Here is a 72,089-nt window from a genome sequence, read left to right as displayed (position 1 = left end):
GTATATGAAATGATGGTTTTAAATTGGCCCTAATAGCAGGATGTGTAGTCGGGGCATAAATGTGGAGTCCGAAGACTAACATTGGAAACTGTACTAGTCGGTATGGGTGTCTTATGATTGGGTGGTTTGAGTACCCCAAATGAACACATAAAAGAGAGGCTCGAGTCCCCCTTAATATATGTATTGGTGCTTAAGTCACCTTGATTATTTTAGTAGGTTTGAGTCCCCCATATAGGCATATATGGTTATGGATATTCTCTAGTTTGTGTGGATACATGCACTGGGGCCCTTCCAGTTAGGGGAGATTTGGGCCTATATAGCCCGTTGTTTCCTTGTTTTATGATGGCTATGCTACATAACCCAGGTTAGTGTTTTCCAAGTTCAAGCTAATCTTGTTGCCTACCTTGGCATTGTGTATATATATATATGTATTGCATTGGTTATATACATTAGTGGATTAAATTTAAACTATTGGCATTATTGTATCCTTATTCTTGAGTTACCTGTAAGCGCTCCAACCGCTAACCATCTTTGACACTATATACCCACATGATACAGGTGTTGGTCATACTACACCTTCTACTCAGTGATTGGACTCGGGAACAACTCGGGTTGACTTAAAGTGGCAAACATCTATACTTTAGAAGGCTTCATTTCTAGTTTTAGTTTCTTATGTTTCCATTATTTTAGTCTTGGACATTGGTTTTGGCTATGGTCACAGGCATTTCCTTACCAGTTATTGTTTTGACTTTACATAGAGGCTTTGTAAGACTACTATAGGTTGGTATGGGCGGTCTCAGCAGTGGTGTTAGCCTTGGCATTGGTATTGGTATTGGGGCTGATACCGTACAACTGTATCTGATTTATGATTGTTCCATTCTGTTATGGTATGGATATGGGCTTGGTTATTATTTTGGTTTTGTTATGGTTGTTGATTAGGCATTGGGTGGTTATACTTGCTTGGGTTGGTCAAGGTATTGGACCTATCCCAAAGTCTCTATGTTGTTAATCTCCTTATTTTGTTATATGTTTGAAATTTATCCGACTCAGGGTATATATTGGTTTGTTGGATTGGGTAAGGGGATGATCTTCGGTCCTTATATGGCTTGAGATTCCCATTACGACAAGGCCCTGGATCGGGTCATGTCACCATCCCCTCCACACACCACCTAGGATTTTCCTCCTCAAGAGGTGACTCCGAGTCATGTGTGGATGCGAAACTCTGCCCCTATTATATTGGTGTTCCCTTCTTTAGATTGGACATCTCATAGGAATCCTACTTTGTACCCTTCTTAGGCTGGGGTACATCTGATTAGTATGCATGAACGGTGGTACCCTCTTCAGAATTGGGTGCTTTTAATGACTCTTCCTTTTCTACAACCTCGGATGAATCCTGGGACCCCTTCCCAGATTGAGGGTCCTGAGCTACTCTCTGTGGCTATGACTCAGAATTGGCCTCATCTCATCATCATGATCGCTTGATGGGAGAGAATGTAGGGGTGATCTCTGTACTGACTTCATCCTTGGTCGGGCTACACGTGCCTGTGCAAGCTTGGCAATCTGAGTAACCATAGTCTGAGAGATAGGTTGGTCATCTACCCCACTGTGATTGCTCAGGTAGCAGTTGTCCTATAGTGCTCAATAAAATAGTCTCGGCTACCTAGCGTATCTGTCCTCTAGTAATTCTATGTGTCACCATATATGCAACATCTCTAAGTCGTGTAATTGGGTACTCCTCCATCAAAACACTAGGCTCGGGGGATTCATCCCGTCTCCTTGATGTCTCCTCCTTCTTTTTCTTAGCAGCTTTTGGTGCCATGTTTACCTAAAAAACTAGTCGTTAGTTTCCTACAAAAATGAGGGATTACAAAAGTTGAAGAAAAATTCAATATTCAAGAAGTTCAAATTTTTCCTAAATTTTCACACCCCTATAACTTTTTTGAAATCCCAACAAGTCCAATGGGCACACATATATCAAGAATCATGATTTTTAATGCAATCTATATTCCCAACCTTTGGTATTACTCTACTTATTCAAGTTCAACTTCTGTTTGGGGCATAACCTTAGAATTTAATTCAAAACAAGGCCCCACCTTGAGATTTTAGGCTACTTCAAGGCTCCTACATACAAGCATTATAGATTCTATATATTTTGCATGAGAATACACCTATCAACCTGTTTATTCGATGAATAAAATAATACATAGCCATTAGGAGTCAAGAAAATTACCTCTTTTATGATAATCCAAAAGTGAACAATGAAGAAATCAAGAAAAATCCAAGTTGGAACTTGTTTTTAGTGTGTTGGGACAAGTTGGTACCTCAAACAATTTTCAATTTAGTCTATCTTTAAGTGCGGGATTAGATTATAATTTAAGAGAGAAGTTTGGATTTAAAGAGAAAAGTAAGATTTTGAGAATTTAAATGAGTTAGAATAAGGCTAATGTGTTTAAATTTGGATGGGTGGCTAATTTAGGTCTTAAACATACATTGGTGGGCTCAAAATTTTAACTAAAATTTGGTCCCAGAAGATGTCTACCCACGACACCACAGGCGGTCCGCATGTGCAGGGCGCACACAGGCCAAAATTTTGGCCCACTTTTCTATATTTTGAACATGGCATTATGATGGTTTCCCTGCTAATTATGGTCCCGTAATGTGAATTTACAGTTCTGAAAGTATGATTATGTGCCAAAGTCCATAACTTTCCATTCTCATCCTCAGAAATTTATTTTCAATTATTGCTCAATTTACCTGGCTCATGTGGGACTTGTGACCCTGATGGGTTGGTCACACAATCCCCTTACCTGAAAATTTATGCATGTAGCAATCCTACCATGTTCCGGGTAAGTCCATAAGCTACCTACAAAATCAAAACAAACAAAACAAGAACACTAAAATAATGGGTTGCCTCCCACCCAACTCTTGATTTAACATCACAGCACGGCATGGCTGTGTTGGTAATGTAGAATTCACCAACAAGCCCATGGTTTGCTTCCCATATAACACTTGATTTAACGTCGTGGCACAATATGAGTACCTTTATTACTTAGAATTCATCAAGATACCCATAAGAGTACCCTCCTAGGTCATCAATACAATCTATCACCAATACCACCCTCATGTCGGCTGGTTACTTCATTGATTTTCAGAGGTTGAATGTGGCTTCCTCACCATTGACTTTTAACTTTAGTTCTCCCTTTTGCATGTTCACCGTTACTCTACCTGTGGCCATAAATGGTGTCCCCAATATTATGGATATCTCAATGTCAACCTTACAGTCCAGAATAATAAAGTCAGTCAGGAAGATGAAATTATCAACTCTTACAATCACATCAAATGAAATGCCCAAAGGTTTCTTCACCGTACGGTCAACCATCAATAGTCGCATTGTAGTCGGTTCAGGAGGGTTCAAGCCTAATTGCTTGAAGACAACCATCAACATAAAATTTATGCTAGCTCCTAAGTCACATAAGGCTCCGGAAAACTGAGATGACCCAATAGTACATGGTATAGTGAATGCTCTAGGATCACTTTTTTTCTGAGCCAGAGTCCTAGTAGTAACTGCACTATAGTGGAGCAAACAATCAACATCCTCAATCGTACCTCCTTTATTCTTTATGACCAATTACTTCATACACCTGGCGTATCCAGGTATCTGCTACAATGCCTAAAGAAGAGGAATATTCAAGCTTAACTCTTTCAGCATCTTAGTAGATCGCTTGAATTTTCCTTTCTCTTTTTTTTGCTTTAGTCGCTTAGGAAAAGGTTGGGATGGTCTTGGAATATGTCTTATTTCTTTCTCAACAATAGAACCCTTACCTCTTTCCTTACTGGTTACATCATCACCACCTGTTGCCTTTTTTGACTCCACAACAAGTGTCTCATTAATAGCAGCCTCATCAAGTTTTAGTGCTTCTATAGTAGGTAATGGGGGATCCATAGTAGTCATACCACTCCTTATGGTAATGACAAGAACATGACCGCTATTTTTTGAATTTTGAACAATGCTACTTGGAAGGGTACCTGGCTACCTCTGGTTTAAAGTTGCTGAGATTTGTCTTAATTGTTGCTCCAATTGCTTGATAGAAGTGGCATGATATTCAACTTTCTGGGTCAACCTTGAAATGTTATTTGTAATCTCCTTACGAATGATTTCCTGATTTTTTGACCCTTTACCAGCTTAGTCACCAACTCTTCCATTCTTGATTCTACATCTCTTCTACCAGGTGGAAGGTATCGATCTCCCTTCTCTCTGTAGTTATCCTTCTTCCTTTAGTCATTATCTCACTTCCTACTATGGGATATCTATCATAATAGTTTTGACCTTGGTTCTTTCCCTTAAGCTCGAAAACCCGCCAACTGACGATCAAGATAGTGTGCTTTCTCCTCAAATTCTGATTCATATTCTTTGGAAGCTGAACCCTATGCTCCTATAGTGTTTACCTTTTTTGAAATTACTACTACAAAATTCTTTGCCAGTAACCCAAGATCAGTTCTTAGTAGCACAATCTCTTGCGCTACTGAATGATCAGTTATCTTCTGGTCACAAAAGGCCCTAATAGCATATATGATAAGATTCCCTCTCAGCCTCCCGAGTGTGCCACCATCGGTTAGTGAGAGGGATCATATCAAAAATCCATGAAGCAGCCTCCCAACATAGTTTCATAAAAGCTCCTCCAAAGATAGTGTCCGCTATGGCATCGTCAGGGCTCTGTAGTATATCTCCAATAGGCTTGTCCTTGACATCTAATGGTTGGGCACCATAGTCATCTTCTTTTTGAACCTGAACTATGCCTCATACATAGATTCAAACTATAGCTGCCTGAAATTATAGATCTCATCCTTAAGATGCAATATCCAGGATGGAGGAAAGAACTGATTCAAGAATTTCCAATGCAACTCGTTCCATATAGTGATAGATCCTCTTGGCAGTTCCCCTAATCATAAAGATGCATCTCCTATAAGTGAGAATGGGAACAACCTTAGTTTAAGTGCTTTCTAATTTACCCTTGGATTTGTATACGAACTGCCAATCCTGATGAAATTTGCAAGGTTCACATTCGCTTCATCTGTAGGCAAACCCTTAAATAGACCTTTCAAATTTAGGAGCTTGATCTTTATGCTCGTTATGTCAAACTTAGTGTCTAAGGGGAAAAACAAGAGGAATAATGGTTCCAGTCTCTGCTGGATCAACATACCCCAAATCTTCTTCATTATCCACATATGGCTGCACATACTGATATGTTGGGATCACTTGAGGATGACCTCCTCTATATTCTAATTACCATTGAGTGTTGTTCATCAGTCTGCTTCCTGTTTCTGCTCAGCTAGCTCTTCCTCCCTAGCTATCTGGCGAGCTTCATCTACTGACCTCCCTATATTAGTGGATTGTGCTAAAAGCACCCTTATCTAACAATCAATAATATCTTGAACTCTTTCAGGAGAAGGGGGAGGTACATCATCACGAACCCCTTCAAGAATATTATCTCTTTTTGGTTCCATCATCCTACTAGGTGTTTGTAGGATCCTCTCAGGATTTAGATTCAATGGTAGTAAGGGATTGACTCTACTCCTTATGATTGGGATACACTAGCATATACCCAAATAAGAACAAAATAAAAAAAACCTAAAAATTACAATAACATCAATTCATGAATCAACAATGTACTTCCCGATAAGGACACAAAAATTTGATAATGCCTAAGATACATCTTCACTCTGAAGATTATGTGGTCACTATCAAATATAGTAAACCAATAAAGGTTGGGGTCTAATACCAAGGGAAAAAATGTAATCGTCTCTCTCAGCTATTGTAACCAACGGGAAGAACTGGAAAAGTAAATGGGGATTTTGAGTAACAATATTGAACAAGTGACGAATATCAACTTTGATTGTAATCAGTCGTAAGTGAACACTAGGATTATGTTTCCCCTGGATTTTCAATTTCGTAGGCTAGTAGTTCTTTATTAAACCAATCCAATACCTTACATACAAAATAGATAAGTTATTACCATCAACATTTTTTCAGATGAGCTGACAAATTTCACCATTTACCTTTTGAGCCTCAGGATGTTGCCTTACTAACTCTTATCTTTATCCCAGTTAAAGAATAACTTTTGAGTCTCTAGTTATTAGATTACAGCTAACCATCTTACTTAAATAATACCTAGTAGCATGGATCGACAGTTAAACTTCAAATTACTATTTTCATTATCTTTTCCTAGTCACTACTCTTCTTTTAGAGTAAGTAAAAATAATATAGCTGGGATCCTAACATTTGAAACCGCTAAGATAACTATTAAATTAAAGATAAAACAATGCATGCATGGGTATTGGTTCAGAACAACAATAGCACTACCCTTACTTTGTCAATCTTTCAGGGTTTCCACAACCTTAGCTAAGGGTTTTTAGCCTCTCATGCTTGTGAAGTAATCAACAACATTCATGATTGAAAGAATAAGATGAAATCACAATAATCACAAGTAAAAACCCAAAATTGTAATTGAATTAATCAACCAAAATTAATACAAGAGAATTCAAAGACAAAAAACAAATTTTGGAATCAAAATATATGTATAAGTATAAAGAGCATATGATTTCTACTAAAAAAATATAAGGGGTATTTATAGTACATGAGGATACACTAAAATCAAAGCCCAGACAAAAAGGGAAAAAAAGGGTCGGTGTCCACATGCGGCATGGCCTTGGGCACATGTGTCATATGCGGCCTGAGGCTGGGCACATGTAAACACCTACATGTGCAGGAAAAATTACTGGAACTTTAGCTCTTAATATTTTGGAGTCCTGACACATACCTTACCCATATGTGCTATATTTGTTGAAAGTTATTTTTATCTCTTTAACTCTCTGGATCTTCACTTTTGGTACTTACCTTAGACTTATACAAACTATATCTGCTACATATGGTCCAGATGTAGACATAGGTAAGTGCCGAGCCTTCCAATACTTGAAATAAAGCTTCAAATCTTCAACTTTCATCACATGCTTTGGTCACAAACATCTAAAAAGTGTCATCAATACCAAAAATTGATCCAATAAATTGCCAAAAACACCATTTTTCATATTTTTAACAAAATTATCACCCAAAACCAAGTTTCCTACAAAAGATACCCAAAATGCATCATATCTAATAAAACAACCTTAGAAACCAATATATTTTCCTCGTTTAAAGCACCAAAAGTGCTATATTTGTATAACACATCAAGCCTCTCACCAATAAGTGTGGTGTGCTTCACGCCCATGAACAAGACTCTACTAAACGTGGATTTTACATAACCTAGGACATTTTAAAATCTTAGGCTCTGATACCAAGTTTGTTACGACCCGAGACTAAACCCAAGCTGTAACACGGTGTTTAAGGCCACAAATGATCCTAAGCTAACCCATGAACTGGCATAACTATAAGTTACTATAAGTAAATAACAAAATACTATGCGTAATTATTTAAATAAATAACAAAATATTAAATCAATAACAAAAATTCTAAAACTTTGTACTAAAAATATAGCTAACTGCCAAATTGTGTGAAAACCTCTAAACATGATGAGTTGTTAGTATAGGTCCCCAACTAACTCTATCTAATATAATAAACATAAACTTAAATAATGGAAATCAGGATAAATACTACAAATAGTCCATGACTAATAAGGATCCAAAAGCAGCAAAGGATTGGCGCACGGCCTACCTACGAGAAATTGGGCCTTCGAACCTATGTTATATGACAACATAATGCAAAAGAGAGTATGCGATCAATAGTTTAAATGTGATGGTACGTAAGATAGGGATAATTAAAATACATATAAGTACTGGGCATTAATATATGTTCATGTAAAATAAATATAAGACCAAGCATAAATAAAACACCTAGGATTTGAACTTTGAGAAGAACTTCTTAATTTGTGTGTCTTTGAATTTGGTAAGACTAGGGGCATGAGTCGTACCCCATTGATACGAGTCATATCCTACTTCCCCTACCTTCTCGTATCCTATGCAATATGGTGAGGGTTACTCACTGTACTAGGTATGAGTGATCCTCTTCTCAATTATACCAAAGGGTTCAAGTTGTACCAAGTGAGTCGTATATAGAGTTTGGACTTGAAATTTGAATGGACTGTGTTTGATATGACTAAAGTATATGAGTTATGGGCTGAGTTGTACCCTTTGGATATGACTCAAGAGTGTGTGATCGTACCCTTAATAATGTAGGTGACTTACAATAAGCCTAGGGTATGAGTCAAGGTATCACTCATACCCTAGGGTATGGTTCCCCTAGTGACTCGTACATTGGATGGGTCTATTTTCCTGCATTTAATTAAGGTCATTGTGGTTATTTCCTACACCCTAAACCCTAAGTCCCTTATGGCCTTTTTAAACACATTTTGAGAATGTCCAAAACACTCTCTCAAACTCATCTTTGAAGAATTAGAGACTATGGTTTCAAGGGTGATCTTCAATAGGAAAAGTAAAGTCAAGACTCTTGGTGAATCAAGTTGTCTAAGGCATGTAACTCTTCCCTTTGATAAATAACTCTAAATCCATGTGTTTTGCACTTGGATTAGTACGTGTACATGGTGATTTTGAAATCAAATGAATGGGTTTTGTTGCCTAATCTTTATGATTTATTCCTTAAAAATGGCTTTGGTAAAGGAATTCACACTACGTGTTTATGAAAAATCTAAGTGAATTATCTAGCCTTATGTTGATGATATTTTGAACTAGGACAGTGGCCTCATGTATGGTAAAATTGTTGACCTTTTTGGGTGATTGTTAATGGGGGTTTAAAGTCACTAAACATGAAAATGAACTTGATCGAGTATTTCACTGAAGTGTGGTATAAATTTAATGTAAGATTGATAATGAAATGCAAATTGTTTGTGAGGATCTTGATGATCATAAATTGAATTTTACGATAAATTAAATTGAAGCATTACCCTATTGAAATGGATGAGAAATAAAGGCTCCTATGAGGACTAAGTGGTCATGTATAGTGTTGAGTTATTTAAATCTGTTAAAAATCCTTGAGTATGAATTGAATAGATAATGATATATGGACAAAGGATTGGAGTCCAAATGTCGACTAATGATAGTCATGATTGTTTGAGGTTAAAGTACCTTGCCTAATGAAAGGGGTTGAGGTTAAAGTCCCTTGCCGAATGAAATTGCTTATGGTTAAATTTTCTTACATAATGAGATCTCTTGACGTTAATGTACCTCGCCGAATGAAATGGCTTATGGTTAGAGTCCCTTGGAACGAGGTTAGAGTCTCTTGTCTAATAAATGGGCATGAGGTTGGAGTACCTTGCCTAGATAAATGTATATATGGTTAGTGTCCCTTATTTGAATGATTATGTTTAAAGTCCTTAGCTAATGAATGTATGAGCATGGTTAAAGCATTTCATTTAAGTAATATGTGAATATGGTTGTAGTCTCATACCTAAAAAGAATTATTGAATCTAAGTGTGGAAGGTCAAAGTTCTCCACTTTATGTCTCATGATTGAGTACTTTGAGAATGTTGTTATGATTTGTTTACTTGTTAGTGTGTGATATACCTATATGTATGGATAATACTATGAATATGGATGAATATTATTAGTTGACTTGTTGTTTATCGAAGATGCTATTTTATCCTTATCGTTGATTTACATGCTAGCTCTCCAACTGCTAACCATCTCTAGACTTTATGTTCCCATGCAACATAGGGAATGAAGTATTATCTTCTCTTTCTGCATAGTGATTAGGTGATCAAAGTGGTTTATGCATTGACTTGGGAGTGGTAAGCTTTCTTACTTTTGAAGACATTCCTTTCAAACCTCCTATCTTTAGACATAGTCTTATTTTAACTTGGTTTGGCTATTGTCGGGGGCATGTACTGGCATATACATTTCTAATCATTAGTTTGCATAGAGGTATTGTGAATGAGTATGGACTTGGGTTTATTGGCTAGTGTGTTGATATCTAATGAAGTGTTTAGACATACTTAAGTTGTAGTATATTTCCTCTATCATCATATGATTTCTATTTTCTATCTTTTAAATTATGCCTCCAAGGAGATCTGACACTCAGGCAAACCTTTCTAAGGGCCCTATAGATGCAGCTCATCCAACTTCTAGAGTTTAGACTTGGGCTAGGGCTATGGAATCTGACCATCTTCCTGGGATTTCACCTGTCCCCACCAACCCTGATTATGAGAGTAATCTTTCTATTCTATCACCTCAAAGGGATGCTACTAATGTTGAGTTTCATCACTATATCAAATTTTTGAATCAATTAGTAGCTTCTCAATCAAAGTGTGGTGCTTCGGCTACCCTTTTTCTGAGGCAACAAGAATCGGCCAATTTATGAGGTCGTACCCTTCTATGTTCTCCAAAATAAAGGTTAAGGAGGATCCTATAGGCTTCATTGATGAAATGAAGAAGATCTTTCAAATTATGCATGCTTCAGAGATTGAGGCTATTTAGTTTGCTTCCTACCACTTGAAAGATATAGCGTACCAATGGTATGAAGGGTGGGAGTTGTCTAGAGGTGTTGATGCTAGTCTCTCTTTGTAGGAGGATTTCTCTGAGGCTTTCTTAGACCGCTTCTTTTCTCAAGAGTTGAGGAAGGCAAAAACGAAAGAGTTTCTAAACTTAAAGTAAGGAAGGGTGTTCGTTCATAAGTATGCCTTAATTCCATCAATTATCAAGGTTTGCTTTCGAGATTGTTTCTAGCATAAGGGCTAGAATGCATAAATTTTTTATGCAATTGTCCCTGGAGTTAGTCCTTGAGATCAAGGCGGTCTTGCTGACTGAAAATATAGATATCTCTAGGTTGATTGTGTATATGCAACAAGTGGAAGAAGATAAAAAGAAGCAAGTTTAGTTTAATAAAAGACAAGGGAAGAAGTATAGGTCTTTTGAGTTTAGTTGTGGAAGTGGAGGTAAATAGTTTAGAAAGAAGGGGAGGGGGGAGTTTGAGTTCTTTCTCCTCAGCTAGTGTTAGGTCTTCTTACCCAAAGTTATCGGGTGATCATCGATTTCAGATTACTAGTGGGTTTCGAGAATAGGGTGGCTAATTCCAGGCTAGTGTTGCCCAGTTGGATCTACCCTGCCCTCCTTGTAGATTTTGTGGTCAGTGTGAGAAAGAGAGAAATATATGTTTTGGTTATGCTCAGATTAGGCACATGTATCGTGAGTGCCTCTCTCTATTAGCTTCTTGGGACAACTGGGCCCCTATTTCTACTCTACTTGCTCCTACATCAGAGGGTGCTATGTCTGCTTCTTCTATTTTTGGCACCGACATTGGCCGAAACCGCTTGTATGTACTTGCTACTTACCGAGATTCTGTGGCATCTCCCGATGTTGTCATGGGTATGTTGAGAATTTTCTCCTATGATGTATATTGTTTGCTTGATCCAGGGTCTATACTTTCTTATATGACCCGGTATGTTGATGTGCATCTTGATTGTGGTCCTGAGAGTTTATCGGTTCCTTTTCTATTTCTACCTCGGTAGGAGACCCTGTGATTACTAGAAGGGTCTATAGGGTGTGTGTGGTATCTGTTGGTGGTAGAGATACTCTTGTGGACTTGATAGAGTTGGACATAGTAAATTTTGATGTCATTCCAGGGATTGATTGGTTGCATTTATGTTATGCTTTCTTAGATTATCGAACTCGTAGGGTCATGTTCAAATTCCCTAATAAGCTGGTCATTGTATGGGAAGATGGTTCCTTCTTTCCCAAAGAAAGGTTTATTTCTTATCTAAAAGCCCAAAAGTTGATTTCAAATAGTTGTTTGTATTATTTGGTCTGAGTTAATGAGTTACTCAAGGTGTTTGCCGATGATCTTTCCCGTGTTCCTCTCAATAGGAAAATTGATTTTGGGATTGATCTTGTTTTGAACACTCTTCCACTTTCTATCCCTCCTTATAGAATAGCTCCAACAGAGTTGAAAGAGCTCAAGGAGCAACTGAAAGACCTCTTAGATAAAGGTTTTATCTGCCCTAGTGTGTCTCTATGGGGTGCTCTCATATTGTAAGTGCCCAAGAAGGATGGCTCCCTTCGTATGTGTATTGGTTATTATCAGTTGAACAAAGTTATCGTAAAGAATAAATATCCTCTTCCTAGGATCGATGATTTGTTTGATCAACTTTAAGTTTTAAAGTGTTTCTCTAATATTGATCTTAGATTGGATTATCATCAGCTTAAAATTAGGGATACAAATATCTCTAAGACTGCCTTTAGAACCCGGTATGGTTACTATAAGTTTCTTGTTATGTCTTTTGTGTTGACCAATACCCCGACGACATTTATAGACTTGATGAATAGGGTCTTCCGTATGTTCTTGGACATGCTTGTCATTATCTTAATTAATGACATCTTAGTCTATACTAAGAGTGAAGCAGATTATGTAGATCACCTCCGTGCTGTGTTGTAAACTTTGAAAGATCAACGTTTGTATGCCAAGTTCTCCGAGTGTGAATTTTGGTTGAAAGCCATAGCTTTTCTTGGTCATGTCTTCTCTAGTGAAGCAATCATGGTAGATCCCCAAAAAGTTATGATGATTAAGAAGTGACCTAGACCTATGACTCCAATTGATATTTAGAGCTTCTTGGGTCTAGCCAGTTACTATAGAAGGTTTGTGGAGATTTTCTCGAATATATCTTCCGAATTTACCAAGTTGAAAGATAAATTGACTTTGGCTATGGTTTTGACCTTGCTTGAAGGTAATGATGGCTTTATGGTATATTGTAATACTTCTCATATTAGTCTTGATTGTGTTTTGATTCAACATGGTAGGGTGGTGGCCTATGCTTCTAGGCAATTGATAATTCATAAAAAGAACTACCCTACTCATTACTTAGAGTATGGTTTTTGTGTTAAGATTTAGCAATATTATCTTTATGGGGTTCATCTTGATATCATTTTCGATGATAAGAGTCTTCAATATGTGTTTACTCAAAAGGAGTTAAACGTCAGGAAAATGAGGTGGCTTGAAATATTTAAAGACTATGATATGAGTCTTTATTACCACCCTGGTAAAGCTAATATAGTCACCGATGCTCTTTGTAGACTGTCTATAGGAAGTTTGGCCCATGTGGATGAGGATAACTAGGAATTAGTGAGGAACCTTCACCGCTTGGCTAATCTTGGAGTTTGACTTGCACACTCTGAGCATGGTGGTGTATTTGTGCATCTGATATTCCAGTCGTCCCTTGTTGTTGAGATAAAGAAGAAGTAAGTATTGAACCCCGATTTGATGAAGATCAAGGGTAATGTGGTTCAACACAAAGTTGCATACTTTGTGATTGGTGGTGATGGTATCTTGAGATTTCAACAAGGTAGAATGTGTTCCCAACTTTAATGGATTGAGAGAAAGGGTCATGGCCGAGGCTCATGAATACTATTATGCTATTCACTTTCCACCAAGATGTATCATGATCTTAGATAGCTCTATTAGTGGGGTAACATAAAGCGTGATATGGCTAGCTATATAGCCAACTTTATGGTGTGTTAACAAGTGAAGGTTGAGCGTATGAGGCCCAGTGGGTTGTACCAAGAATTTGTACTACCCGAATGGAAGTGGGAAGCAATTATATGGATTTCCTTACCGATCTTCCTAGATCTCAAAATCAATGTGATTCTATGTGGGTCATTGTTGATAGAATGACCAAGTCCTCTCACTTCCTGCCCATGAGGACTAATTACTCAGCGAAAGATTATGCTAAGTTGTATCTTATAAAGATCGTGAAGTTGCACGATGCTCCAATTTTGATCATCTCAGATTGTGGTCCTCCATTTTCATCCTATTTCTGGAAGTCATTCGAAAAGGGTTTGGGTACTAGAGTGTGTCTTAGTACCACTTACCACCTGTACATGGATGGATATGTTGTGGGCTTATGTGATTGATTATGGTGGTAGTTGGTATGACCACTTGCCTTTGAATAACGTCACCTATGATAATAGTTACCACTCTAGTATTGTTTTAGCCCTTTTTAAGGCATTATATGGTAGGATATGTTGATCTCCTATTGAGTGGTACAAAGTTGGCGATGGTAAGTTGCTTGGCCTCGGTTTAGTTCGCCAAGCTTTAGAGAAGGTAGAGTTAATTCGTGATAGATTGAAAACCGCTCAAAGTCACTAAAAGTCCTATGCAGATGTGAGGCATAGAGACTTAGAGTTTAGTGTTGGAGATTGGGTATTCTTAAAAGTGTCTCCCATGAAGAAGTGATGCAGTTTGGTAAAAAAGGGAAGCTTAGTCCACGATATGTTAGTCCCTACTTGATTGTGATGAGCATCGTCAATGTTACCTATGAATTGGAGTTTCCTTCTAGTTTAAACTCTCTTCACCCAATTTTTCATGTCTCTATGTTGCGAAAATATTTGGGTGATCCTTCATTGTTTGTTCCCTTGAGAGATGTTGGTATTTCATACTTTTTTTCATATGAGTAGATCCCGGTGAGGATATTTGACTAGCAAGTTTGCCAGTTGATAACAAAAGAGGTGGATTCGGTGAAGGTTCTATGGAAGAACCAAAAGTCTGAGAAAGCTACTTGGGAGGCGGAAGAGGACATAAAGTCCAAGTATCTGCATTTGTTTCCCATCCCGGGAACTTGTGATGAAGGTATGTGCTAATCTTCTTACCTTGATTATATCTTGATAGATAATTGGTTAAAGTCCCTAAGATTTGAATTGATTTGTGTCGTATTAGACCATTGGTTCAAGTCCCTAATGCTTTGAATATGTGTCCTTGTTGTGATGGGTTTAAGTCCCTTGTATCTTGATTTGATTCTTGTCCTTGATAAAATGATGGGTTTGAGTCCCTAATCCTTGAATTGAGTAAGCATCTTGATAAGTTGATGGGTTGAAGTCCCTAGGTTGTGTAGTGGGTTGATAATTAAGGGATTTAAGTCCCTATGCTTTGAAATAAACAAGTGTCTTTGATAAATGATGGGTTTGAGTCCCAAGATCAATGAAATGAAATGGTTGTTTGATGATGATCATGGTTTGCGTTGTGTTTTATCCTTGTTGTGTGCTTTGTCCTAACTTGTTTGAATGTTGTTTTAGTGTGTGATAATATGTTAACTTGTGCTTATACTTGCCTTACCTGTTAGTTGAGGATGAATGATCCATGTGGGGGAGAATTGAAACACCTAGACTTTGAACCTTGAGAAGAACCTCTTCATTTGGGTGTCTCTGAGTTAGATACGATTAAGGGCCCTTAGATACAAGTCATCTCCTCCTTCCCCTCCCCTATTATATCCTAGGTAGTATGGTGAGGGTTACTCACTGTCCTAGGTACGAGTGACCCCCTCCTCAATCACACCAAAGGATATGAGTTATATCAAGTGAGTCGTATAGAGTTTGGACTTGAACTTTAAGTGGATTGTTTTTGATACGGTTAAAGCATACGAGTTGGGGGTTGAATCATACCCTTTGGATATGACTCAAGGGTATGTGGTCGTACCCTTAACAATATAGGTGATCTAGGAGAAGCCTAGGGTATAAGTCAGTGTACCACTCATACATTAAGGTACGGTTCCCGTAGTGAGTTTACCCCGAATGAGTACATTTTCTAGCTTTTAATTGAGGGCCTTGTTGTTATTTCCTACACCCTAAGTCCATTCACTATATAAGTGTATATTGCCTCCTTAAACAAATTTTAGATTGGATCAAACATCTAAAATCGCCTCTCAAACTCATCTTTGAAGAATTGAAGGCTAGTGTTTCAAAGGTGATCTTAATAGGCAAAGTGAAGTCAAGACTCTTGGTGAATTAAGTTTTCTTAGGCATATAACTCTTTCCCTTTATACATGGTGATTTTGAAATCAAATGAATGGGTTTTGTTGCCTAATGATGAATAATGTGGACTTTTGCTTAGACTTCTGTTTATATATGTTATTGAATAAGATTTCCACATCTGGGTGCTTGTTGTATGTGGTATAACATGTGAGTCTTGAGTAACCCTAATCTTGGTGATTTCTACCATGAAAATGGCCTTGGTAAAGGCATGCCCACAAAGTGTTTGTGAAAATATCTAAGTGAATTGTCTAGCCTTACGTTGATGATGTTTTGAACTAGGGCAATGGCCCAATAAGTATGATTAGTTGTAAAATGATATTGTAAAGGTATTATGAGCCATGTATGGTAAAATTGATGACCTTGTCTAGTGATGGTTAGGGGGGAGGGGTTAAAGTCCCTAAACATGAAAATGAACTTGAATTATGTGTTGAACTAAAGTATGGTATAAATATGGTATAAGATTGAGAATGCAATTCAAATTGTTTGTGAGGGTCTTGATGACCATAAATTGAATTGTATGATAAATTGAATTAAAGCATTGTACTATTGAAATGGTTGAGCAACAAAGGACCCCATAAGTACCATGTGGTAATGTATAGTGTTGAGTTGTCTAAATAGGTTAAAGTCTTTAAGTACGATTTGAATAGATGATGATTTATGGGAAAAGGGTTGGAGTCCCAATGTCGACTAATGATAGTATTGATGTCTTGAGGTTAAAGTCCCTTACCGAATGAAATCATTTGTGGTTAAAGTCCCTTGCACAATAATATCTCTTGATGTTAATGTACCTCGCCGAATGAAACGGCTTGTGTTTAGAGTCCCTTGGCATGAGGTTAGAGGCCCTTGTCTAACAAATAGGCATGAAGTTGGAGTCCCTTGCCTAGATAAATGTGTGTGTGGTTAGAGTCCCTTGTTTGAATGATTCTGCATGTGAAAGTCCTTGGCTGACGAATGTGTGAGCAGATACCTCAATCTAGGCATCCCTATTTCTAGGATGATACCCATGGTATAGTCAACCTCTCATTCACCCTTATGTCTAAGATGGTGAAAATTTAGCAAACTACATAATAATTGTCTATCGTTTCTTTGGTTTCCATATCCCTCTTTTGAGGATGATATGGATTCCTAAACTTCACCCAAAACCGTTCTTTCGAAGATGGCCTTGAACTTTCTAGAGCTTGGAGCTTTCACTCATCAAACCCATGTGGGTATTTGGGGCTTTCAACCATCAAATCCTAACAAAATTAGCATAGTAATGATAAAACCCATAAACATGAATTACCAAATAGATGAATCACCAAATGAATGTTGTGGAGTCAAGAGTTAAAACCTAAAAATTATTGGGGAAGATGGAGTTATGATCCATGAGGCAAGGGTTTGATTCTTTTGCTAAAATTCGGAGCAACCACGTGTATTTCTAGTTTTAACCCTAGGCTTCTTTATTCTACTAGGCCGCGGTCACGCTAGTCTTGCCGCGACCACGACTATGCACCCGCGGTTAACTTCTGCAATCACAGTTGATTGACTTCTACTTGACTACTGCAATCGCGGTACCTAAGGCCAGTTACTGCTCCAAGTCTTCAGCTGCATTTTTCTGCTCCTTTTTTACTCATTTTAAGCTCCAATCTATATCTTTCTTGCTTTTCACCACTATACCTCCAAAGAGTTGATATTAGTGCATTTACTCATAAATGTGTCTCACTATTTCATTCAAACCAAGGTAATTATTGAGTAAGAATGAGTGGTAAGATCACCTCTCATCATGGATTTGGGTGTATTGGCTAGTGTGTTGATATCTAATGAAGTGTTTAGACATACTTAAGTTATGACTTGTAGTATTTTTCTACTATCTTCTTATGGTCGGGATTCCCAGTCGTTACGACTTACCCTATGAATCACTGGGACTGACTAAGAGCCATATTCTAAGTCGTAAGCTAGAACCTGGGGTCTTTGGTCCTTTTTTGGTCTGACTACGACTTCCCTAATATGAATCGTAACGTCTCATTATGAGTCGCATATTGGTCTTGTAATCACTAAAAGGGATCTTAGGTATCATACTGTTGTTACTACTAGTCATTCTATATGACTTGTAGCCACTGATTAGGAATCTTAGGGAGGAGTTGTAGGCACTGGAAATAAATGTGGGGTCCTCACTGGAATGACTATGATTCACCTGTAACAACTCTTTATGAGTAGTAACGACTCATTTCTTGAGTCATAGTCATGGTAGTGTATCAAATCCTTAAGGAAACATTTCACAACTTTTTGCCACGACATCGGATTAAGAAGCTTGATGAATTGGAAAGCTAAGCTCGCGGAATATCCCTTGGGAGGTTTAATACATGAAAACTCGAGGTATTACAATATCTCTCCCTTAGGTTCATTCATCCTCAAATAAAACTAGCTAAACTGGAGTACTAGGAAGACTGTTATCATGCAATGAATACTTATGAGTTGAATCATTATTAAATATCTGAAATCTAAAATGACATGCATGAACTGAACTGAACACATGAATGCATGCTATGGCATGAGGATGGTTGAATAGCTAAGATAGAGTGCGAGAGGATTAAATTAGGAAAATCATTACCTCAAGCTGAATCTGAATTCGTAGAGAAGATATAAGGATACTTGGTTCACATATCGGCTTCCACCTCCCGCGTCACTCCCTTAATAGACTGATTTCTCCATAGAACCTTTACCAAGGAAACCTCCTTATTCCTCAACCTAGGATCCAACTATCAAGGATTTCAACTGGGACTTCATCATAGGAGAGCTATCTTCTACACCCACATTCTCTAAGGGCACAACAGAGGCTGGTTCACCAATGCATTTCTTAAGCAGGAACGCATGAAACATGGGATGCACTGATGCTAAATCTACAGGAAACTCTAGATCATAAGCTACCTTCCCAAAATGACTAAAAATCATATACAGGCCAACATAGTAGGGATTGAGTTTCCCTTTCTTAACAGACCTCTTCACCCTTTTCATGGGTAAAATTTTTAGATACATAAAATCACCAACATCAAATTCAAATTTCCTTCTCCTCACATCTGCATAGGATTTCTAACAACTTTGGGCTGTTTTCATCCTTTCTCAAATCAACTGAACCTTTTCCATTATCTTATGCATTAAATTTATCTCTCTCAAAGTAGCCTCACCTACTTAAAATTAACCCATAGAAGATCTACACCTCCTACTATAGAGAGCCTCAACTAGAACTATCAAAATGCTAGAGTGATAGATATTGTTGTAGTAAAATTTGATCAAAGGTAAGTGATCATCCCAACTGCCCTAGAAATAAATAACACAAGACATTAACAAATACTCTAAGGTCTGAATAGTCCTTTCTTCCTGACCATCTGTCTGGGGATGAAAAACCGTATGGATACCAAGACCCTTCTAGAAAGCCTTCCAAAAATAAGAGGCAAACTAAGCATCTCCATCTGAAATGTTAGTTGACAAAACTCCCTGCAACTTCACTAACTCCCTGAGATAGAATCTAGCATAGTCTTCGGCTGAATAAGAAGTATGGACAGGGCAAGAAATTACTTGACTTGGTCATTTTATCCACAATTACTGAAATAGAATCTTGCTAACGTTGCGTATAGGGTAACTATGTGAGAAAGTTAATATTTACCATCTCCTACTTCTAAGTGGGGATGCTTAACTCTTGAAGTGTACCGCTAGGTCTTTGGTGCTTAACCTTAACCTACTGATAATTGGAGCACCTTGACACGAATTCCGCCATATACTTATTCATACCATTCCATGTATAGACTTCCTGAAAATCACAGTACATCTTAGTGGCTCCTGGGTGAATGGAGTATCGCGAACCATATGCTTATGCTAATATTTGTTGCCTCAATCCATCCATATTTGGTATACATAATCTACCTTGACAACGAAATACACCATCTCTCCCTTGGGAGAAAACCTCTACTTTTTGTCCCCAAACTTTCTCCTTCAATATAACTAAAACAGGATCCCTGTCTTTCTTTTTCCTTACCTCAGTGACCAAAGAAGACTTTGAACTAATTTTAACCAATATACTCCCTTCCGCCTAATCAACCAACTGAACACCTAAGCTTGCAAGCTGATGAACCTCACAGACTAACTCTTTCTTATCCTTCTTAATATGAGCAACACTTTCTATAGACAATCTACTAAGGGAATCGATCCCCATATTGGCCTTACTCAGGTGATACAACACACTTATATCATAGTCTTTGAACAATTTAAGTCACTTTTCTATTGAAGATTCAACTCTTTCTACATGAACACGTATTTTAAAATCTTATGCTTTGTAAACACATCAACTGAACCCCATAAAGATAATGTCTCCAAATCTTTAAGGTAAACACAACTGCAGCCAACTCAAGATCGTGAGTCGGATAGTTCTTCTAATGAGGTTTAAGCTATCTAGAGGCATAGGCTGTGACTTTACCTTGCTGCATCAACATATAACCAAGACCAACTCTAGAAGAATAAATAAACTACTAATCTATCTAAAACCTCTGGTAGCATCAATACTGGAGCGAAACTAAGTCGAGTTTTCAACTCCTAAAAACTCTTCTCGTATAAATCTGACTAATGAAGCTTGGCCTTTTTCTTAGTCATTCTGGATATGGGAGAAGTAATAGAAGAAAATCCCTAAACAAACTGTCTTTAGTAATCGGATAAACCTAAGAAACTCCTGATATCTAATGGAGAGATGGGCCTAGGCTAGTTTCTCACTACTTTGTTCTTTCAAATATCAACCCTAACGCTGTCACCGAAAATAATATGACAAAGGAAAGCTACCGATGTCAACTAGAAATGCACTTGCTGAACTTAACGAATGATTAGTGATCCTTAAGGGCCTGCAAAATAATTCTCAGGTGGGCAGCAGGGTCATTTGCACTACGGGAATAGACAAGGATATCATCTATGAAGATAATGATAAATGTGTCCAATTACTACTAGAACACCCTTTTCATCAAATCAATAAAAGCTGCAGGAGCATTCGTTAGTCCAAAAGACATAACTACAAACAGTGACCATACCTAGTTCTGAAGGCGGTCTTCAAAATGTCACTTTCTCTAATTCTGAGCTGATGGTAGTTGGATCGGAGGTGTATCTTAGAGAAGTAACAGGCAACCTTAAGTTGATCAAACACATCATTAATCTTAGGGAGAGGATACTTATTATTGATTGTGACTTTGTTAAACTGAAGGTAGTCGATGCACATTCTGAGAGAGCCATCTTTCTTGCGCATGAAAAAGACTAGAGCACCCTACTAGGAAATAATAGGCCCGATGAAACCCCTATGTAGGAGGTCCTTCACTATTCTTTTAGTTCCTTAAGATCAGTTGGAGCAATTCTTTAAGTTTGAATTGAAATTGGATGGGTATCTGGAATGAAATCTATTCCGAAGTCTGTTACCCTTCAAAAGGAACTCTGAGTAAATCTTCAGGAAATAATTTTGGAAACGCATTTACTAATGAAATTGACTCAATACTTGGAATTTCGGAACTTGAGTTTTTGAATCGAACAAGATGATAGATACAACCCTTGGAAATCATCTTTCTTGCCTAAAGGTATGAAACAAATTGACCTTTAGGCACCGAGGTACTACCCCTCCATTCTATGACTGGCTCATTAGGAACTTGAGACTGGAAAATTCTGTTTCTATATTCAACTGAAGCATAGCAAGAGTGGAGTTAATACATGTCGAGAATGACATCAAAATCAGTCATCTTTAATTCTACAAGCTCTACAGAGAAAGCTTTTTGGGACATTATGATGAGGAAATTTTGTATACCTTACTGTTTCTGATGGAACTACCTACTGGAGTGATAATGAGAAGTCTTCTGCTAATATGTCAGGACTGACGTCGAAGTCTATGTCTATGTAGGAAGTCAGAAAATAAAGCGAAACTATGGGGTGTAACAATGCATAAGCATGAAGATGAAAGACTCATAACGTACTGGTAAGCACATCAAAAGAACTTTTCTAATCCTAGCAGGTCTAGAAGGCATAAAGTCAATTCTGACATTGTCCACTGGTGGCACTGGAGGTGGCACCCTACTGAGTAAGGCGACCGACTGGTGTTGCTGAAGAATTAGCCAGACCCTGCTGACGATCATTCTGCCCTTCCTCATACCCAATGGGCAATCCCTTATCCTATTGGCTTAATTTGTTACACCCAAAGTATGCATCACTGTCGTCCATGCACTCACCCTTTTAATTCTTACCACACTTCTTGCAAACCAGTTTGTGACCACTATTAGTGCTACCCTAAGACTTAGAGTCTGGAGCTCTATCTCGATTATTTACCTTAAACATAGGCACTGAAGCACTAGCCAAAGATGGGGCCGGGGCTAAAGATTTCTAAAAGAACTAACAACGAGAGCCAGAACCGATAGCTTCAACTTCTCACAACAAAGGTCATATTCTCCCTTTCTTTTTCCTTGAGATTCTCCTCCTCAATCTACTAAGCATGGACCATCAACATAGAAAGGTCCATTTCATTAATCAACATCATTGTTCTACACTCCTTAACAATATCATTTGACACACCCAACACAAACTAACTCATCCGGCCCTAGAATCAACCACCACAGTCTGAGCATACCTGGCCAGTTGGGTAAACTTGAGTGAATACTCCTTCACAGTTATGCTACCCTACTTTAAATTGATGAATCCCTAAAATTTAGCCTCCTATAACTCAAGTGGGAAGAACCTGTCCAAGAAGGCAATAGCAAATTTATCACATTCTACAGGCCCTACATCAACATCCGTATCCTTCTTCAACTGTTTGACCCAAGTATGAGCTATTCCTTCCAACTGGTAAGCAGGTAAGTCAACACTCTCGCTCAAAGTAAGACCCATGATGTTTGTTACCTTCTGTACACAATAGAAAAACTCTTATGGATCCTCTTAAAACTTGGTACTAGAGAACAATGGATGATTCATCTGAGTAAAGTCTCAGACCCTAGAAGTTATTGTGAACTACTGGATAAGCTGGAGCAACAGCTTGCTGATCATTCTGAGCAGCTATATAGTCTGGGTGTCACGATCCTATTTCCGAGTCATGATGGCACCTACTAAACCCACTAGTAGGAAATTCGACATCGAAACTTTGAGCTAAGGCAATAGGTTACTTTGGTAGAAATGTCCAACACTGACCAAATATACAAATAAAAATATAAGCAAAAGTGATCCACATAAGACAAGATAACCAATATACAAATACCAATCCCATGACCTGGTAATATCAGTACAAGAGCATTCAAGTTCGAAAGTAGGAAATTTAACTTGAAGTCTAAAAAATCTCATACATTCATCTTAAATACAAAAGACTAAATAAAAATAGAAGGGAAATGGGTGACTCGAACTCCAAAAGCTCACCCTATCTCTTGAAGATCAACAAAACACAATCTAAACTCAGCAACAACAACTAGTACTTGGGTCTGCACCAAAAAGGTACAGAAGTATAGTATGAGTACCAAAACAACGGGTACTCAGTAGGCATCATCAGCCGACTGAGCTAACTTATGATATAAAGATGATATAAATTAAGACAATATCTATAAGTCATGGTACAGAAATGAAACTGAAACATCTCCATCATCACTGTACAAAATAACTAACCACTAGAACAATAATATATCATTTCATATCAATGTGTACCATAACCGTTATACAAAGTGGATAGCCAATTCAAAAGTGTAAAGAAACATGTATATACAATTACGATCTCATAAATACCAAGTTCAAAATGCATACAAATTAAAGCATAAAGTAAAAGAACTTACCACAGCGTCCCATACCACCGGGAAGTACACCCAAAAGAACACAAAGTAAAGAAGTCATCACGATGTCCCATACCACCAGAGAGTGCACCAATAGATCAATTCATCAATGTATCAAGGTATATAAATATATGTATACACAACGAACTCATATTTACCACGGTTTCCACATTTACCGTTATGGTCACTTGCCAAGATCTATATTCATTATCAAATACTGCAAGTAGAACCAACATATAACCAAGTAATCATTGTTTTATGGAAATTACATCACTCAGTTCATGGGAGATACCTTTAAGAGTACCCAATCACCAACATTAAACTCCAAATCCGTATGCCCCATATCCTCATACGAATTTTGGTGACTTTGAGCGGTTTTCAAACTATCAAGAATCACCTTTACCTTCTCCAAGGCTTGGTGAACTAAATTAGGGCCAAGCAACTTACCCTCACAAATTTCATACCACCCAACAGGAAAAAGACATCTTCTACCATACAACGCCTCAAAAGGAGCCATACCAATGCTAGAGTGGAAACTATTGTTATAGTCTAATTCAATCAAAGTAAAATGGTCATATAAACTTCCACCATAATCAATCACACAAGCACAAAACATATCTTCTAATATTTTGATAGTCTTCTCTACATATCCTTTCATCTATGGGTGAAAAGTAGTACTAATTCAAACCTTAGTTTACAAACCTTTCTAAAATGACTTCTATATATGCAATGAAAATGGAGTACCACGATCCAAAATGATAAAAATTGTAGCACCATGTAACTTCACAATCTCTGCAATATACAACTTAGCATAATCCTCCACTGAATAACTAGTCCTCACTGACAAGATATGAGTGGACTTGGTCATTTTATCCATAATGACCCAAATAGAATCCCATTGATTCCGAGACCAAGGAAGTGTGTAATACCCCATACTTCTACCTAGTTTAAAATTATCCCAAAAATGTTAAAGACTTGATTTAAAAGATAAAACCACTTTTATACATGTGGACTTTTAAATATTTTTACTTTTTTGTGTGGGAAATTAAATAAGCTTTCAATTGATATCAAATTCTCCCAAATTCGACACCCGGGCAAAGAGTTAGAGCCTTTTTAGTGAGACAATGTATCACCTGAGCCATCAACGCATCACAGATTATGCCAAAAAGGCAATCGTCAAAATCCAGTGGGCCTCCAAAATTATGGTGCATCGCGCCAAGGCTCGAATCCAAAGTTGTCAATTTTAAGTGTCTCAGTGCGATACTATCGCATCGCGATAAGATTCCAGGTCCTATCCAGTAGTGCAACGTGATTTAACCGTGTTGCGCCATCATCCTAGTTCCCAGTTGGCAATTTTCAGTGGCATGACGTGATAGCACCGCGTCGTACCAGGTGCCCAAATCAGGTTTTCAGTGATGAAAAATAAAAACTTTTTAAGGGCAATTGGGTCTTTTTCCATGAACCAGATCAATCTTTAACCACGAAATTATGTCCTAAAAACCCTACTACTTCACTTTTCCTCACTTTCTCTCAAGAACAAAATCCTTCACTCTTAAGAACAAGAACCTTAGCTCTCAAATTCAAGTTCCAAATCACAACAACTCTCCATCAATCCTTCCAAATTCATTAACTCATGTATGTATAGTGTTCATTCATGGATTCCTTTCGTCCATGAAGCCCAAGAATCATGTTTTAAATCATGTATTATGAATATTATGTTGTGGGTTAATTATGTAAATGTGATTATTGTTGTATGATATGAAAAAAAAATAGGAGAAGACAAAACAACTCCAAAACAGTCCACTAATCTTAAGGATTTGAGGACCAAGATGGAAACCACTCTCGGATTCGCTATCAACAACACAATAACAAGATAAAGAGGTGTTTTTTCAACACCAAAACAGCCACAATATAAGATGAACAAGATGAACACAATGGTTACAAAATTTGGATTCAACAAGTCACAAAAATAGTCCACTATGAATCTACAAAGTGCAATAAGATAAAGATAGGTAGATAGACCAAATGAGGGAATAATATTAACAACCCAAGACTTGTTAAACTCTTGGACCTTTAATACTACACACAACACAAACCTATCTCTTACGTTGGTACAAGAGTGACCTTGATCTCCCAAGCATCCAACATTTCAAAGCTTGAATCCAACCCAAGTGATTCCCCACTCAAGTTGATTTCCCTAGTTATAAGTTTCAGATTGTGGTCTTCTCTTCTTAGAGAGGAAATGTTTCTAAGTGTTATATAACATCCATATTCAGCAAAGTCTCCCTAACAAATGACCTAAAAGGTTCCTTATATAGTAGTTTACAAACAAGGTGTGAAATGTCCAAAATGACCCCTTAGTCTCAAGTCTTCAAGTGGGTGCCCTTGGGGAGCATTATATGGATGGTTTTGGACCTTTTTTAAGTCCTCATTTGCACTTCACTTTTACACTCCAAGTCTTGGGTTCAATACATCTCACAAACATGCATCCTTGTGGTCATACCCGTATTATCCTCCCCTTCTTGAAAAGGATTCGACCTCGAATCCATGCCTTGCAAAATCAAGAGAAGACAAACAAGAACACATCCTCATGACATGAGGTTTAGGGTTAGTAAAATAGACATCTCAATATGCCATGTCGAGGTGGAACAAACTTGAAGTACATCCATGGATCCTTTGTGTTGAACATAAAAAACTTAGTACAAATGGCATAAAGGAAGTGGTCACCACCAACAAAAAGATATAAGGAAGGATCTTGTCTTCCTTCCTTAGCACCCACAATCAAACATTGCTTGTGATATTGACCAAGCATTAAGTGGAGAGTGTCGAGATTTCTACATTTCAATAGGGTACCGGGATCAAATGAAAAAACTAGCCAAGGACCTGAGCCGAGGCTAGCCCGTCCTTCTCCTACAATGTCACTCCCATATTCACACGCAAAAATATTTTTATACACATGATCTCTATGAACGAAACTAATTACAATGCTTTTACCACACAAGATGTTCAAAGAGTCATGTGCATTATCAAGATCAATTTTATAGACACCATCACTAACTTGAGAATTTTTAAGCATACTATTCACATGCTCAAGTAGTGAACTACTTTTAAGAGTAAATTGATCATCACGAACACCAAGAGTACTACCAAGGGTACTCATTTCCAAGCCTACACATTCCTTGCCCATACGAGTACTCTCATCTTCCAAGAAGAGATTTCCATCTTTAGGAGAAATGTTGTCACACCATAGTGGGTTAGCATATCGGCTATAGCCTTCAAGGAAAGCTATACTATCATTTTCACCACTAGATTCATTAGGAATGTTTATATCATCTTCAAACAAAACATTAAACCTAAAGAGAACATGGTCTATCTCACGGACAGATTTACAACTAACAAGTGTTTCACTCTCTATAAGCTCACTATCAAGTACCAAAGACGTTTCAATCTCCTCTTTACCTTGGTGTGGGTGGGGGCAGGCCACCTCTTCCTTCGGGAAGCTTTCATCGCAAGGTGCTTGGACAATTAGATTTTGTAGGTAGAGTTTGGGTAGCAATTGGCGTATAATTTCAATGTGTCATTTCATGTCTTCAATATTGTCACTGATGCGATCACATGTGTTATTGAAATTATGGGCAGCCATTGTACCTAACAAAAAGATACAACAAACAAAGAAATCAAACAAACTTGTTAGATCAAAAATGTCTCACCATACTCTCACTCTCTATTTTACCTTGCACTTGGTTTCACAAGTGTTGAAAGCCGACTTGTACTTCGTGAGTGATTGAGGGTCAAAGTCTACTCTTGTCCCGGAATGGATTTTTTTGTTTAAAACTCAAACGAAATCTTATAGGACTTGAGTCAAGAACTAACAACGAATTCAAAATGATAAAAGTACACAACAAATGTAAACACGAACAAACGGACACGAAACTAATTTACAAGCTAGTAGGAGATTACTAGGTTGTCAATTAGTGTTCGAACCAACAAACGAACTAAGAGACAATAAAATGAAACTAAGAAATCTAAAATTTGACCTTGAAAATATTGCATAAACAGTAGCAGTGATGATGTGGCAGCCACGTATTGGTTCAGTTTTATCAAGTGGTTATTTTCAAAGGTTCAAGTCTTGGTCAAAAATTAATTTAGATTGGTGGAATTTGTTTTAGGAGGGAAAATAAGTCTTGGGTCCTTTTTCAATTTTCAAGACTTGAATTTTTTTTTCTTGTACTTCTCCTTAAAACATGGGTCCTTAAATCATGGAAAAGTGGTTGAGAAGTAATATAAAATCTTTTGGTGGTTGGGGGTCTTTCAAGACTAACAAGTACATACACCTTTTTCCTTCACCTTTTAGGATCTAACATTCACTTTATGTTCTAACAATATATGAAGGAAGGTGAAGAACTTCAAGAATAACAAAAGCCACACCAAGAACAATAACAACAATCTTTAAGAACAACAATAATTCCAACGGCCAACTCCAATCCATAATAACAATATCTCCAACACTTGGCCAAGACAACTACAACTTCAACAAAATGGTTCTCAAGCCACCAAGTAACAAAAATATCACGTGGTCAAGTTTAGAACATCAAGGAGAAACCACACGGCCAAAATAGTCCACCACAACAATGGGCCAAGCTTATGTTCACAACAACAACTTTCAACAGGTTCGAGCTCAAGTTTAGATCTAGACTCAAAACAAGAACACTACTAGATCTAGTCACACAACAAACAAATCTCGGCCAAGACACAACAAGAACACAATTTTGGCCAAGAACACAAACACGGACAGATTGCTATTTTTCTAGAATTTTCAGTTTTTAACACTTCTTTTTTTAAATTTTCTAATAGGCAAGACCAATATTGATCTTGTAGGAACAAGATCAAGCCATGATTTGATAACAAATGATATGGGAAAAAATAAGAGAAGACAAAATAACTCCAAAACAGTCCACTAATCTTAAGGATTTGAGAACCAACGTAAGTGATGGATTGTGACTAGAAGACTAGAAATCATGTAATATAGTTCAATTGTGACTTAAGTGATGGATTCATATTTTACCCTTATGTTCAAATGACTCCCATGCTATTGATGTGTAATATGGATGTTGTTGAAATGCTCATGATGCTAGAATATGGAATTATGAAATTTAGTATATGCATTTCTTCCATGAACAAAATGATGATAACCATGTACTTTGTGAAATCCCCAACTCATTATATTAAGAATTGTTGATATTGGTCATGTATTCAAGAAGTATCAAGTCGTGTTAGTTTTTTGCTATCGATTCCGGGGGTACTTGTACCCAATAATTTAATTATGTGCCTAGAGCCTGTGTCATATTTTCATGATATCCTCAGTCAAGCCATGTTTAGTAGAATTCAATCAGTCATGTGATTCAGGAAAACTAAGTAAACTCAGTAATCCTAGTAATATCAAAAACCTCAGTACTTTAGTAATCTCAGTACTTCAGTAATCTCAGTAGTATTCCATTAGTCAACGGAACTCAATGAACTAGTCCAGTTCAGTTCAGTTAATCATGTTTAGTGTCTATTCAGATGGGAGTAAGATTTAGCACTGAGTGAACACAAGGATGAGGATACACACACTGACAGTTAAGGGTGTGATCCTTAGAAGTAGTCCTTGCATTCCAGAACAATGTAGCCAGTATAGGTTGAAACATCAACACTGTTAGATGAGGGTTGATAAGGTGGATAAACACTGCCAGATGAGGGTCCCACCATTTTATTTTGGGGACACTGGTAGATGAGGTTTACTCACAGCTTGTCCTTACCAGTGGTGCGGTATTGACACCCTTCCAATTGGGGTTACAGATTGAACCTCAACTCAGCTTTATTAGCTTACTAGGGGAAAGTCAGTTAGATGATTATCTCCCACAGTTTTAGTTTCAGATTCAGTCTTTAGAATAGAACTCAGTCTAGTTCTATAAAAATCAGGACTGTCAGGTACAGTCGCTCAGCTCAGTACAAAACTAAGCTAGTTCCATCAAATTTCAGGTCTATCAGACATCACCCATTTAATAGTATATTAATTATAAGAAATTCATGTTACCAGTATTCAGATCTTAGGACTGTCAGATACAGTCAATCAGACTAGTTCTTCATAATCAGAACTGTCAGAAATAGTCATTCCTTTATTAGTAATGCGACATCAGTTCCTCAGTACTCAATAAACTTAGTTAGTATCCCAGTATTAGTACTCAAATATCAGAAAATCCACGTTATTAGAATTTATGAGTTAGTGTTATCACGATCTCAGTTACAGTTACATATTTATGCATGTATTCTCACGTTCATGTTATTCAGTCAGTTAGTATTGTTCATGCATATGAACCATTGAATTTAGCCTACCTCACTTACATACCAGTATATTTAACCTACAAACATATTTGTGCTATGGTGTTTTATACCATAGGTTTAGAAGCACAAGCTCCCGAGAATCCTTAGTCGATCAGACGTTCAGCATCCAGACAAGCAGTGAGTCCTCATTATTCGAAGATAGTATGTTATTTATTACTTTATATTTCAGTAGTTCGAAGTTAGTTAGGGACATATCCCATCAACTCTACAGATTTTATAGAGTTTAGAGGCTTTCAGACTATAACATGTTTCAGATAATTTATTTTAGTTTTGGATATTGTTATGTATTATGTATTAGTTCATTTTTGAACCTTATGGCCTTACAACTTATATTCTGCATAATTATAGTATATTATTCAGTGCTCAATTATAGTTATCAGTCATAGGTTAGCTTGTGGTCCTTCGGGGTCATGAGCATCGTGTAACATTTTGGGTACTATATTCGTGGCATTACAAACTTGGTATTAGAGTCTAAGGTTCAACAGTATACTAGGAAGTCTGAAAAGTCACATCTAGTAGAGTCTTATTCATGGGTGTGTTGTGCACCACACTTATGTGTAGGACGCTATGAGATGCTTTAGGAACAGTTTTCCTTCTTTCAGTATTTATGTCGTGCCAGCGAGCATAATCTTCAATTAATTTCTCAGTTTAATCTGCTTTTTCCTCTCACTTATAGAATATGCCTTCCAAGGGGGATAGCAAAAGGGGAATCGATAATCAGTCAGCACCTCAGCCCATTCAAGCAGATCCCCTAGACAAACATATTTCCCATGTAGAATTCAAGATTGGATTTACTTTAGCCAGTTCAGTCACAACTCAGAATGAACTGCCAGCTGATGTTCCAGCCAAACCAGTGGCCAATTCATCTATAGCCAGGATTCGGGACTTCACCCAAATAAATCCTCTCTTGTTCTCAGGTTCTAAGTCCAAAGAGGATCCATATGAATCCTTGAACAGGTTCATATATCATCGACATCATGGGAGTGACTTACAGTGAGAGTGCAGAGTTAGCCGCTTATCAGCTACAAGATGTAGCCCATATGTGGTTTAAGTAGTGAAAGGTAGACAGGGGCACAGATGCAGAGCCCATAGAATGGGAAGAGTTTTCTACAACCTTCTTAGATAGATTCTTTCCCCTAGAGCAGAAAAAAACCAAAGTGTTAGAGTTCATCAATCTCAGACAAGGTAGCATGAGTGTAAAACAATACTCCCTCAAGTTCACCCAGTTAGCCAGATATGCTCCCCATGTAGTAGCAGACCGTAGATCCAAAATCAGTAAGTTTGTGTCTGGGGTTTCAGGTAGAGTAGTTAAGTAGTGTAGGAGTTCGATGTTGATCAAGGAAATGGACATATCTTGACTCATGGTCCATGCTCAACAGATTGAAAAGCAAAAACTTAAGAAGAAAGAGAGAGAGAATAAGAGAGCCAGAATAGGTAGTTATAGTTTTTCTCAGCTACGATCGCAGGGTGGTAACCGTTCTCTACATAGCAAGAAGTTTCCAGTTCCATCTCTTTCCTCAACCAGTGTGCTTCAGTTCCTAAGTTTAGAAACGATAGTAAAAATAGGGCGCCAGGCTCCAACTCTCAGAATTGATAGCCTAAAGGACTATCAAACACAAAATGGACACTAAAGGAACAAAAATCAGCAAGTTCACAAAGAGAAAACAACACACTAGAAGGAGATGAAAAAGAAGAATTGCATGAAATTAAAGATAGATACAGAGACCCTCACTTTTACCAATGAATAGCACTAGAAGGTGTATCAAACCTTCAATACACATCACCAATGTAAGATCAAACCACTCTCTTAGGTGACCCAAAGGAAACACTCTTCCTCAAGCACATATTTCTTGCTAAATTTCCCAATACAAGTGAAACCCTAACTTCAAATGTATCCAAGGAACCAATTTCGGGTTTGAGAGCTAAAACTACAAGACAAAACCTACAATCTAAGAATAATATCCAATTTCATCAAAGTCTAATGAAAATACAAGCTAAAGGGTCTCTTTATACTTATTACAACCAATGACAAAAATACCCTTAATGAAGGGTGCTCCTTTGGAGTGTAAAAATAAGTCATTAAAAGACAAGAATTCCCTTAATGAATAGGAGCCTATGTGTTATAGGAATCCCTCCTTCTCTTCTCATTTGAACAAGGCTTTGTAATGTCTCCAAAATGGTCTTCTAGTACTCGTAAATTCCAAAGCTTGTTCCTTTGAGAAGTCCTTGGAATCCTTATACACTTTAGGCTTGTATCATCCTCTCCATATTGAAAGGAATTTATCCTTAAATTCGCACCTTGCAAAATCAAAGAGAGGGAAAACAAGAACATAATACTCAAGGTAGGAGGGTTAGCATTAGTACCACAATTATATCATCACTCCAAGGTGGTTCACACTTAACATACATCCACTTATCCTTGGTATTTGACATGAAAAGCATAGCATATAGGATACTAAAGACATGAATAGCATCAATATCGAAAGTAAGTGAGCACGACCAGCAACTATAACCTTCATATTTCAAGAGTATTTTGGGGTCAAATGGGAGCAAAAGATAAAGGTTTGAGTCGAGGTGGCCCATTCCTTTCACCAAGTTACTAAGTTCATAATCATTCAAAGCATTACCCACCACTTGGACAAACACAAGGCCACTATGAACAAAATTAATATAAGGGATTTCATCACATAAGTTCAAAGGACCATGTTCTACAAGACCATCATTATTAGTATCAACACTAACTTGAAAGTTTTCAATTACTCTATCCTCATATTCAAGTAGTGAGTTAATCTTAGGTGTACATGGTTTATTACACATATCAAGAGAGCTAACAAGAGAAGAAACATGTACACCCACACCAAGAACTTCTGAAACCTCAACATAAGGAATCACATGACAATAATTTACGCTCAAGGAAATATAAGGAATAGCATCATTACCTTGGTTTGGACTAGGACAGTCCACTCCTTTGAAGCTTTCAGCCAAGGGTCTTTTGAGGCCACTTTCATGCGATATTTCTTGTTGATCCTTCTTTGATATTTCATGAGTTTGAACCTGCAAATAAGAAGAATCAAGGCTAGGTAAAATTCTAGCCTTTGGGTTAGTGAGTATCAAGACCTTTGTGGGAAAGTCCCACAAACAAAGTAGTCTTTCCCTTCTCAAAGGTGTACCTATTAGTCCTTCCATCATGCATAGTGTGTCTATCAAATTGCCATGGTCTTCCTAACAAGATGTGACATGTATGCATAGGGGTTACATCACACTTTACTTCTTCATGATAATTCTCTATTTTGAATCTAATCACACATTGTCGTTTGACCTTCAATTCACAACACTTGTTTAACCATTGAAGCTTGTATGGGTTCGGGTGAGGGATAGTGGGTAATTTCAAGTGATCAACCAAAGTGACACTAACAATATTCACACCACTCCCACTATCTATAGTCATGGAACTCACACTTCTTTTAATAAGGCACTTGGTATGAAATAGGTTTTCTCTTTGATCATCCAAGACCTTACTAAACAAAGTCCTCCGAACCACATAACTAGGCACATCACATTCTCCTTCACAAGGCAACACATATTCTTCACTACCCTCACCTTTAACTTCGGGTTCTATGCACTCTCCATCTTAAGAGTTGTCATCATTCTCCTCGGTTTCCAACTCCACTTCTTCACCTTTAGAATCACATTATGTCGGTTAGGAAACTCACTTGCCCTATGACCCCAACCTTGACACTTGAAACCTTTAAAATGAGAAGTAGAAGTTGGTTTACCTTCAAGCTTTGGAGGAAGATGTTGGGCAGCCTTGGTAATGGCTTGAGGAGGAGCCATAGATATCGAGACCATACCCTTTTCTTTGGACCAATCTGATGAGGTGTAGGGGGCCTTTGGCTTGTATCTTTCCTTGTTCTCTTTCTCAATTTCCATAGCCTCTTGGAAGATTTCAACCATGGTTTCAAATTTGTGAAGAGTCAAACGGCATGGTATGTCTCTATACAACCCAACCTTGAAGCATATGACATCATCTTGCACTTGCTCACCTCTATGGTCAAGCTTCAAGATGAGTTGCTGAAATTTATCATAATACACCATGACACTCTTGCTTCCTTGCCTTAGATTGCAAAGCTTGGCAAGAAGATCATGCGTATATTATTCCGGGACATACAACTCTCTCATTACTCTTTTCAAGACTTCCCAAGGGGGTGGTTGGCCACCAATCAAGACATTCCCAAACCTTTTAGTGTAATCCCACCAAGTATTGGCATAACCCTCAAAATGTGCAATGGCATAACAACTTTTCTTCTCTCGGTTTAGTCATTCACTTGGAACAACTTTTCACAAGAAGATTCCCAAGCTAAGTACACCTCGGGATCACTTTCTCCCTTGAAGATTGGAATGCCAACCTTGATTGAATTAATGCCAATGTCTCGAATTCTTGGTTGATCACTATGCCCATGCCTTGTGTCATGCCCTCGAAATCTACCATAAGCTCCCCTTTGCTCAAATCTTCCTCTCTCTTCTTCATCAAACCAAAAATCACCATGAGGAACTTCATAACCTTCATACTTCCTTCTACCATAATCCTCAATGTGAAGGTGTGGGTTTTGGATTTGGGGTCTTTGGGGGGGTTGGATTTGGTATTTGGTTATTTGGAGCTTGGACTTATGGTATTGGAGGTGGTGGATGGTAAGGTCTTTGGTCCATGGGATTTGGCATTTGGTAGGTGGTGTTTTGGGGAGGTATTTGGTTCGTATTTGGTGGTGGATTTTGGATTCCAAGTCCCTCTTGTTGGACTTGGTTCATTTGGGAATGTAGTGGTTTTTGTAGGGTTCGGTTAGGAGAGGTTTGGGGTGGGTTTAGTGGCTGGTTTTGTGAAGCTCTTGGAGGATTAAGCATTTGGTGGAGAGTTTCGGAGGTAATAGTCATGGAAGAGTTATTGGCTTGGACACAAGAGGATGCATGGTAGGGATTAGGAGTAGAAGGTCATGAGTTCCTCCTACTTTCAACATAATCAAGCCTTCCACTAAAAGTGGAAATCTCACCCCTCATTGCACCCAATTCACTCCTTGTAGCATCATTTCCGCTCTTCATTTCTCGACTCAAGGCCTCAATTTAGGCAATCAAATCTTCCATAACATTATTTCCCAAAGGTTCAGACATAGTACCCTCGGTTTCCATGGAAAATGTACCTACGACGTGCAAAAAATAGTAAGCAAAATAACCCACAAAACGAGCAAACGAGTTAGTTCAAAAGCCTCACTTCACTCACACTCAACCTCACACCACACACTTGGCTTCATAAGTATTGGAGAACCGGAATACTTGGCAAGTTACTTGAGAGGTGAGAAGCTTTGAATCGGAATGGATCTTCGTTTGAAATGACTCAAAATAAGTGATGCACGAACTTGAACCAACAAAAATACTATGACTTGAAAACGAGAAAACCACACAAAAATTGAAGACGCAAAACAACGGACTCTAATCTAATTACCTAACTAGTAGGTAATTACTACCTTACTAATTAGTAATAGAATCAACACAAAAGCAACTAGAAACAACAAATAGAAACTAGGAAATCTAATTTTAGAACTCAATTTGGTTGTTTGTATAAGTGATGATGTGGCAGCTTATGATTGGACGTCACTTTTCAAAATTTTCAAATCTCAATACACTTGTTTCGGCCAAACACACTTAAGAGAAGAAGAAATTTCGTGTGGGAGGGAAAAATTGAAGGTTTTGGAGCCCTTTTGGAGCTTCAAATAAATTCAAAATGGATTGGTCCCCCCTTTGTACTTTCAATTGTACTTGATTATTCCTTTTGTCTCTTCTTTCTTTTGGATGACTATGAATATACCAAGGAATATTCCTTCACAAACACCAAGTACTCTCTCTTTCTTTTCCTTTTTTTTTGGATCAAACACACTCTTTGAAAATTCTTCCTTAGCAAGACTTGATGAACATGGAAGAACAAGATGAATAATTAAGAGTTGACCAAAGTTTGACCACCCAGTAAATGAACACTAAATCTGATTTTTTTTGAAGATCTAGGTTCCTTATGCCAAAACAACCTCAACCAACTAAAAATCAGCCACAAATCAAGTCACCAACACAAGCCAAAAAATGTCACCCTCTCCAAAAGCTTCAAACAAGCCACAACAATGGTGGATCTAGCTCAAAAACAACCAAACTTCACTCTAAATGTAGATATAGACTCTCTATGTTCTAGAGAGAAAGGATATAGAACTAGAAACCTTCAAAAAAAAACATGTAGATCTAACTTGGAAAATTCGAATCTACAACAAACACACAAGACAACACACAATTATTTTTTGGTATTGTTTGATTTTTGGCTCCTTTTTGATGAGATTTTCTAAAGTTTAAAGTGACCAAGTGTGTATAAGTTGAAGGTTAGATTAAAGGGATAGGAGCTGAAAATGGAGCAAAATATTGAGGTGCTTGCTTGACTTATTTAAGCTAGTAAGTGAGTCACCTACTTAAGTTGTTTGGACCAAATTAATGGACCCATGGCTATGGATCAGATTTGGGTCTATGCTAATATACTCATTTCGGCCAAATTGAACAAAAGAGAAAGAAAATGAATAAGTGGCTCAACACACCAATCTGCCAAAGGCCCAAGTTATTTAAGCCCAAAATAAGAATTTAAGTAAGTAGGTGCATCATCTACTTTGAAAATTTATGTAGCTTGAACCCTTAAGTAGGTGCATCACCTACTTGGACCAATTTGACCAATTTTATGGTCCAAAATGCAGCTAAGGAGGTGGACAATATAGGGTCTTTAAAAGGCCAAGTTGCTGGTCATTTTACTTCACTTTTAAGTCACAAAAAGGAGTATATTTCAGCAAATCTCTCTACTCTCTCTAAAACAACAAGAACAACAACCCTATTTTTCCTTCTAGGGTTCTTGAAAAAACCCTCACCTTTGCAGCCCAAGGTAAGTGAAAAAAACTTAAGGTTTTGTTTAATTATCTCATGGAAGATTAGGAAAACAAGTTACTAGTGTTTGAATATAAGTATATGGCTGATTATAGAACAAGCTGTTTGTTCATGTTTCCTTGTTATTAAGGAACTTTTTTTCTTCTTCTTTGGTTTAAGTATGAAGGAAAGTTCAAGCTCTTGAAGAGTTCAATTAAAAGAATAAGTTGCTGAATTGAGGTAAGGTGATTGCTCCATTTTGTTTTTCTTATATATGAATTTGAGAGGGGATTATGGATGTATTGTAATTGAGAACTCAAGAGATGATGAGTACAATAATTGATTGCTACAATAAAAGGAATTTGGGACTATTTTGTGGACTGTTTTGTATGTATACTATGGGCTGCCAGGTTGAAGTTGGATAAAGGTGTGATAAGTTGTAATGAATTATAGAAGAAAGATATGGTGATACACCACCGAACTAATATTTTCTGCCCAATCTATTTTGCGTATTGTTTGGAATGTGTAATGAAGTCGAGGTGGTTTTGATGAACCTTATAAGAACCTATATGGTATGTGGGTGTAATTAGAGGAAAAAAAGGGTTAAAATAGCACCCTTGTTTGATAGATTAATAGTTGCTGTCCGATTACTGTTTTGGGTGAAATTAAGTATCTCAAATGTGTTGATTGGTTACTAACACTAGTGTACCATATATTCTATTGTAGATAAGTAATCTAAAAGGTGGGAAGTACAAGTTTTTTAATTGGTTCTCTCGGGCCTTTACGGCTACGAGTGCCTGTCTGCCCCAATAGGATTTGAGGCATGACAAAAGTGGTATCAGATCATTTCATCCTAGTAAATCTACAAAGCCGTGTCTACGTAGAGTCTTTCTTACGGGTGTGTTATGCACCACATCTATAAGCAAGAGGCTATGGGCATTTAGGGGTTGTCTCTTTTTCTTCATATCTTAGATCGTGCAATAGAGCCCATGTTGTAGGTGAAGTCATATTTAACCATTGAACCTATTTTTTCTTCTTATTATAGTAAAGATGCCAGTTACAAGAAGGAGTAAGAATACAGGTAAGCGAAAGGATGTGGCTGCCGGAGAAGGGACCACTAAGTTTACCACCTATCAAGCTAATCAAAGCGAGGCTCAAGCTGAGTTTGTATCCCAGACTACTTCTACTCCTCCCTCTCCAGAAGAGCTAAGAAGGAGAAGAACCACATCCTCAAAACCACCTATTAATGCTACTGACCAAGATCTCAGGAATGCAGTGCAATTATTGTCTAGTATAGTTGCTGGACAAGATCAAGGACTAGCCATTCCATCCACGGGTTCTAGTGGTACAGATAGGGCAGCTAGCCTACGAACGCAAGATTTTTTTAAATTGGATCCTTCCATATTCACCGAATTAGATCTTACTGAAGACCCACAGGACTTTATTGATCAAATCCAAAGGGTTTTAGATGTTATGCATATGTCGAGTAAAGAGACAGTTGAGCTAGCATATAGATTCAAAGAGGAGGCTATATTGTGGTATGAAGACTGGAAATGATCTAGGGGTATCGATGAACCTCCAGCTAATTAGAAAGAGTTCAAAGAGGCATTTCTTGATCATTACCTTCCATATGAGATTCGAGAAGCCAGTGCAGATCAGTTCCTGAATCTTTTCCAAGGGATATGAGCATGAGGGAGTACAACCTTCGGTTTAACTCTTTGGCTAGGTATTCTCCCAATGTTGTAGCTACAATGGATGATAAAGTTCATCGATATGTAGATAGATTGGATCCATATCTGGTTAGAGATTGTACTATTGCTGCTTTAAATAAAGATATGGACATAGCAAGGATACAAGCTTTTGCACAAAAAATAAAGGATCAAAGGCAAAGAAGAATAGCACAAGAATTGGAAAGAGGGTATTCCAAAAGAGCTAGATCTACAGGGCAGTTTATGGCATCCCAAGAAGAGTTTATGTAATACCCCGAGAAATTTTTCGTTGAAATTTTGTGCGTAAACATGTTGGGTTCTATCTTCTAAAATGAATTATATATTTTCCATGTGGAATATCTTATATTATGACCCACCATTTCATAGAGTATCGAATAATTTTTCCAATGATATGTGGATCATCCAAAACGAACACCCGAACGACGAGTTATGAACATTCCGATCGAACCATCAATAGTAATGAACAGTAAAACGTGCAGGAAAAAGTACTGAGGCCTGACGTATTTTTGCTCCAAATTTAAATAATCATAACTCCTTGTACATAATGATCTGGGTGATCTACCATATATCAATGGAAAACTCTGTGAGTCCTCTTTCTGATGAAATTGGTTTCATCCATTTTTTCTATCGGAGAAAAAAGTTATGGCTGATCTACTTCAGCCTATCAAAAGTGAATGTTTGGGTCAACTTCAAATGATTAGAACTCTTTGTACATAATGATTTGGGTAATTTACTATATATCAATGGAAAGCTCTGCGAGTCCTCTTTCTGATGAAATTGGTTTCATCCAATTTTTCTGTCGGAGAAAAAAGTTATGGTCGATCTACTTCAGCCTACCAAAAGTGAATTTTTGGGTCAACTTTAAATGATCATAACTTCTCATACACAATGACCTGGGTGAGATACTATATATCAACGGAAAGATATATGAGTCCTCTTTCTAATGAAATTAGTTTTATCCAATTTAGATATCAGAGTAAAACGTTATGGTTGATCTACTTCAGACTATCAAAACAGTCCATCAAAGGATAAATTCGAGGATTAGTTGACTTTTAAGGGCATTTTGGTCATTATGCCTTCACTTCATGGATGAAAAATTTCCATTTATACCTATATTGAACCATAAAATTCATGTTCTTCCATAAAAAATATTGAGAGAACTAAACCCTAGGTCCATCTTGAGCTCTAAATATCTCCTAATTTCATCGTAGAAATTCAAATTTGATCCGATAATCAAACTCATCGTCTCGAGACCTTCGAGGAGCACCCCTTATTTATGTGAATAGGATTACATAATCAAGAGGTCAATTTCAAGGTATGTGGGGTTTTTTTTTCAACAAGAGCACTCTTTTGTTTTTGTGCCCAAAAGTAATTTTCTTTATGAAGACATGATTTTTACTTGATTATTAATGATGATTATTATGAAATTTTGATGTCTATGATTTTGAAAGATGGATTTACATGTGTGGTGATATAAAGCATGAATCTTGAATGATATTTATCATGATTTTGATATTTGGGTCTTGAACCCCATTTGAAATTATGTCTTTGAGAAAATGTGTGCTATAAGCACGTTGATGTTGAATATTTAAGATGTGTTGAATGATTTGACCTTTTGATTTTAATGGAGTTGCTTTGAACTCGAATATGAAAGGAAACCACAACGTGTTTGATTATGATAAATGGGTAGCATAATGGCTCCCGATGTATACTTATGTATTGATAAAAGTTGTTTTGTTGTGGATTGTCTTTGAAATAATCTGAGCTAAGTGCGGGAGTACTCTTTAGCACTGAGTGCGAGGTATAAAGTGACCTTATTCCCTTAAACTATGTGCCCCCGTAGGACGTGAGCCTGAGGCTGATTTATATAGTGATCACTGGTGTTTTGGGATTGATATTGGAAGTCCTACTCCGATGGCAAGGATAGGATGACTCTCCCCAACATGGGTTGGACGTCCACTCCATATGGCTCACATAGTTTATGTTAGTTATAGGATCTCCCAGTGTGTGTGTTTTTCCTTATGTCTATGGTGAACGATGAAGTGATTTGAAAGTGGAATTGTGAAAGTTATTCTTTCAAAAGATTTAAATGATATTTACATTATGAGAATTGATATTCTTGATGAACTGAAAGTGATTGAAAAATTATATGAACCACTCATATGTGTTATTATACTTATTTCATCCTCTCATGATTATGATGATTTTCTTCGGGCTATGTGAGTCTTTCATACATCCTGCATATTTCTTATAAATATTTATGATGATGATGTTTATAAAACTTCATATACCCCCATATACTCGGTTTCTTTCCATGGTACTGACCCACATCTTCGGATGTGGGCTGTATTTTCTCAGAATGTAGGTTTCTTAGAGGCTTGTAGACTAGTATAGATATTGGGAGTTGACTAATAAGTCATGTTTTGTTATCTTTCTGAAATTCTTTTATTCTTGGATGATAATTACTCTGTTGATATTTGAGGGTTATTTATGGAAACCCCATTGATTCGTGTTGAATTGAATGAAAATGGCTCAAAGGGTTAGCTTGGGACTACTCATAGCCTCAAGCACCGTGTGATGCTCTAGGACCCATTTTCGGGGCGTTACAAACTTGGTATCAAAGCCTAAGGTTTTAAGATGTCCTAGGGAGTCTAATAAGCCGCGTTAAGTAGAGTCTTGATCATTGGTGTGTAGCACGCCACATCTATGAGCAAGAGGGTACAAGACATTTTAGGAAAAAGTGTGATTCATTCTTTCAGAAGTCTATCGTGCTTAAAGTGTCTCTTTTTACTATTGATTCGTGCTCTCCTATTTTAGAAATATGCCTTCACGTCGAGCGAGAAGAAATAATGATGGTCAATAACCTCAACCTGCTGACTCGTTGAATGAAAACATGTCTCATGCTGAATTTCGGGTAGCCCTTCAGGCGCTAGCCCAAGTTGTTACTGCAATTGTTCAGGCCAACCCAGCCCCGGCTCTACAACAATAGGGAGGTGATTCAGCTGCTGCTAGGAACCGTGACTTCATGCGGATGTATCCGCCGAAATTCTATGGGTCCAAGTCTGATGAGGATCCACGATTATTTTTAGAGGAGGTGCGGAAGATTACTCAGGTGATACATGTATCTGAGGAACATAGTATGGAGTTGGCTGCGTATAGGTTGAAAGACCTTACTTATAACTGGGTTGTTGCTTGGAGGAAAGGTAGAGGTAAGGGAGCTGTCCCTACGACTTGGCAAGAGTTTCAGGATGCATTCCTGGATAAGTTTTTCCCTTTTGAGATAAGGAGGCGAAGGTGGAAGAGTTTATGAACCTGTGATAGGGCTCTATGATTGTTAGGGAGTACTGTCTAAAGTTTAATTAGTTGGCCAAGTATGCTCCTGACTTAGTGGCTGATAATCGAGCTAGTATGAGTAAGTTTGTGACTGAGTGTCTAGTTATGTGGTTAAGGAGTGTAGGTCTACTATGCTGAATAGTGAGATGAATCTTTCTAGGCTGATGGCTCATGCCCAACAGATTAAGGTAGACAAGATTAAGGAAAGAGATAGAATGAGAGGGAATAAGAGAGCTAGGTCCGAGCAGCACGGATAGGGTCAAACTAGATCGTAGGGAGGGAGTCGCCCTCAGTATCAGGATCGTTCTTCTATGCCAGCACCATCATCTGCTAGTGCTCCCGTACCTAGAGGTAGGCAGGAGCAAGGTAGCAGGTCATATGTATCCAGGTCCCAATACAGTGCTGGCAGTAAGCCAAATCGTCCCCTGTGTCCTAAGTATGTAGGGCTCATTCGGGTGAGTGTTGGGGTGAGAAGAGGGGTTGTTTTCGGTGTGGTGACATGGGTCATAGAGTTAGAGATTATCCACAGGATGGACAAGGGTGTCGTGACTATCGCCCTCAGACCCAGACTCAAACTATTAGTGCTCCAGTTCCAGCGACTCGCCCAGCCCCAGCTCAGGGCACCTCTTCAGCAATGCTGGTGGCCAGCGCCAGAATAGATTCTATGCTTTACCGTCCCACCAGGAACAGGAGAAATCTCTCGATGTTGTTACTCGTTTGCTTCGTATATTTTAGTTTGATGTGTATGTTTTGTTGGATCCTGGATCTAGTTTCTCATATGTTACCCCTTTGATTGCTGTGAATTTTGAAATGAGTGAGATTATTCCTGATCCTATCCTAGTTTCTACCTTAGTGGGTGATTCGATTGTTGCCCAAAAAGTGTATAAAAAGTGTCCTGTTACCGTTCTTCATAGAGTCTTGTTGGCTGATCTGACTGAGTTAGGACATTAGATTTTGATGTGATTCTGGGTATAGACTGGCTGTATTCTTCTTATGCCTCTATTGATTGTCGGACCCGAATGGTCAATTTTAGTTTTCAGGTGCATCCGTGTTTGAGTGGTCTGGGAATTTTATGTTACCCAAAAGTCATTTTATCTCTTACCTCAAAGATAGAAAGCTTATTTCCAAGGGGTGTATTTACTATTTGGTTAGATTCAAAGACACTAAGTCTGAGACTCTAACTCTCCAGTTTGTTAACGTTGTTAATGAGTTTTCTGATGTTTTTTCGGATGATCTCCAAAGGATACCTCCTGATAGAGAGATAGAGTTCAGGATTGATCTTCTTCCTGATACTCAGCCTATTTCTATTTTTCCTTACCGTATGGCCCCTGCAGAATTTAAGGAGTTGAAAGAGCAACTCACAGATCTACTAGATAAGGGTTTCATAAGGCCCAGTGTTTCTCCATGGGGTGCTCCTGTGTTGTTTGTGAGAAAGAAAGATGGCTCTTTGCATATGTGCATTGATTATCGCCAACTGAATGAAGTCACCATAAGAAATAAGTATCCCCTTTCGAGAATAGATGATTTATTTGACCAATTGCAAGGTACAAGTTATTTCTCAAAGATAGACCTTCATTCCGACTATCATCAACTCAAAGTTAGGGAGTGTGACATCCCAAAAACCGCTTTCCAAACTCGTTATGGCCATTTTGAGTTTTTTTTTATGTCTTACGGGTTAACTAATGCCCTAGCAGCTTTTCATGGACCTCATGAATTGAGTGTTCAGACCATATCTGGATATGTTTGTCATAGTGTTCATCGATGATATACTGGTGTACTCCCGTAGTGAGGATGAACATTCTGATTATCTCCGAAATATCTTGCAAACCCTTAAAGATCACAAGTTGTTTGCCAAGTTCAGTAAGTGTGAGTTTTGGCTAAGGTCAGTTGCTTTTCTGGGTCATATCATTTCTTCCAAGGGTATTAGAGTTGATCCCCAAAAGACCAAAGTTGTTAGAAATTGGCCTAGACCTATTTCTCCTACTGATATATGAAGTTTCTTGGGTTTAGCTGGCTATTACCGCTATTTTGTTGAGGGTTTCTCCTTTATAGCGTCTCCTATGACTCGGTTGACCCAAAAGAAATTGAAGTTCTTGTGGTCCGAATCTTGTGAGAAGAGTTTTTAGGAGTTGAAGACTCGACTCACTTTAGCCCCTATTTTGACTTTGCCTGGTGATATTGATGGTTTTGTAGTGTACTGTGATGCTTCGAGAGTTGGGTTGGGTTGCATATTGATGCAGAAGGGTAAGGTGATAGCTTCTGCTTTTAGACAGTTGAAACCCCATGAGAATAATTACCCCACCCATGACCTTGAGTTGGCTGCTGTTGTGTTTGCTTTGAAAATCTGGAGACACTATTTGTATGGTGTCCATGTTGATGTTTTCACTGATCATAAGAGTTTGCAGTATGTGTTTACCCAAAGAGAATTGAATCGTAGGCAGAGACGATGGTTAGAATTATTAAAGAACTATGATATGAGTGTGCTGTACCATCCGGGCAAGGCCAATATTGTGGCGGATGCCCTAAGTAGAGTGCCCATGGGTAGTGTTTCGCATGTGGTAGAAGGTAAGAAAGTGTTGGCTCGTGATGTACATCATTTGGCTAGATTGAGGGTTAAGTTATTTGACTCTGCTGAAGGTAGTATAGGGGTTCAGAGTAGTTCCGAATCCTCCTTGGTTTCAGAAGTAAAGGAAAGCAATACTTAGATGCTAGTTTGGTCAGACTGAAGGAGTTAGTCAAGGACCAAAAAGTAGAGGTTTTCTCCCAAGGGGGAGATGGTGTATTGAGATTGCAGGGTAGATTGTGTGTCCCGAATGTTGATGATCTGAGATAGAGGATTATGGCTGAAGCGCACGGGGTGTGATATTCTATTCATCCTAGTTCCACCAAGATGTACCGAGACTTGCGGGAAATCTATTGGTGGAGTGGCATGAAGAAAGATATAGCAGCATTTGTAGCTAAGTATGCAATATGCCAACAGGTTAAGGTTGAACACCAAAGACCTGGTGGTATGATGCAAGAGTTTAGTATTCCCACCTGGAAGTGGGAAGAGATAAATATGGACTTCGTGATTGGTTTACCTCCTTTTCGACGCCATCATGATTCCATTTGGGTTGTGGTTGATAGATTGACTAAGTCTGCTCATTTCTTGCCTGTTCATACTTCATATACTGCTGAGGATTACACTAGATTGTATATTCAAGAGCTAGTCGGACTACATGGAGTTCCCTTGTCTATTGTTTCGGATAGGGGTACTCAGTTCACTTCGCAATTTTAGAAAGCTTTTCAGAAGGGTCTTGCTACCCAAGTACTTTTGAGTTCTGCTTTTTATCTGCAGACCGATGGTCAGGCTGAGCGGACCATCCAGACCTTAGAGGATATGTTGAGAGTTTATGCACTTGACTTTAAGGGAAGTTGGGATGATCACTTACCATTGATGGAATTTGCTTATAATAATAGCTTTCACTCTAGTATTGGCATGGCCCCGTTTGAAGCCTTGTATGGGAGGAAGTATAGATCACCCATAGGTTGGTTTGAGATGGGTGAAGCGGCTATGAGTGGTCCTGATTTGGTATTCGAGGCTATGGAAAAAGTTAAGTTGGTAGGGAAAGGTTGAAAATTGTGCAGAGTCGTCAGAAGTCATATGCAGATGTTAGAAGGAGAGACCTTGAGTTTGAAGTTGGTGACCTAGTGTATCTAAAAATTTCACCCATGAGGGAGGGGGGGGTGAAGAGATTCGGAAAGAAGGGGAAGCTTAGTCCCCGTTATGTTGGTCCTTACAAAATTCTTAGCTGTGTTGGTAAGGTAGCTTATGAGGTTGAGTTGCCTTCCGAGTTGTCCTCTGTTCATCCAATATTCCATGTCTCCATGCTTAGAAAGCATATTAGCGATGTTGTGGTAGTGGATTCTTCTGTGAGTGCTGACATTCAAGAAAATCTTTCTTTTGATGAGATTCCCGTTGAGATTCTTGATTTCAGTGTCCGAAGACTAAGGAACAAAGAAGTTCCCTTGGTCAAGGTGTTGTGGCGAAACTAATCTGTTCAGGGTGCAACTTGGGAAGCTGAGGCGGATATGCGATCCAAGTACCCGCACCTATTTTCTGTGAACTCTGATCAAGCCGAAGGTACAGTTCTTTCCTAAATCATGCACTTTTGATAAAAGTTGCAGCAGTTCAGTTGTCATTTATTATGTGTTCAGCTGTAGTTTCTTAAATTTTTATGCATTCTATGTTGCATTCGGAGTGAGAAATGATGTGGTGATGAGTCTAACGAATGGTTTTAGCTATATAATCTATTCCCTATCTAATCTTGGCATGTCTAGCATCATTTGAGGATGAATGTTTCCAAGGGGGGATGATGTAATACCCCGATAAATTTTTCGTTGAAATTTTGTCCGTAAACGTATTGGGTTCTATCTTCTAAAATGAATTATACATTTTTCATGCAGAATGTCTTAGATTATGACCCACCATTGCGTAGATTAGCGAATAAACTTTCCAACAATATATGGATCATCCAAAACGGACACCTGAGCGACGAGTTATGAACATTCCGATCGAACCGTGAATAGTAGTGAAAAGTAAAACATGCAGGAAAAAGTACTGAGGCCTGGCGTATTTTTGCTCCAACTTTAAATGATCATAACTCCTTATACATAATTATCTGGGTGATCTACTATATATCAATGGAAAACTCTGCGAGTCCTCTTTCCGATGAAATTAGTTTCATCCAATTTGTGTGTCGGAGAAAAAAGTTATGGTCGATCTACTTCAGCCTATCAAAAGTAAATTTTTGGGTCAACTTCAAACGATCATAACTCCTCGTACACAATGAACTGGGTGAGATACTATATATCAACGGAAATATACGAGAGTCCTCTTTCTAATGAAATTAGTTTCATCCAATTTGGATATCAGAGTAAAACATTATGGTTGATCTACTTCAGAATATCAAAACAGTCCACCAAAGGACAGATTTGAGAGTTAGTTGATTTTCAAGGGCATTTTGGTCATTATGCCTTCACTTCATGGACGAAAATTGTTCATTTATACCTATATTGAGCCATAAAATTCATGTTCTTCCATCAAAAATATTGAGAGAACTAAACCCTAGGTCTATTTTGAGCTCCAAATATCTTCAAATTTCATCGTAGAAATTCAAATTTGATCCGATAATCGAGCTCATCATATCGAGACCTTCGAGGAGCACCCCTTATTTGTGTGAACAGGTTCCATAATCAAGAGGTCAATTTCAAGGTATGTGGGGTTTTTTTTCAACAAGAGCACTCTTTCGTTCTTGTGCCCAAAAGTAATTTTCTTTATGAAGACATGATTTTTACTTGATTATTAATGATGATTATTATGAAATTTTGATGTCTATGATTTTGAAAGATGGATTTACATGTGTGGTGATATATAGCATGAATCTTAAACGATATTTATCATGATTTTGATATTTGGGTCTTGAACCCCATTTGAAATTGTGTCTTTGAGAAAAGTGTGCTATAAGCACGTTGATGTTGAATATTTGAGATGTGTTAAATGATTTGACATTTTGGTCTTAATGGAGTCACTTTGAACTCGAATGTGAAAGGAAACCACAACGTGTTTGATTATGATAAATGGGTAGCATGATGGCTCCCGATGTATACTTATGTATTGATGAAAGTTGTTTTGTTGCATATCGTCTTTGAAATGATTTGAGCTAAGTCCGGGAGTACTCTTTAGCACCGAGTGGGAGGTATAAAGTGACCTTACTTCCCTAAAACTACGTGCCCCCATAGGACATGAGCCTGAGGCTGATTTATATAGTGATCACTAGTGTTTTTGGATTGATATTGGAAGTCCTACTCCGATGGCAAGGATAGGACGACTCTCCCCAACGTGGGTTAGACGTTGGACTCCATGTGGCTCACATGGTTTATGTCGGTTATAGGATCTCCCAGTGTGTGTGTGTTTCCGTGTGTCTATGGTAAACGGTGAAGTGATTTGAAAGTGGAATTGTGAAAGTTATTCTTTCAAAAGATTTAAATGATATATATATTATGAGAATTGATATTCTTGATTAACTGAAAGTGATTGACAAATTATGTGATGACTCACATGTGTTATTATACTTATTTCATCCTCTCATGATTATGATGATTTTTTTCAGGCTATGTGAGTCTTTCATATATCCTGTATATTTCTTATAAATATTTATGATGATGATGTTCATAAAACTGTATAAAGCCCCATATACTCGGTTTCTTTCAATGGTACTGACCCACATCTTCGGATGTGGGCTGCATTTTCTCATAATGTAGGTTCAGGTGCTCAGTTCCAGGTTCGACAGTGATTCTTAGGGCACGCTGTTCTACATCCTCTGTTGCGGTGAGTCCTCATGTTCCGAGGACGTGATGTCTAAGGTTGGTTTCATGTTTACATCTGATAACTGAGTATGAGTCAGTTGGGGCATGTCTCAATGGCTTGCTGGTTTTATTGATTTTCTTAGAGGCTTGTCAGACTAGTATAGATGTTTGGAGTTGACTAATAAGTCGTATTTTGTTATCTTTCTGAAATTCTTTTATTCTTGGATGATGTACTCTGTTGATATTTGAGGGTTATTTATGGAAACCTCATTGATTCGTGTTGAACTGAATGAAAATGGCTCAAAGGGTTAGCTTGGGGCTACTCATAGCCTCAACCACCGTGTGACGCTCTGAGACCCATTTTTGGGGCGTTATAGTTTAGGCCTCGGTTTTCTAATAGACGCCTAGGCCATTATCTTCTTATTCTACAACTAGAGCTCCACCACAGTTTTAAGGGTCTAAAGGCAACCAGTTTGGGCAAAGAAGTGAGAGTCAGAGTTCATAGACAGGGGGGTATTAAGAGCAAGGGAGTATGAATTAATTAAGGTCTCCTCGACAACCATGTAAGTAATGTGGAAAGTTTCATTTAGGTGCATGCCGATTCGGAACAAATGCTTGCTTTTGGTGTGGTGCGTCAGGACATATGATGAGAGAATGCACTCAAAGGACATAGGTGGTATGGCATGACCAACTGGATCAGTCGTTGCATCATCATCATCGGTGCCTTATTCAGGTAGAGGTGTACAACCTATGGGTCGTGGTAGAGGTGTTAAAGGATGATACAAGATAAACAAGGAAGCCACAGAATCACACACCAAAATAGTCCACAGTCTAGAAACCAAGGACTATCTTGGTGACCACACTCAGATTCGCTAGTGATAACAATAATAGAGAGAATATCACATGTTAAACACAATAATCAGCCATCCCCAAACTGAGATAAATAACAATATATAAAGCACAATATGAACATAACAATGTGAATAATAACAACAAGACAAACGGCTTACAATACAAGATACCAATAGTGACAAGATTACAAGAATGTAAACGATAGAAAGATAGACATACACTACTACAAAGTCTAAGAACCTAATGTGTTCTCAAACACAAAGACCCTTAAAAATGAAAGTAGCAACACCTACACTCTTCAAAGAATACAAGAGGGAACTCAATCCTTCAAGCATCCAAGGTTCCAAGCAAACAAACAACAAGAGTGAATTCACACTCTAATTGTTACCTAGTTTCGGCCAAGCCCCTTTGGGAGAGAACTTGTGTGTTTCAACAGTGAGGTACAATATTCAATATCCAAAAAACTGCAAACTCAAACCCTAGAATGTTCCTTTTATAGTGTATTACATAATAGGATTTAAAAGACAAAAAGGCCCCTCAATGATAAGGTGCCCCTCTAGTGCATATTGGGCTGATTTGGTGTGTATTTAGGTCCTATTTGCACTTCATTTTGTACACACCAAGCCTCAGGCCCAACACACACTCTCTTAAATCCATCTACGTGACCGCACTTGTATTATCCTCTCCATCTTGAGAGGAATTTGTCCACAAATTCAAGCAATCATCACCCGCAAGCTCTTCTCTTTGAATCATCTTTCTAATGCTCCTCCAATGGTTAGGATGTTCAACCAAGGGTTTCATGAGTTCATCAAACACTCACCTTGGACTTATAACCTACACATAAGAAGAATGGATGCTGGGCAAAGTGCTAGCATCTTGGTTAGTATACAACAAAGGGCCTTTGTGGGAAAATCCCACAACCCTAACTCTTGACATCTCTTCTTCTTTATCTTCCTCACTCTCAGATTCTTTTTCCATACCCTCACTAAGCATGACTCTCCTTGCCATATACATAGGCACCACACACCCTCCATCAATCGGCCGAATATCTTCCCCACCTTTATCAGTTTCCACCTCGACTTCTATCTCTCCATCTTGAGCTTTTTCATCACACTCATTTGATTCAAGCCCCACCTCCTCACCAAGGTAATACAATTTTCCCTCCTTAAGGATTACATTCCTCTGGTTTGGGCATTCATTAGCCTTGTGCCCCCACCCTTGACATTTAAAACATTGAAATCCCTTAGGATAAGAAGTAGAATTTGGTTTACCTTCGTTTCTTGGGGGATACCTTTGGGAAGCCTTGGTTTCAGTTTGGACAACCTTGTTCTTGGCTGGTTGACATTGGATGAGTGCGCTTGATGTTGGTGCCAATCCGAGGAAGGTTGTTGGTGATTCTTGGACTTGGAAGCCCAGAGCACTCTCTCAATTTCCAAGGCCGCTTGGAAGATGCCATCGATGGTGTCAAACTTGTGGAGGGTCATCCGAGAAGCCATGTCCCTATTTAACCCGACTCTGAAGCGTATAATGTCATGGATCACTTGTTCTACTCGATGGTCAAGCTTCAACATCAATTGCTAAAATTCATCATAGTAAGCCATAACACTTTTGTTTCCTTGCTTCAAGTTATACAATTTGGTAAGAAGTTCATGTTTGTAGCCCTCAGGTAGGTACCTTTGACGCATAAGGTACCTCAATCTAAACCATGGAAGGTGGCTGCCCGGAAATCAACACATCACCAAATTGCTTCACATACTCCCACCAAGTGTTTGTATATCCCTCAAAGTGAGTGATAGCATAACAACTCTTTTTCTTTTCGGTTAGATCATTCACTTGGAATATCTTATCACACGATGACTCCCAAGAAAGATACTCCTCGGGATCACTCTCACCCTAGAAGATTCTAAGACTAACTTTGATGGTGTTGATACCTAACTCCCGTGTTTGGTGACCACCCCACTCCTCTTGGACTAACTCACCTTGCCTACCTCTCACCTCTTCTTCCCTCAAGTGACCATCACCATAAGCTCCATAACCCCCATGTTGTTCCTCTCTACCATAACCCTCAACTTGATTTGGTGGATTTGGATTAATTGGATTCGGCTTTGGAGAATAGTACGACCTTTGGTTCAATGGAGCTTGGATTGAAAAGTGTGGTCTTTGATAAGTAGATGGCTCGGGTTTGGAGGTTTTTGGGTTCCAAATCTATCTTGTTGGACTTGATGAAGTGAAGGGAGGGTTGGTCTATCATACTCATGGTTTTGGGTAGCATTTGGTGGTTGGCTCGGTGATTTGTTCATTTGGTGTAACATTTCAAGGGATCAGTAGGGGAAGGGTTTCGAGGAGTTGAAGGTTTGGAACTTCTTTAGCTTTCTGCCCATTCTAACCTCCGACTCTTGGTAGACACATCCCCCTTTATTATTGCCAAATCCCCTATCACGGTACCAACTTCCGTGTTCAATCTCTCAAGTCGGGTGATAGCCTCAAGGGAGGCTTTCATATTGTCAAAAGTACTGTTGTCCACGGTTTGAGATGTGGACCCTTCCATTGTGAGTACCTAATAAAAATATCTACAAACACAGCAAACAAATTAGTTTAAAAGCCTCACCACACTCACATACTTCGATTACCTTACTCGTAGCTTCACTAGTGTTGTAAGCCGGCTAAGGAATCCGTGAGGAGTTGAGCACTGAGTCTACTCTTGTCCAAATTTGATTTCAGTTTTGAAAATCCAACGAATATCATAGGACGAGAGCCAAGAACTAATCAACGAATCAAAATGATAAAAGGTACACAAATAACGCTAACACGAACAAATGGGCACAAAACTAACTAACAAACTAGTAGGAGATTACTAGGTCGTCAATTAGTGTTCGAACCAACAAACGAAACTAAGAAGCAATAAGATGAAACTAAGAAATCTAAAATCTGAACTCAAAAAAAAAAATAATGTTGCATGAACAGTAATTTAATGACATGGCAGTCCACTATTGGCCTCGGTTTTGTCAAAATTTTACTCTCTAAATTCAAGTCTTGACCAATTTACAACTTAGAAATGGTGGATTTGGTTAATGGAGGGAAATTTGGTCTTGGAGCTTCTTTTTTTAAATTCAAAATAAGACTAGACTTCTTGGTACTTTCTCCTTGAAACAAGGTCCTTAAATCAAGGAAAGTAGGTGAAAAGTAGTGGTCAAGTCTTTGAAGTGATATGAACAAGTCTATCACCTTTTTAGATCTATTTTCACTTTAAAGCTTAATAAGATGATGAATGTGGTGAAGACTTAAAGAACACAATAACAACATCAAGAACAACCAACAACAATCTCTCTAAGAACAACAATAATTCCACAACAATTCGTCCAACCCACAACAATAATAACAAGAAGATTGTCCACACGGCTACACCTATGTTCACGACAACAACTTCAATAAATTCAAGTTCAAGATTAGATTTGTACACTTTTAGTGTTGGTGAGAAAGAAACCAACACTTGAATCACAACAAACAAATCTTGGCCAAGATAACAACAACACAATTTTCGGCCAAGAACACAAAATGGATAGATTTGAACTTTTCTGGAATTTTTTTTCAGTTTTTAGTTTTTTTTTTTTGAATTTTCGTCCAAGAGAACCCAAGATTGGTAGTTTAAGAACACAACTAGCCTTGCTCTGATACCAAATGATACAAGATAAACAAGGAATCCACGGAATCACATACCAAAACAGTCCACAAGTCAAGAAACCGACTATCTTGGTGACCACACTCGGATTCGCTAGTGATAACAATAATGGAGAGAATATACGTGTTAAACACAATAATCAGCCAGCCTTAAACTGAGATTAACAACAATATATGAAGAACAAGATGAACATAACAATGTGAAGAACAACAACAAGACAAACGGCTTACAATACAAGATACCAACCGTGACAAGATTACAAGAATGTAAACGATAGAAAGATAGACATACACTACTACAAAGTCTAAGAACCTAATGTGTTCTCAAACACAAAGACCCTTAAAGTTGAAAGTAGCAACACCTACACTCTTCAAAGAACACAAGAGGGAACTCAATCCTTCAAGCATCCAAGGTTAGAGCAAACAAACAACAAGAGTGAATTCACACTTTAATTGTTACCTAGTTTCGGCCAAGCCCCTTTTGGGAGAGAACTTGTGTGTTTCAAGAGTGAGGTACAATATTCAATATCCAAAAAAAAACTGCAAACTCAAACCCTAGAATGTTCCTTTTTTAGTGTATTACATAATAGGAGTTAAAAGACAAATAGGTCCCTCAATGATGTGGTGCCCCTCTAGTGCATATTGGGCTGATTTGGTGTGTATTTAGGTCCTATTTGTACTTAATTTTGTACACACCAAGCCTCGGGACCAACACACACTCTCTTAAATCCATCTAAGTGACTACACTTGTATCAAAGGAGCTGCTAGCTCTAGTGGAGTTCAGAATCGTAATCGACAAAATTTAGAGGCTTCTCCAGACGTGGTTACAGGTACATTGTCCATATTTTCACATGATGTATATGCATTAGTTGATCCGGGTTCTACATTATCATATGTCGCTCCATTGGTTGCTGGAAAGTTCAAAAGAACACCAGAATTGCTAGTTAAGCCATTTGAAGTATCTATGCCGATTGGTGAATCTATTATAGCTAGAAGGGTTTATCGAAATTGTATTATAACTATTTGTGGTCATGATACGATGGCTGATCTTGTTGTGCTGGGAATGGTAGATTTTGATGTTATAATAGGTATGGACTGGTTTGCGTCTTGTTATGCCACAGTAGATTGCCGAACTCAAAGGGTGTATTTCCATTTTCCAAAGGAGGCAGTCCTTTAATGGAGAGGTAATATTAATGGGCCAAGAGGTAAATTTATTTCTTATTTTAAGGCAAAAAGAATGATTTCCAAAGGTTACATATATCATCTAGTTAGAGTGAAGGATACAGATACGGAGCCACCAACTTTTTAAACTATTCCGGTGGTAAATGAATTTCCTGATGTATCTTGAAGACCTTCCAGGTTTGCCTCCTGAACGAGAAGTGGAGTTTGGTACTGATGTGATTCCAGGCACCCAATCAATCTCAGTTCCTACGTATAGAATGGCCCCGGTAGAATTACGAGAATTGAAAGAGCAATTGAAAGACTTGGTAGAGAAAGGATTCATAAGGCCTAGTATGTCCCCCTGGCGCGCACCAGTGTTATTTGTGCATAAGAAAGATGGTTCATTGAGAATGTGTATTGACTACCAGCAACTGAATAAGGTGACTATTAAAAATAAATATCCCCTCCGAAGAATTGATGATTTATTTGATTAGTTACAAGGTGCCAAGAGCTTCTCAAAGATTGATTGGAGGTCAGGTTACCACCAAGTGAGGGTCAAAGGGAAAGATATACCCAAGACAGCTTTCCAAACACAGTACGATCATTATGAGTTTCTAGTCATGTCATTTGGGCTACAAATGCACCCGCAGCTTTTATGGATTTGATGAACAGGGTGTTTAAGCCATTCTTAGATGTGTTCATGATAGATTTTTATAAATGATATTCTAGTTTATTCTTGATCAGAAGAAGACCATGCCAATCACTTACGACAGGTGTTGTAGATTCTTCGTGATCGTAAGCTATATACAAAGTTCTCTAAATGTGAGTTTTAATTAAAATCGATGGCATTCTTGTGTCATATTGTATCTAGTGAAGGAATAAAGGTTGATACTCAAAAGATAGAAGCCGTGAAGAGTTGGCCAAGGCCCACAATACCTACGAAGATTCGTAGTTTTCTTGGGTTGGCAGGTTATTATAGAAGGTTTGTTGAAGGTTTTTCTTCAATTTCTGCACCTTTAACTAAGCTAACACAAAAAGCATCCAAGTGCCTATGAAAAGAGTTTCCAAGATCTGAAGAATAAGTTGACTTCTACACCCGTATTGGTACTTCTAGAAGGCACAGAATGGTATGAGGTGTATTGTGATGCTTCAAGAATTGGCTTAGGATGTGTATTGATGTAGCATGGTAAAGTAATAGAATATGCCTCCAGACAATTACGGCCACATGAGAAAAATTATCCTATGCATGATCTCGAGCTAGCACAGTTATATTTGCTTTAAAGATATGGCGCCACTACTTGTATGGGATTCATGTTGACATATATACTGACCATAAAAGTTTACGATATATCTTTAGCCAGAAGGATCTAAATTTGAGGCAGCGGAGGTGGCTTAAACTATTAAAAGATTATGATGTTGATATCTTGTATCATCCAGGGAAAGCAAATTTGGTAGCTGATGTACTAAGTTGTAAGGCTATGATGGCATCTATAGAAAGGAAAAGGATGATTAAAGATCTCCACCAACTAGCTAATTTAGTGGTTCGGCTTCTTGAAACTCCAGATGAGGGGCTTATTGTGCATAAGGTAGTGAAATCTTCATTAGTTGCTGAAGTGAAAAAGAAGCAATATGTAGATCAAATTTTATTACAGCTTAAGGAAAAGGTACAATGTGGTACAACTAAGGAATTTGAGCTTACGCGAGAAGGAGTACTTCAGTGCCAAAATAGATTATGGTGCCTAATGTAGAACGGGATAAGAAAGAGGATTATGATAAAGGCACGTCGTTTGAGGTATTCCATCCATCCAGGGTCAACTAAGATGTATCAAGATTTGAAAGAAATATATTGGTGGAGTGACATGAAGAGGAACATTGCAGAACTTGTAGCCGAATGTCCAAACTGTCAAAGAGTTAAAGTAGAGCACCAAAAGCCCGGGGGTTATATGCAATGTATAGATCTTCCAATCTTGAAGTGGGACATGATCAACATGGATTTTGTCACCGGTTTACCTCGTACATCTCAAAGGTTTGATTCCATATAGGTGATAGTTGATAGACTTACCAAATCAGCATACTTTCTACCGGTTAGGACCACTTACACAGTTGAAGAATATGCAAAATTATATATTAAAGAGATAGTTCGGCTACACGAAGTTCCAATCTCTATTATATCAGATCAAGGAGCTCAATTTATGGCAAATTTTTGGAAGTCTTTTTAGAGAAATCTAGGAACACAAGTGAACCTAAGTACAACTTTTCACCCTCAAACAGATGGACAAGCAGAACGTACCATTCAAACACTTGAAGATATGCTACGAGCTTGTGTATTAGACTTTAAAGGTAGTTGGGATGATCATTTACCTCTCATCGAGTTTGCCTACAACAATAGCTATCATTCAGGTATCAAAATGGTACCGTATGAAGCTTTGTATGGAAGAAAGTGTAGATCACCAATTGGATGGTTTGATGCGGGTGAAACTGCCTTGTTCGGGCCAGATCTTGTTCATCAAGTTATGGAAAAGGTTAAAGTGATCCAACAATGGCTAGAAACAGCCCAAAGTCGGCACAAGTCATATGTAGAAGTTAGAAGGAGGGGGCTAGAGTTTGCTATAGGTGATTGGGTATTCTTGAAGGTGTCACCAATAAAGGGGGTTATGAGATTTGGTAAGAAAGGAAAACTAAGTCCACGTTATATAGGTCCATACAAGATTACCCGGAGGTTTGGCCAAGTTGCTTATGAATTAGAGCCACCCCAAGAGCTCTCAGTAGTTCATCTAGTATTTCATGTCTCAATGCTTCGAAAGTACAGGGTGATCCATCTTATATTACTCCTACTGAAGATGTAGAAGTTACGAAAGATCTCACCTATGAAGAAATACCTATTGCTATTCTAGATTGACAAGTGAAGAAGTTAAGGAATAAAGAAATAACTTCTGTAAAAGTGCTTTGGAGGAACCAACAAGTAGAAGAGATAACATGGGAAGCGGAAGAAGCGATGAAATCAAAGTAACCCCATTTGTTCAAATACAAAGAGAAAGTGCAAGATACTAAATTGGAGCAATAACAAGTAAGTGTAAGACATAAGTACTGCATTATAATAGTGGTATTAAACTTAGGCTTGAACTTATTTTGGTTGGACAGTTATGCTAACATTCGAGGACGAATGTTCCTAAGGGGGAAGGGTGTAACATCCCATATTTTGCTTGTAATTGTTCTAATTATATGGAACTTGGTATAGTTTTTTGATATATATAACATATGAGAATTGTTATGCAAGTATTAATGGTATATATGGAATTATAGATGCTGCCCGTACAGGTTAATGTGATGCAACTAAGTTAGCATTAGGATAACTATTTAAACTTGGAATCGTAAGCTAGTATTTGAATCTAAAGTTTAAAGTGACCAAGTGTGTATAAGTTGAAGGTTAGATTAAAGGGATTAGGAGTAGAAAATGGAGCAAAATATTGAGATGCTTGCTTGACTTATTTAAGCTAGTAGGTGAGTCACCTACTTAAGTTGTTTGGACCAAATTAATGGACCCATGGCTATGGATCATATTTGGGTCTATGCTAATATACTCATTTGGGCCAAATCTGTGAAAGGCCCAAGTTATTTAAGCCCAAAATAAGAATTTAAGTAAGTAGGTGCATCACCTACTTTGAAAATTCGTGCAGCTTGAACCCTTAAGTAGGTGCATCACCTACTTGGACCAATTTGACCAATTTTATGGTCCAAAATGCAGCTAAGGAGGTGGACAAGATAGGGCCTTTAAAAGGCCAAGTTGCTGGTCATTTTACTTCGCTTTTAAGTCACAAAAAAGGAGTATATTACAGCAAATCTCTCTACTCTCTCTAAAATAACAAGAACAACAGCCTTATTTTTCCTTCTAGGGTTCTTGAAGAAACCCTCACCTTTGCAGTCCAAGGTAAGTGAAAAACACTTAAGGTTTTATTTAATTATCTCATGGAAGATTAGGAAAACAAGTTATAAGTGTTTGACTATAAGTATATTGCTGATTGTAGAACAAGCTGTTTGTTCACATTTCCTTGTTATGGAGGAACTTTTTTTCTTCTTCTTCGGTTTAAGTGTGAAGGAAAGTTCAAGCTCTTGAAGAGTTCAATTAAAAGAATAAGTTGCTGAATTGAGGTAAGGTGACTGCTCCATTTTGTTTTTCTTATATATGAATTTGAGAGGGGATTATGGATGTCTTGTTATTGAGAACTCAAGAGATGATGAGTTGAATAATTTATTGCTACAATAAAAGGGATTTGGGACTGTTTTGTATGTATATGTTATGAGCTGCCAGGTTGAAGTTGGATAAAGGTGTGATGAGTTTGTAATGAATTATAGAAGAAAGTTGTGATGATACACCACCGAACTAATGTTGCTGCCCAATCTATTTTACGTATTGTTTGGAATGTGTAATGAAGTCGAGGTGGTTTTTGGTGAACCTTATAAGAACCTATATGGTATGTGGGTGTAATTGGAGGGAAAAAAGGGTTAAATAACACCCTTGTTTGACAGATTAATAGTTGCTGCCCGGTTACTGTTTTGGGTGAAATTAAGTATCTCAAATGTGTTGATTGGTTACTAATACTAGTTTACCATATATTCTATTGTAGATACTATCTAAAAGGTGAGAAGTACAAGTTTTTGAATTGGTTCTTTCGGGCCTTTACGACTATGAGTGCCTGTCCGGCCCAATAGGATTTGAGGCGTGACATACATAGACTTAGTTAGGGTCAGGACAAATCCCCGCCCTACTCTTGACTTACTATACAATACCCAAATATATGGAATAGACTCGGTGATACGGAACAACAAAGCTAGAAACTGAAATTATAACTAAAGAGAGGAGATGAAGATGATAACAATGACACAAGATGAAACAAGACATGGAGTCAACACAAACACAAGGGAAATTGCATAGAAAATAAAGATAGATAGTGAGACCAAGATTATTACAAGATTACGAACCAAGTGTATTTTCAACACTAACCCCTAATGCATGTAACAATCAAAACCACAATCTTACGGTGACTGCCAAGGTAATCGACTCACCTCAAGATCCACCATTTCCAAGCAAAGAACAATATTGGCTTTTCCAAGCCCTATGCTACGGATGGCTTTTCCAAGCCCTAAAACTAAGGGTGTTACACTCACAAAAGAGAGAAAATATGTCTTTCAATTCCTCATCATCCAAAATCTCGTGAAAATAAGACTAAGGGGACCTATTTATAATATATTACAAATGAAGATAAAAAGACCACTTTGCCCTTAATGAGAGGGGCGGCCATGGTGTGTAAATACACCATGTGTAATGTCCAAAATGCCCTTAATTAAGGTTCAAAATAGTGAGTCCTCAATCTTAAATGCTCCAAGAAATTTTCCACACGCGAGATTGCTTTAAGTTATGCTCAAAACGGGTCCTCCATGCATGTTCTTGTATTATTGAGGTGACCAAGTCTTGAGTCTCTATGTGTTGGCCTCCAAAGATGTTATCAAAAGATAAGATGGCCATTTTTCCTGTATCATCCTCCCCTTCTTGAAAAGGATTCGACCTCGAATCCAAACCTTGCAAAACCGAAGAGAGGAAAAATAAATACAAACTCCTCATGGCATAAGGGTTAGGGTTAGCATAACAAATCATCTCAACATGCCAAGGTTGCAAGTATTTGCAATATAACCAAGAATCCTTTGAAAGAAATATTAAAAACTCAATAAAAGATGTACAAAGGATTTGGTTAAAGGATACATCAAGAGTGATACTTTGCTTGTCATGTAGACCAAGTAACAAGTTTGGTGCACCAACATCACCATTTCTAAATTTGGCACCAGGCTCAAATGGGAAAAGTGGCCATAGACATGGGTCTCGACAACACTTTCCTTTCCCGTGGTCTACACCCAAACTAAATGACATACTCTCTACAATAACATACATATCATTCAAAAAAAAAATAGAGAGTAGAGAAAGGTATCACTCAAATCGACTTTTACTAAGGTGCTCTCATGTGTACTCACTACTAGTTTCCTAATAATCACCATGAGTACTCTCAACAATGAAATCACACAGAGTAGAAGAAAAAGTAGCTTCAGCAACTACACATTCCTTACCCTTAAGAGTACACTCATCTTCCAAGAAGAGATTTCCCTCTTGAGGAGGAATGTTGTCACCCCATAGTGGGTTAGCATATAGGCTATAGCTTCCAAGGCAAGCTATACCATCATTTTCACCACTAGGTTCATTAGGAGTGTTTAAATTATCTTCAAATAAGACATTATACCTAAAAAGAGTGTGATCTACCTCACGGACAGATTTAGAACAAGTAAGTTCCTCACTCTCTAAATGATCAATATCAAGTTTCAAGGATGTTTCAAACACAACATTACCCTAAGAAGAGCTCTCGGGTTCATTCTCACTTTGTTGACCAACATTTTCAAATACTTCACTCACTTGAGTCCTATTAAGCACATCACACACATACTCAAGTGGCGGACAGTTTTCGCAAACAAGTTGATCAACACAAATTTCACAAGATAATGTACTTTCATTCAACATAATGGTTTCACAACTAGGTGGACATAAATTAATCTTACAAGAAGAGTCAATTCGGTTATCAATAGGATCAACTAGTGTATCCACACTCAGAACATATACATCATCATCAAGTAGCAAAGAAATAATAGACTCATATATAGGCAAGCTACAAATCACACTCAATGGGCTACTAGCCACATAATTATCATTCACATGCACAAAAGTGTAAGAGTTAGCTATTTTACCTTGAAGTCCTTGAGTATATTCTTCTTTGTCATGGTGTGAAGGTCCTCCAAAAGCTTAGGCAGCAACTTCCTTTTGGCATTGTTCTTCTTCACTTGCCATGTTGGTACCTATACAAATGTCCTTAGAAATAGAAGGACAACCAATGTTAGCATGGTTTGGTGGTAATCCCCTCACTTTGCTCCACACAACCTATCCTTTTTCCACTCTTGGATTACCACCTTGCAATCCTTTACTCCTCTAAATCTTTTGTCTCTCATAATAATTTAGATTGGAGTAAGTAGGCATTTCTCTTCGTGTCTTGGGCAGCAAGTAAGTCATGAGGCGATTCTCCCATTGGTCTCTTACAATATTTGGCCAATTTTGCACATTTGGAACTCTATGTTGTGCAAACCAATCGGCACCTAAGCATACATGACCGCATGTCAATGGAAAAATATCGCACCACACCTCCTCATGGTATTAAATTGGGAGAAGACAACCTTGACCCTCTTGGTAACCTTAAACCCTTCCAAGAAGTATGGAAAAAGTAAAAGCTCACGAATAACCCCAAGTAGTCAACCATGGATGGAATGATGTAGTTTCTATAGTACCTATCATTTAGCACAACGAGGCAGCCCGGTATCCCACATTGGTCACCTTTCCGGAGTGTACACTCCTTCTTGGATAAACATTGTAAGGTGATTACCCCTTGGTCTTGGAGATGCAAACCCTCTTCTTCTCATTGGACAACCTCCACTATAGCTAGTATAACCATTTACACTACATCGACTTTGATAAGAAGTACTACAAGGTGGAGAATATGAATATTCACACTCCTCACGTGTACTCTCATTATATGCCCCATAAGTTTTGCGAACGAAAGGGTTATACCTAACACCAAATCTAGGTTCGGAGTAAGAAGTGTAAGACTCCTCACATGCCCCAATATCATCATAAGATCCATCACAAGGTCCTACATCATCTCCAAAGTTACCATAAGCACTAGGCACTTCATTCACCTCATTTTCTCCCTCAAAACAGTAACTTTCAAATCTGCGCAAGTTTCGATCATGGCTATTTTCATAGCCTCCGCAATCTCCCTCAACTTCATAGCCATAAAACCCCTCACTACAATCATAGTCTCCCATGTTGTAGTCACAATAATCCCCGGCTATCGAAGACATATTCCCCTTATATCACCCTTTAAACCTATAAAATGAACAAACATGATTAGTAGTAAAAGATCCTCACCAACACTCGTATTCACTCACTTTTGTGATCCTCACAATTTGGAGCGGCAATTATTGAAAGTTTCTTATACTCCGGTAGTCAATAAGATGTCAATTCTACTTGGCGGCCGGAATAGATTCTTGTTTGATCGACTCAAGACAAAAAATAAAATTTACTTACGAACTTGAAACAAAGAAGTTACTACGAGTTAAAAATAAGAAAAGCACATAAATAACGAAGACACAGAGAAACGGATTCAATAATTAATCTACAACTAAGTAGGTGATTACTAGTTGTTAATTAATTCTAGAATCAAGACATGAAACTAATGAAACAATAAGATGAAACTAAGAATCTAAAATTTGAGCTCAAAAATACTGTGTGAACAGTAGCAGTGATGACATGGCAGCCATGTATTGGGTCGGTTTTAACAAGTGGTTATTCTCAAAGGTTCAAGTCTTGGTCAAAAATTAATTTAGATTGGTGAAATTTGTTTTAGAAGGGAAAATAAGTCTTGTAGCCTTTTTCAATTTTTAAGACTTGACTTTTTCTTGTACTTCTCCTTAAAACTTGAATCCTTAAATCATGGAAAAGTATTGGAAAGTGGTTGAGACTTGATTGATAGGTCCTTATTGGTTGTAGTGTCTTTCAAGACTAACAAATAATACACCCTTTCCTTCAAATTTTTGGATTTGCTATTCACTTTATCTTCAACAATATATGAAGGTGGTGATGCACATCAAGAACAACAACAATAACTCCAAGAACTATAACAATAATCTTCAAGAACACCAACAATTTTCACACGGCCAACTCCAATCCACAATAACAATATCTCTAAGACTTGGCCAAGACAACTACAACTTTAACAAAATGGTTCTCAAGCCATCAAGTAACAACCATATCACGTGATCAAGTTTAGAATATCAAGGAGAAACCAAATGATACGGAACAACAAAGCTAGAAATTGAAATTATAACTAAACAGAGGAGATGAAGATGACAACAATGACATAAGATGAAATAAGACACAGATTCAACACAAACACAAGGGAAATTGCATAGAAAATAAAGATAGATAGTGAGACTAAGATTATTACAAGATTAAGAACAAAGTGTATTTAAACACTAACCCCTAATGCATGTAACAATCAAAACCATACTCTTACGGTGACCGCCAAGGTAATCGACTCACCTCAAGATCCACCGTTTCCAAGCAAAGAACAATATTGGCTTTTCCAAGCCCTATGCTAAGGATGGCTTTTCCAAGACCTACAAGTAAGGGTGTTACACTCTCAAATGAGAGAAAATATGTCTTTCAATTCTTCATCATCAAAAATCTCATGAAAATAAGACTAAGGGGCGGCCATGGTGTGTAAATACACCATGTGTAGTGTCCAAAATTCCCTTAATTAAGGTCCAAAACTGCGAGTCCTCAATCTTAAATGCTACAAGCAATCTTTCACATGCGAGATTGCTTTAAGTTATGGTCAAAACAGGTCCTCCATGATGTTTTTGTATTCTCGAGGTGATCAAGTCTTGAGACTCTATGTATTGGCCTCCAAAGATATCATCAAAAGATAAGATGTCCATTTGTCCCGTATCACTCAGAAAGCCCCAAATCAACCTGGAGCTCACCAATTATCTCAAACCCTATTAGGGCGGACAGGCACTTGTAGCCGTAAAGGCCCGAGAGAACCAATTCCAAAAACTTCTACTTCCCATGCATATAACTATAACAACTAAAGGTTCTGAAAAACATAATATTATGCAATACTTGGCCATTAGGGCCACTACATCTAAAGACAAAACACTACCATAACTTTACATTAGTCTACAAAGCCTCTAAAAGATACATAGACTTAGTTAGGGTTGGGACAAACCCTCGCCCTACTCTTGACTTACTATACAATACCAAAATATATGGAACAGACTCGAAAAGCCCCGTATTAATCTGGAGCTCACCAATAGTCCCTGAAAAGCCTGTGCTCCTACTAGAGAGTTGTATGAGCTGAAGTGTCTGTGCCTGCTATGAAATACAGGTCCCCCGTGAGGGACGTCAGTACAAAAATATATACTGAATATGTAAGGCAGAAGGTAACAACACTCTTGATACAAAAGCTCAATAAAAATCTGATACAAGTGTATAAGTAGTTCTAGTAGACCAACTTTATAAATACTTGTAGGACAATGTTCATTAAGTTCTTTTCTTTGTTTTTCCTTCTTACTTCATAATCTTTGTAATCCATATATTGTAAATGACCAGCTGATCAGTGGTAAATAGATAAATTAGGATCGGCCCATACTAGGCTTATCCCCCTGAGCTGCCACCTATATATAAAGATTGGGATTGGCCCATACTAGGCTTATGCCCCTGAGCTGCCACCCACAAATAAAGGTATCGAGATCGGCCCATGCAAGGAAAATGCCCCTGAGCTTCCACTCATCATTTTACAGATTTGCATTGCTTAGTTTATTTAGCCTTTGAGATTGTTACTTTGGTGGTCATCACATTATGGTACCTTGAACCAGTAATACGCTAGTAAGAGACATGTAAATAGACACTTAATGCAACAACAATGAGGTACGGAGATGTTGGCACACAAATAAAGTATTTAGGAGCTGAAATAACAAATGGGTCTTATTTGAACAAATGGAGAACTTCTGAAATTTTCTAGTGAAGATAGGCACGCAGATTTAATAATAAGCACGTATTGAGGTGTTCTAATACGTTGGAGAGTGGGAACAAGGTCATTGGATACATGGAGTGTATTGTATTTCCTTTATGTATCACTTTGTTATAGGATAACCTCAGAAACTTGCTTGATGGAACAATTGTACGATTTCATGCCAAAGAGTGTGAAATAGTGTATGCCTTACATACTTGGTTATTTGACTCCGAAACTAATCTGACTTGACTTCCCACCTTTTAGATTACTTATCTACAATAGAATATATGGTAAACTAGTATTAGTAACCAATCAACACATTTGAGATACTTAATTTCACCCAAAACAGTAACTGGGCAGCAACTATTAATCTATCAAACAAGGGTGTTATTTTAACCCTTTTTTTCCTCCAATTACACCCAAATACCATATAGGTTCTTATAAGGTTCACCAAAACCACCTCGACTTCATTACACATTCCAAACAATACACAAAATAGATTGGGCAGCAAACATTAGTTCGGTGATGTATCACCACATCTTTCTTCTATAATTCATTACAAACTCATCACACCTTTATCCAACTTCAACCTGGCAGCCCATAACATATACATACAAAACAGTCCATAAAACAGTCCCAAATCCCTTTTATTGTAGCAATCAATTATTGAACTCATCATCTCTTGAGTTCTCTATAACAAGACATCCATAATCCCCTCTCAAATTCATATATAAAAAAAAACAAAATGGAGCAGTCACCTTACCTCAATTCAGAAACTTATTCTTTTAATTGAACTCTTCAAGATCTTGAACTTTCCTTCACACTTAAACCAAAGAAGAAGAAAAAAAAGTTCCTCAATAACAAGGAAATGTGAACAAACAGCTTGTTCTATAATCAGCCATATACCTATAGTCAAACACTTAGAACTTGTTTTCCTAATCTTCCATGAGATAATTAAACAAAACGTTAAGTGTTTTTCACTTACCTTGGGCTGCAAAGGTGAGGGTTTCTTCAAGAACCCTAGAAGGAAAAATAGGGTCGTTGTTCTTGTTGTTTTAGAGAGAGTAGAGAGATTTGCTGAAATATACTTCTTTTTTATGACTTAAAAGTGAAGTAAAATGACCAGCAACTTGGCCTTTTAAAGGCCCTATCTTTTCCACCTCCTTAGCTGCATTTGGATCATAAAATTGGTCAAATTGGTCCAAGTAGGTGATGCACCTACTTAAGGGTCCAAGCTGCTGAAACTTCAAAGTAGGTGATGCACCTACTTGCTTAATTTCTTGTTGGGCTCAATTATATTTGGGCCTTGGCAGATTGGTGTGTTGGGCCACTTATCCATTTTCTTTCTCTTTTGTTTAATTTGGCCCAAATGAGTATATTAGCATACACCCAAATCTGATCCATAGCCATGGGTCCATTAATTTGGTCCAAACAACTTAAGTAGGTGACTCATCTACTAGCTTAAATAAGTCAAGAAAGCACCTCAATATTTTGCTCCCTTTTCAGCTCCTAATCCCTTTAATCTAACCTTCAACTTATACACACTTGGTCACTTTAAACTTTAGATTCAAATAATAGCTTACGATTCCAAGTTTAAATAGCTATCTTAACATTAACTTAGTCGTATCACATTAAACTGTACGGGCAGCATCTATAATTCCATCTATACCATTAATACTTGCATAACAATTCTCATACGTTATATATATCAAAAGACTATACCAAGTTCCATATAATTAGAACAAGTTCAAGCAAAATTCGGGATGTTACAAGTAGGTAGGCATTTCTCTTTGTGGCTTGGGCAGTAAGTAAGTCATATGGCGATTCCCCTATTGGTCTCTTACAATATTTGGCCAATTTTGCACGTTTGGAACTCTATGTTGTGCAAACCAATCGGCACCTAAGCATACATGACCGTATGTCAATGGAAGAATACGCACCACATCTCCCCATGGTATTCAAATTGGGAGAAGACAACCTTGACCCTCTCGGTAACCTTGAACCCATCCAAGAAGTATGGAACTAGTAAAGGCTCACGAAACAACCCCAAGAAGTCAACCATGGATGGAATGATGTAGTTACTATAGTACCTCTTATTTAATACAATGAGGAAGCCCGGTATCCCACAAATGGTCACCTTTTCAAAGTGTACACTCCTTCTTGGATCAACATTATAAAGCTCACGAGTACCTCTCGATTTTGGAGATGCATACCCTCTTCTTCTCGTTGGACAACCTCTACTAGAGCTAGTATAACCATTCACACTATATCGATCTTGATAATGAGTACTACAAGGTGAAGAATATGAATCTTTGCACTCCTCACGTGTACTCTCATTATTGCTCTCATAAGCTTTGCGAACGAAAGGGTAATACCTAACACCAAATCTAAGTTTGCAGTGAGAATTGTAAGACTCCTCACATGCCCCAACGTCACATCATAAGGTCCATCACGAGGTCCTATATCATCTCCAAATTCACCATAAGCACTAGGTACTTTATTCACCTTATTTTCTCCCTCAAAACAGTAACTTTCAAATCTGCCCAAGTTTTGATCATGGCTATTTTCATAGCCTTCGCAATCTCCCTCAACTTCATAGCCATAAAACCCCTCACTACAATCATAGTCTCCCATGTTGTAGTCACAATAATCCCTGACTATCGAATACATGTTCCCCTTATATTACCTTTTAAACCTACAAAATGAACAAACAAGATTAGTAGTAAAAGCTCCTCACCAACACTCGTATTCACTCACTTTTGTGATCCTCACAATTTGGAGCAGCAAATATTGAAAGTTGCTTATACTCCGGTAGTCAATAAGATGTCAATTCTACTTGGCGGCTGGAATAGATTCTTGTTTGATCGACTCAAGACACTAAACAAAATTTACTTACGAACTTGAAACAAAGAAGTTACTACGAGTTAAAAATGAGAAAAAACACACAAATAACGAAGACACGAAGAAACGGATTCAATAATTAATCTACAACTAAGTAGGTGATTACGAGTTGTTAATTAATTCTAGAATGAAGACATAAAACTAATGAAAAAATAAGATGAAACTAAGAATCTAAAATTTGATCTCAAAAAAAAATATTGTGTGAATAGTTGCAGTGATGAAGTGGCAACCACATATTGGTTCGGTTTTATCAAGTTTTAATCACCATTCTTGAAATTTTTTATTCCTTATAATTTTGGAATGGAAAACAATTAGTATTTGGAGGGAAGAACAAGTCTTGTAACTCTTTTCAAATTCAACTCAAAAGGTGAGATTTGATTTGTACTAGTTCCACAAAACATGGCTCCTTGAAATATGGAAAAATAGTTGAAAAATTGATGTCAAGTCTACGAGTGATGTGAACTAGTCCTTTCACCAACAAACAACTACTACAACTTTTCTTTCACCTTTTGTAGATTCAAAGTTCACTTTTCTTGTGTTAACAAAAAATGAAAGGGTGAAGAACAACAAGAACACTGTCATGCCTCAAACCCTATTGGGGTGGACAGGCACTCGTAGCCGAAAAGGCCTAAGAGAACCAATTCCAAAAAACTTGTACTTCCCATGTATGTAACTATAACAACTAAAGGTTCTAAAAAACATGATATTATACGATACTTGGCCGTTGGGGCCACCACATCTAAAGACAAAAACACTACCATAACTTTACATTAATCTACACAGCCTCTAAAAGATACATTGACTCAGTTAGGGTCGGGACAAACCCCCACCCTACTCTTGACTTACTGTACAATACCAAATATATGGAATAGACTCAAAAAGCCCTGAGTCAACCAGGAGCTCACCAATAGTCCCTGAAAAGCCTGTGCTCCTACTAGTGAGTTGTATGAGCTGAAGTGCCTGTGCTTGCAGCATGAAATGCAGGTCCCCCGTGAGGGACGTCAGTATGAAAATATGTATTGAATATGTAAGGCAGAAGGTAACAACACACTTGATACAAAAGCTCAATAGAAATCTGATACAAGTGTATAAGTAGTACTAGTAGACCACCTTTATAAATGCTTGCGGGACAATGTACATAACATTCTTTCTTCGTTTTACCTTCTTACTTCACAATCTTTGTAATCCATGTAATACAAATGACCAGCTGATCAGTGGTAAATAGATACATTAGGATCGGCCCATGCTAGGCTTATGCACCTAAGCTGCCACCAACATAAAGATTGGGATTGGCCCAAGCTAGACTTATACCCCTGAGCTGCCACCCATAAATAAAGGTATCGAGATCAGCCCATGCTAGGCAAATGCCCCTGAGCTGCCACTCGTCATTTTACGGATTTACATTACTTAGTTTATTTAGCCTTTGAGATTGTTACTTTGGTGGTCATCACATTATGGTACCTTGAACCAGTGATACGCTAATAAGAGACATGTAAATAGACACTTAAAGCAACAACAATGAGGTAGGGAGCGGTTGGCACACAAATAAAGTGTTTAGGAGCTGAAATAACACATGGGTCTTATTTGAACAAACGGAGAACTTCTCAAATTTTCTAGTGAGTCCCAAATCCCTTTTATTGTAGCAATCAATTGTTGAACTCATCATCTCTTGAGTTCTTAATAACAAGACATCCATAATCCCCTCTCAAATTTATATATAAGTAAAAAAAAATGGAGCAGTTACCTTACCTCAATTCAGAAACTTATTCTTTTAATTGAACTCTTCAAGAGCTTGAACTTTCCTTCACACTTAAACCAAAGAAGAAGAAAAAAAAGTTCCTCAATAACAAGGAAACGTGAACAGACATCTTGTTCTATAATCATCCATATACTTATAGTCAAACACTTATAACTTGTTTTCCTAATTTTCCATGAGATAATTAAACAAAACCTTAAGTGTTTTTCACTTACCTTGGGCTGCAAAGGTGAGGGTTTCTTCAAGAACCCTAGAAGAAAAATAGGGCTGCTGTTCTTGTTGTTTTAGAGAGAGTAGAGAGATTTGCTGAAATATACTCCTTTTTTTGTGACTTAAAAGTGAATTAAAATGACCAGCAACTTGGCCTTTTAAAGGCCCTATCTTGTCCACCTCCTTAGCTACATTTTGGACCATAAAATTGGTCAAATTGGTCCAAGTAGGTGATGCACCTACTTAAGGGTCCAAGCTGCTAAAACTTCAAAGTAGGTGATGCACCTACTTGCTTAATTATATTAGGGCCTTGGCAGATTGGTGTGTTGGGCCACTTATCCATTTTCTTTCTCTTTTGTTCAATTTGGCCCAAATGAGTATATTAGCATAGACCCAAATCTGATCCATAACCATAGGCCCATTAATTTGGTCCAAACAACTTAAGTAGGTGACTTACCTACTAGCTTAAATAAGTCAAGCAATCACCTCAATATTTTGCTCCATTTTCAACTCCTAATCCCTTTAATCTATAACCTTCAACTTATACACACTTGGTCACTTTAAACTTTAGATTCAAATACTAGCTCACGATTCCAAGTTTAAATAGTTATCTTAACGTTAACTTAGTTGCATCACATTAAACTGTACGGGCAGCATCTATAATTCCATCTATAACATTAATACTTGCATAACAATTCTCATACGTTATATATATATAAAAAGGTTATACCAAGTTCCATATAATTAGAACAAGTACAAGCAAAATACGGAATGTTACACCTTCATAAAGTCATCATGAGTTCTGTCCGCAAATGTGAATTATCCATAGACATATACTCTTACTCATTATGCATTCACCATAATATTAATGGACTTATTAAGTTATCTAGTCATTCTCTAGATTCATATGCACTAATCAGAATTGAATATATCAGTAAAGAGGATGGGTGCCTAATACAATATCTCATTCATGACAAGTCAATGACCACCCTAAGTAAAGAGTAGGTGATGAGAAAAAAAGGATTATATTAATTTACATGATAACTTTAATTGAGAGACTTCGATTAACCGACTCTTTAATAAAATCTAGATTTCCAATCACAAATATTATGAAATCATGCCCAAAAAAAAAAAGAATTAGCCTTAACATACCTAGAATTTGAGCTTGAATAACTTGTTGAAGATAGTTGATTTTCTTCCGGAGATCAAATTTATCATCAAAATAATACTCCTATGAAATCATCTCCAGCCTATATGAGTATCCACCAATATGCAGGATACTTACCAACTTCTTTAATGAACAAAAAGGGAATAAGTGACCATTTTTGGCCTAAAAATATATGGATATATATAAGGAGTAAAAGAAATAACTTGCTGAAAATTTAGTTTCACCCAAGTTCTATGTTAAGTGTTGGATAGATACATAAATAAAGTCAACTAAATTAATGGCGGTGAAGGATTTTGGAAAGAGAAAGACTAATTGTAATTATGGTAAGTCATTGAAAAATGTTATAATCTTATTAATGAATACATATATATGCTAGCTGTTAATGACACGGGTACATAACGTTGTACTAATTCTCCACTTCCACGTGTAAAAAAAATTATCTTCTCTGATTATATATATTCAGATATTGCATAAATTCGTGACAAAATAAATACACTATTTTAAATATATGATAATTAATAGAAGGTTATTTTAAATAGCGTCTACCTCCTGCAATAATAATTTTAACATAATTAACTATCTCCATTAAAATATTAATAAAGCACAAACATCTTGTAAAATATAAACATGCCCCAATATTGTAACTAAACAATGCCTTTGCAAATATTTAAGAAATTTTTTAGAAAGGCTATGACATTTATCTTTAACCAAATTTAATTTAAAATAAGTACACTTGCGTACATGGTATTAATAAAACTCTCGAGTTCAGTTGTCGTAAAACATCAATATGGAATTAAGGACAGTCGTAAATATCAGGATGTTAACCTTATAGTCAAACACTTATAACTTGTTCTCCTAATCTTCCATGAGATAATTAAACAAAACCTTAAGTGTTTTTCACTTACCTTGGGCTACAAAGGTGAGGGTTTCTTCAGAAACCCTAGAAGGAAAAATAGGACTGCTGTTCTTGTTGTTTTAGAGAGAATAGACAGATTTGCTGAAATATACTCCTTTTTTGTCACTTAAAAGTGAAGTAAAATGACGGCAACTTGGCCTTTTGAAGGCCCTATCTTGACTACCTCCTTAGCTACATTTTGGACCATAAAATTGGTCAAATTGGTCCAAGTAGGTGATGCACCTACTTAAGGGTTCAAGCTGCATGAATTTTCAAAGTAGGTGATCCACCTACTTACTTAAATTCTTATTTTTGGCTAAAATAACTTGGGCCTTTAGCAGATTGGTGTGTTGCGCCACTTATCCATTTTCTTTCTCTTTTGTTCAATTTGGCCCAAATGAGTATATTAGCATACACCCAAATCTGATCCATAGCCATGGGTCCATTAATTTGGTCCAAACAACTTAAGTAGG

Source organism: Capsicum annuum, unplaced genomic scaffold (assembly GCF_002878395.1).
Source record: "Capsicum annuum cultivar UCD-10X-F1 unplaced genomic scaffold, UCD10Xv1.1 ctg1744, whole genome shotgun sequence".
Taxonomy (NCBI): domain Eukaryota; kingdom Viridiplantae; phylum Streptophyta; class Magnoliopsida; order Solanales; family Solanaceae; genus Capsicum; species Capsicum annuum.
This window is presented reverse-complemented; position numbering follows the sequence as displayed.